Source organism: Gymnodraco acuticeps, unplaced genomic scaffold (genome assembly GCF_902827175.1).
Source record: "Gymnodraco acuticeps unplaced genomic scaffold, fGymAcu1.1, whole genome shotgun sequence".
NCBI classification, from domain to species: domain Eukaryota; kingdom Metazoa; phylum Chordata; class Actinopteri; order Perciformes; family Bathydraconidae; genus Gymnodraco; species Gymnodraco acuticeps.
Window position 1 is genome coordinate 433 of NW_022991244.1, and position 72,089 is coordinate 72,521.

Here is a 72,089-nt window from a genome sequence, read left to right on the forward strand (position 1 = left end):
CACAGCTCCCCGCCGCGGCTTCGGCAATAGAGGCTTTGAACACCGACCACTCTGGTTCAATGTCCCCAACCTCCACAGGAATGCCCGAAAAGCTCAGCCGGAGGTGTGAGTTGAAGGCCTCCTGAACTTGGGCCTCCTCCAGACGTTCCCAGTTCACCTGAACTACACGTTTGGGCTTACCAGGTCTATCCAGAGGCTTCCCCCGCCACTCGACTCGACTCACCACCAGATGGTGATCAGTTGACAACTATCCGCCCCTCTCTTTACCTGAGTGTCCAAAACATAACGGCCTCAGGTCCGATGATACGATAACGAAATCGATCATGGACCTTCTGCCTAGGGTGCTCTGGTACCACGTACACTTATGAGCATCCTTATGTTCGAACATGGTGTTTGTTATGGCCAATCCATGACTAGCACAGAAGTCCAGTAACAAACCACCACTCCGGTTCAGATCAGGGGGGGCCGTTCCTCCCAATCACGCCCCTCCAAGTGTCTCCATCATTGCCCACATGTGCGTTGAAGTTTCCAGCAAGATTAAAGAGTCCCCTTCAGGAGCTCCATACAGAACTCTTTCCAGAGTCTCCAAGAAGGCCGTATACTCTGAACTGCTGTTGGGTTCATAAGCACACACAACAGTCAGAGTTTTCTCCCCCATAACCCGCAGGCGTAGGGAGGCGACCCTCTCGTCCACTGGGGTAAACTCCAACAACGAAGCACCCAACGGGGACTTGTGAGTATCCCCACACCCGCCCGGCGCCTCACACCTTGAGCAACTCCGGAGAAGAATAGAGTCCAACCCCTATCCAGAAGTAAGGTTCCAGGGCCGACGCTGTGCATAGAGGTGAGCCCAACCAGATCCAACTGGTAACGCTCCACCTCCCGCACAAGCTCCGGCTCCTTCCCCCCACGGAGAGGTGACGTTCCACGTCCCCAAAGCCAGCTTCTGTCGCCCGGGTCTGGTCCGTCGAGACCCTCCGCTTTCACTGCCACCCTTCTGGCAGCGCACCCGACCCCATCGCTGTTTCCCGTAGGTGGTGGGCCCGCGGGACGGAGAAGCGGAGGTGTTGCCCACGTTGCCTTTTCGGGCTGGGCCCGGCCGGGCTCCGTGGCAAGCCCGGCCACCAGACGCTCGCCGACGAGTCCTCCTTCTGGGCCTGGCTCCAGAAGGGTTACCCCCGGGCTTCCTCCGGGCCGGTTATCCTCACTTCTTGTTTTTTTCTTTCATGAGGTCTTTTGAACCAATCTTAGTCTGGCCCCTTGCCTGAGACCAATTTGCCATGGGAGACCCTACCAGGAACACAAGGTTTCCAGACAACACAGCCCCCAGATTCATCAGGGCACACAATAGCAAATTGTTTATTTGCAGGGGAACTTAATGATACTAATAATATACAAGTTATACCAGCTGAAAGGGAGAAAGCGTGGAGTTGAATCTAAACCTTCAAATCTTGAGGTCACTTTTATTCAAAGAGTTCCTTTTGACAAGATTTCAATTATTAAAGATCCAACTATTTATTTGAAAGGATTTCTGCTGTGGGCTACTTTTAGCATTTTCCAGAGAACTCCTGGATTTAACTGTTGTTCCCTGTCTCTGTATTCCCTTTCCGTTAATTCAGGCCATTGTGACAAGATGTCCTCTCGAACTGAAGATGAAGAGAACGAAAAGAAGGAGAGGGGTGGTACCGGGAAGATAAGCTACCAGGACTTTGAGGAAGAGCTAAAAGACCTTGCAGGTTTGGAGAAGAAGATTAGAGAAGGTACAGTATACACTGTTTTACTATCAATGTCACTATCCAAGCCAAGTATTGATGAAGATAGGCAGTTTTATTTTCAGTAATAATCACATTCATCCCTAGAAAACCCTGTCTCCTAAATATTACGTTCCCACAGAACTAAACTGGATTCTCAATTACGTTTAGCTAGAAACGTATTTTCTCCCACGTTACGTTTGTTATGAACATATCTCAAATACGTTTATTTTCTACATATCTTCTAGAAACATATTTTCTCCCACGTTACGTTTGTTATGAACGTATCTTAAATACGTTTATTTTCTACATATCTTTGCCATTTATTGTCTTGCTTATAATAATGAGAATAATCATTTATACATATCATTTTAGAGCACACATTTGAAATCGAGAATCGGGCTCGATATATGGTTAAATTAAAATCAGTAGGCGAGGCTGTAATTTCGCCAGCTGTTACTCTCATGAGCGAGGCAGAAATAATAGTTTTAACATGCCAAAAGCTGCTGTGTCGTTTATTGCACCTCAGAGGTTACGTGTTTCTGTACTTCCTCTAAGAAGAAAAGGGACAGTATGGCCCAATCCCAAACCACTCCCTCGACCCTACCCCCTCCGTGACGGAGTGAACTCCGTCGTTCACTCGCAGCTCAACGAGACTCCCTCCTGTCAGCATGGAGGGAGTAAATTTACAGCAACAAGCTTTGGGACGGCCTCCCCCTCCTCCGGCAGGAAGAACAGGAAATGCCGTAACTGTATGTAACAACAGCTTTCAAATCAGCATCTCTTAGACAAAACAATATAAATTATAACTCAAATAAAACTCCATCATCTTTCATTGTGTTACTTTTTTGTAAAGGCTCTTTTAGTTTTTAAACCTGATGTTTATAAGCTTCTTAGTTTTTGCAACAGTCTATAAATATACACAACTTTATAATAAAATACACACATTTACCTTTTTCTATACTAAACACAGGTATGATCCTAAGTTAAACATATGAGGCTATCATGAGGTTGTTAACATCGCAGTTTATCAGTGGATGTTTTGCTGGAACTGTTTGTTAACAGCTTGTTTCCTGACGGGGACACACAGCGATGACTCCGGTCAGGTAGAGACCGGTCTCAAGTCAGCACCGCTGCAGACTCGCTGTTTGAGGGCTTGATAGCCCACTCCCCCTCCACACCGCTCCACACTCGTTGTGTTTGGAACAGCCCTCTGTACCTCATTCACAACAATGGTGTTTCAGGGGCTGGTGGCTGGACTGGGTCCTCTTCTGGATCATCTATGCTCTCTAGCAAACTTCAGACGGGCCTGGACATGTACTGGCTTAAGCAGGGGGGACACGTCTGGCACTGCAGGATTTGATTCCCTGGCGGCGTAGTGTGTTACTGATGGTAGCCTTTGTTACTTTGGTCCCAGCTCTCTGCAGGTCATTGACTAGGTCCCCCCGTGTGGTTCTGGGATTTTTGCTCACCGTTCTTGTGATCATTTTTGACCCCACGGGGTTGAGATCTTGCGTGGAGCCCCAGATCGAGGGAGATAATCAGTGGTCTTGTATGTCTTCCATTTTCTAATAATTGCTCCCACAGTTGATTTCTTCACACCAAGCTGCTTACCTATTGCAGATTCAGTCTTCACAGCCTGGTGCAGGTCTACAATTGTTTTTCTGGTGTCCCTTTGACAGCTCTTTGGTCTTGGCCATAGTGGAGTTTGGAGTGTGACTGTTTCAGGTTGTGGACTTTATAGTGATAACGAGTTCAAACAAGTGCCATTAATACAGTTAACGAGTGGAGGACAGAGGAGGCTCTTAAAGAAGAAGTTACAGGTCTGTGAGAGCCAGAAATCTTGTTTTGTTGTAGGTGACCAAATACTTATTTTACCGAGGAATTTACCAATTAATTCTTTAAAAATCCTACAATGTGATTTCCTCGATTCTTTCCCCCCCATTCTGTCTCTCATAGTTGAAGTGTACCTAGGATGAAAAATTACAGGCCTCTCTCATCTTTTTAAGTGGGAGAAACTTGCATAATTGGTGGCTGACTAAATACTTTTTTGCCCCACTGTATGTCTTCAACTGTATCCTTACATTTTACATTCACTCAGTTATAATATGGTAGTTATACGTAGTTTGTTTTAAATTATTATTGATCACATTATATTAGTACATATTTCTTAATTTAAGCTCCAGTATATGAATATGTTTGGTGTGTTTTTTAGGTATATTTTCCTTTTGACAGAGTAAACGCTTTTATTTTGAAAGGCAGTTTTTTACAGGCCTCTAATGCATAGGATATTCGCGCACCGCAATCAGACCGCAATACAACGTGCGGGCTGGCTTGACTGTGTTTTCCGAAGTGGGGCTGGCTTGACCACAGTCGTAGCGTTTACCCAGTGTTTCCTGACATGAAACGTTTTATTTCACGTTGCTATGTGGTTTTTAAAGCATATTAAAAAACGGGGACATTTCCGGGGACAGTTTCAACCGGGGACAGGGCAATACAAACGGGGACAGCTGAGCTGCTGCGGGAGGCAAACTAGCGCCTGTGTACTATGTACTGTGTACTATGGGAGTACTATGGGAGGGCAGAGGGGCTCACGGCAGCACCCGCGGCTCTTTAACTGCAGAACAATACGTGAGTCTCCAAACACCAGAAAAGTCCCTAATAACAGCATTACAAGTCGTTAGATCAGTCGTTAGTCGCTTTTGACAAAAATAAGTAGCCGGAGGGTTTGGAAAGCCGCCGAATTTAACGACAAAGTTGCCAAGTTGGCAACACTGTTCCTTCGCGCGGTTGGCTTTATGAAGCAGGCACGCAAATGGTTACGTCATGACGCAAACGATGATGCAGCACCAGATGGACTGTGTGAAAAGAGCCGGAGCTAAACCGAAGAACCGGTTCTGAACCTGAAAAGCTCTAGCATGGAGCTTGAACCGGAGTTGCGTTGGTATGAATGAGGTAAATATGGCGGACCCTCCGTGTGAACGCGCAAACGGAGGGGTAGGGTGTAGGAGGCGGTTTGGGAATGGGCCTAAAAGAAGAGCTCTGTGGCTTCAGGCTTGATCGCCGTTCAAATGACAGCGTTGGTTTCCCCCAAAAGTGGGCGGGGCTGTAAAGTGACGTAGATTTTACTCTCATCTATTATTCAAAACCATTCTATTTATTCTAACGTAAATTACATGCCAGTCGTTTTATCTTTTTATTTTAGCGATTTGCTTTTGCATGTTTAACTGAGAATGTTTTCATGTTCGCTGATTGGATGTTTTAGCCGCAATGCACGTTGTGTTTATGCGATGTGAAATCCGAAAACATTTCAAAAGAAAAAAAAAAAATAATTTATTCCGAGTTTTCTTGCTTTTCTCTTTGGATGTCATCACATAACGGCATTGTAATACACGGTTCGGCTGCATTAAATATACACATCTGCCGTAGTTCTTTATTTATAGAGCCCTGATGAGAAGACTTCTGGACAAACTTGAAGAAACTGCCGCAAAACTGAATACGTGACGTGTATCACAAAATATATCAACAATTAAACAACATCTTCAATTTCTCTTCACCACAATACGTCTCCTTGCAGTATCAGCATTAATTCGGCTGACTTTTATATTTGATCCAATAGTAGATAGGTTATATTTACACCCATAACGGGCACAGCTGATAGAAAAGGATTTGTAGTTTTTAAGATATTACTGATTTTTCTTTGAATATAAGAATGTAAATACTGAGTTGAGAGAATAGTCAGGGGATTTGGGGTGATGGGAGACCACATCTATGGAATCGCAATTTCAATAGCTTACCATTAAATGACGGATATGCCTTCTGTCTGTGATGTTTTACAAATAAGATATTAATGTGTAGAAGTAAAACATGAGAAATAGTATAGCAATATCCTGTAAAATTATGTGTAAAAAACATGACTAAAAACTACACATCTTCAGATGTTATACATACATAAGTGTCCTACACTAATAATACAAAGTTATTATTAGTATGCTGTGTGTACCTTGTGTGCACCGCCTAGTGGTTAAAGCACGTTATTGAATTATTTTTGTTGAATAATGTTATGTGATGAAAAAAATTTTAAGAGTACATACTTGGGAAAGTAGAAGAGTCAATGATAGAAAATAGAACATACAAAATCAAGAAGATACTGTAAGTGATCTTTACAATAAAACAGTTTAGTGCCGGATGTGCAAAGATATAATAGTGAGGATGTGCAAAAAAGTCAAACTAATTAACCTTATTAACACATTAAATAATACTTGGTTAAGGTCTTCTTTCAAATAAGAAAAAAGCTTTGGGGGTATCTATCTACAGATAAATATTAAGCCTGACAGAAGTACTTAACGTCTAATATATTGCTTTCTGCAAATGTTAACGTATGTTGAAGCACTTATTTTACTGATATTATACCCATTAATTATACTCTTATGTATGTAGATAGTATAAGAAATGTGCAGAATATGACAGTTTAATGTGGAGGTACACACATATTGATAGATGTCTTGTAATGCACTGTTGAGGAACCTGTGTCCAAGTTTTCATTCATTGAATAACTACACCGTAGTTGTGTATATAATATGTCACTAAACCTTTGAAAATCTTGAAATCTTGAAAGGGATGTGCCAAAATAGCAATTAGTTTTTAATTAACTATTTGTAGAGAATAACGAGTAATTAATATACTTTATAGAGATCTGCAGATAAATGTTTAGTTTCTCGAGCACCAACTATCAAAATCTCTCCTGATTGTTTAGCACTTGACAATCACCTTCCCTGAATTTTACTCAGGTGTAACTAAAGTCTGCTTTAGGGTTGTTTATATTTCACATTATTAATCAGAATCTGCAAAGTAACTAAAATAAATGTAGTGGAGTAAAAAATTACCAGGTTAACCTCTGAATTGTATAGAGTAGAATTACAAAGTAACAATGAGCTGTCATGGTGGGTATATATTAATGCTGCCCATTATGGATACAAGCGATTTTCACCCATTTAGTTAATTACATGTTTTACATTTGTACACACCAATTTGTTCCTATCGCCTAAAACCTCCAGGGCTGTACACAGTTTAATTACTGTCAAACTTCTAATTTTGGGGAAACGTCTTTTAAAACTACAATTCACCAGTAGGGACGTACCATAGAGAACATGTTGCGAAACACAATAGCCAGCATGTGTAGTTCTGAGGGGGGGGGCGTTTGAGTCCAGTTTTGAATAGTCTGCAGTGGTTTCGTTCCATTTCAAAGAGCTTGACGCTCGGCGTAACCTTGGCGCACTGCCACTCCAACATCCAATCCCAGAGTTTGAAGATTAATCACGGGGTTTGTCAACGGGACTGTAGTCCCAAACGATAGCTGGGGATTATGGTATATGTGTAGTGTCTTCGGCACTTGTGTGTGGGGGGGGGGGGGGCGCAACTTCCAACAGGAGTTAATTGGGGGGGGGGCTTGGGAAAAAGGTTGGGAACCCCTGATCTAGAGCAGTGGTTCTCAAATGGGGGTACGCGGACCCCTAGGGGTACGTTGGAGTACTGTAGGGGGTACGTGAGATTTATTTTATGTTAATGAAAAAAACAACATAAGTAATGCATTTAAACAAACTACTAATAGTAGATTAACTACTTTGTTCAAAGGTTTACAGTAATTCTGGATAATAAAATGGGAAAAATAAACGGGGTGCTCTCTCTCCCCCTCTCTCTCCTCCTGACAGTCCGTCAGGCTCGTGCAGCTAGCTGAAACTGCAATAAGTGACCCGACAGTAAAGAATAAATATATGTATAACTAGTTTAGCTTGTTCCAGAGTAGATAAACTAGCTAAGTGTGTTAGGTCTAACTCTTAGTGTATTTTTGCTCCGCTCAACGATCCGTCACAGCGGCGGAGCTGTGATCATGCAGAGCTGCGTGTTCTCCGTCAGCAGCAGCTGATCTGATCTCTGATCTCTCTCTCGCGTCCGGTTAGATTTCACTCGCGTTTATGTCCAAATCTATCAGATCTAGCTAGTTCTAGTTAATAATATGACTGCCTGCTTATCAAAGGACCTAAACAATAAGCGTTGCTTGGCAACGTCGTGTGGCCGCAAAGTATAGCGCAGCATTATGCATATGTTTATATGAGGGGTCAAAATCCCATGCTCATAAAATGCTCATATATTTTTTTCTCTTCATTCCCCACGTCCCAAAATAAATAAATATACAAATATACCAATTTTAGGAAAAGTAACGAAGTTGGAGCAGTGTGGGTTTTATATGAACAGAGTTACACATATTTCAAAAACGTGAAGTGTAATAACTGCAGTTTGCCTCCCTGTCAAAATGACAAAGGTCCTCAGTGAAGCACAAGCTCATGTTTCTCACTACATTGTAAGTACAACTTATTAAAAAGATCAGTTCAATGCAACTAATGTCGTCTTATGGCACATTTCCACTGCAGCGGGGTAGCCCCGTTTAAGCGTCCCTAAGCGTCCTCGCTCAGGCCTCGGGCTGCCTCGCTGGCCGTCCGAGGCCGTGGCACATTTTCATTACAGTTTAGGACATGGGGTAGCAACGCAGTGTAGGCGGGGCAATCGGCCTTTTTTTTCCCTTCACATTTCGAGTTGTTCCGTCGAGCTCCCGCTGGATTTTATCATCCCCAATGAGATGTAGGAACGTCGTCACCTCCTCGGTCGACCACGGTGTGCTTTTCTCTGACGTTGCCATTTTTGTAGCTCCTCCGTTTACAAAAATGCTGTGTATAAAAATGCTGCAAGCTTGCTTCTAGATATATGCGACGCAAGGGAAGATCTCGTGCGCGATCTTGTGACGATTATCTCTGACCAATCAGCAGTCGAGAGTGTTGACGTCACTAGTTCAGCCCTGGCCCTGGCCTGATAGAACCACGATTTTATGGGGCCGGAAAAAAGAGAGAAAAAGTACCCGCTAGCCGGTGCTATGCTATATGGAAAGGCCACCAAAAACTGGCCTGGCCGCTTGAGGACGATTTAAGGACGCTTAAACGGGGCTACCCGCTGCAGTGGAAATGCGCCATTAGTGTTATTGGCATGATGTTAAAATGGATTTCCATGAATTTAGTGATGGATTGTAAACATTTGAAATGTAGCATTTAAGTGTTTCTCAGTTACAATGTTGTGTTTTAATAAATCAGACACTGATGGTGCAGCACTGTACCTCTTTATAAAGGCATTTCCCCCCCTAACAAATAGTTTTTGCGCTGATCAGGGGGTAGCCTACTTGGCTGAATCTTTTTTTTCAAAGGGGGTACATTATTGAAAAAAGTTTGAGAACCACTGATCTAGAGAATTCGAATGGCACTTATCATTGCTGCCACTGAGGGACTTCCGGGTCATTTCACTCCGTTAGGAAAGTTCCTAAGCTAAATGGACTATTCGACTTCAGCCTCTGATTTTTTTTTTCGGATATCTTATCGCATTAACACCTTATCCCAACGTGCATTGCGGCTAAAACATCCAATCAGCGAACATGAAAACATTCCCAGTTAAACATGCACAAACAAATCGCTAAATAAAAAGATAAAACACTGGCATGTAATTTACGTTAGAATAAATAGAATGGTTTTGAATAATAGATGAGAGTAAAATCTACGTCACTTTACAGCCCCGCCCCACTTTTGGGGAAACCAATGCTGTCATTTGAACGGCGATCAAGCCTGAAGCCACAGAGCTATTCTTTTACTGTCCTATCTTCTACAGAAACACGTAACTCTGGATTTGTTTTAATGTTTGAGGTGCAATAAACGACACAGCAGCTTTTTGGCATGTTAAAACTATTATTTTCTGCCTCGCTCATGAGAGTAACAGCTGGCAAAATTACAGCCTCGCCTAATGATTTTAATTTAACCATAACTCGAGCCCGATTCTCGATTTCAAATGTGTGCTAAAATGATATTTATAAATGACTATTCTCATTATTATAAGCAAGACAATAAATGGCAAAGATATGTAGAAAATAAATGTATTTAAGATACGTTCATAAGAAACGTAACGTGGGAGAAAATTGTTTCTAGAAGATATGTAGAAAAATAAAGGTATTTGAGATACGTTCATAACAAACGTAACGTGGGAGAAAAAATACATTTCTAGCTAAACGTAATTGAGAATGCAGTTTAGTTCTGTGGTAACGTCATTTTTAGGAGACAGGGTTGCCCTTGATATGATTATAACATCGTGTCTTCTCTCCTCCAGCTCAGAATAAAATAGCCGGGGCCCGGGTCTGATATCAGTCATGAACTCATCAGTCTGGAGATCGCTTCTCCTGATGTTCCCGACCTGACGCTCATTGACCTGCCTGGCATCACCAGGTTGGCGGTGAAACGGACAAAAAGAAACATTGAAAATCAGGTATGCTAGAGTCCATACTTTGGTCCAGAGAAAACTATGGTCCATTAAATGAAAATGGTACTGCTTCCTCACAATGAGATAATACTACAGTGGTTGGCAAGTTTTTGGTCATTTTAACCTGTAGCCATACGAAGTTGGCCGAAGAAGTAATGCTGGGTGGGGAGTGGAACATTACTGTAGGTAATAAGATATTTATCTGGATCAGTTGAATCAAAGGATTCAAAGGCTACAGCATAGTTTTTGACAATAAAAATGGGCTTTCCCCCTTCATCACCGTAGTAGGGTATAGAGGTCCTCCACGAATGGCAGCTCCTTCCTGGTTATGTACTGTGCACTTTTCACCTGTAAGTCTTACAATTAAAGGGGTGCAACTGCCATACCAGGATGTGATGGCAGCTGGCCGGATACTCTTGAATGCCTGTAGAAGTTGCAGGGTATCCTGCAGTCCATGTTTAACCTCCACAACATTTGGAAGAAGAAGAGCCGCTCTTGAGCTGTCTTTGGGATGGTCTTCACCGATTTAAACGATTATACTTCATATGATATGACTTCATACTTTCAGATAAAGAGCCTGATCCAGAAGTTCATCACAAAACAAGAAACCATCAGCTTGGTGGTTGTCCCCTGCAATGTGGACATCGCAACCACAGAAGCTTTAAGGATGGCCCAGGAGGTGGATCCTGAAGGAGAGAGGGACTCTGGGTAATAAATAGCTTGGATTATTGAGAATGATTTGGATTCTTTTGTACGAATGTGTAGGTTATTGTAGGTTAAAATATATATATATAGACTGTATGTATAATGGAGCTGTGTTAGTGGTCTTATATTCAGAGTAAACAGATTAAAGTTGTACATTTGAGGAGAAAAAATCAGATTGCAACGTATCATTGGATCAGCTAATACTGTACATCGCAGACATACATTCCACAGTTTGTCGAGTAATGAGTTTTGAACCAACCTTGATCGACCAATGAGGATGAGGTTTATTGACTAAACCGAGTTGTACTCTTTTTCACTCAAAACTTTTGTGTACTTTTGTAGGTCTAAGTGGACTCTCCCTCTCTTTCTCTTTTAGGGATCATGACCAAGCCTGACCTGGTGGACAAAGGCACAGAGGATTCAGTAGTTCAAATTGTCCATAATGAGGTTTTCCCCCTGAAGAAAGGCTACATGATTGTCAAGTGCCGGGGTCAGAAGGAGATCAAAGACAAAGTGTCTCTTACTGAAGCGCTAGAAAGAGAGGAAGCCTTCTTCAGCGAACATGCCTATTTCAAGTAAGCTAATTCTTTTTTAGGTAGTAATAACAATGATTCACAGTTTAACTGGTTGTCTAATAAGAAGGGTTTAACTTTTGCTGTAGGACTCTCTACGATGAAGGCCATGCCACTGTTCCTAAACTGGCGGAGAAACTCACTCTTGAGCTGGTGCATCATATCAAGGTAACTACTTTTTTGTGCCTCACCTTTATGGTTAGCTACAGATTGCTTAGCCCTTTTCAGATGTCACTGGTCTTAACCATGTGTGATTTGTAGAGATCTCTGCCTCGACTGGAAGAACAGATAGAGAAGAAAACTAAAGACTACTCAGGCAAATCTGGACAAATGTGGCCATGGACCCCCACCAGACGCAACGGAGAGAATTGGTGTATCTCATTGATGTGAGTTTACCAAGCTGACAGTTTTCACACTCACATTCTAGATATAGTTAATAAAGCTTAATAACTAGCCTTATTTTATATCTAAACTCGTCATATTTCAGAGAGTGACAGCATTTACACAGGATGCCATCAGTCTCACCACAGGGGAGGAACTCCAATTGGAGGGCAGGCCAAACATATTTCCATTCTCAGGAAAGAGTTTGCTGCATGGAAACGTTGTCATAGAGGGACTCTGGAGTAAACTGTAAGTGCCTTATCAAGTTGGTCAGTATTACACTTGTAATGTTCCCATACCTCCATATTGTAAACCTTTTTGATAATTTAAAGTTAAAGATTTATTTTTTACTTTTATAATATTTGAAAATAGCTTTAACAAAGTTATATATTTGCTCCTTTTTTACAACTTACTTCCTCTGACCCGTTTATATGTAGCATTATACCACCAAAGCAAATTCCTTGTGTAAACCTGCATGGCAATAAACCTGTTCCTGATTCAACAAAGCTGTTAATTAATATATTTTAATTAAATCATTAAGCAAGATAATAAAACAATGCCCATCTCCTTCTCACTTTATGAAGAGACTTATGAAGTCTAATTATGTCTACATTTTCTTTCACATATTCATCTGTATTGCAGTCCACAGGAACATTGAGAAGGAGGTGAATCAGGTTTGAACGAAAGTACCGTGGAAGAGAGTTACCGGGCTTCATCAGCTACAAGATGTTTGAGGGCATGGTCAAAGAGCAGATCAAACAGCTGGAAGGGCCCTGCTGTACTGAAACTCAAGGGAGTAACAGCATGTCTTATCTTGATCCTACAATTATTGCAGACCATCTGAAAATGTGAGACCTTTGAGTTATTTAGTTGGAATGCTGTTAACAGCATTCCAACTATCTGTTCTTCTCCGGACGAAAAGTTTATTATAATTATTCCGCCGGTATTTTGGCCCTCTTCTTCTCCCGCATTGAACATCGCAGAAACTCCGTTCAAACATCAAAACGTTCAGCTCAGTCGGGAATCGCAGGCTATTACTTTTCTCATTCATAACTTTCATAATTCCAGAGATACTTCCCATAATTCATCACATTTTTAACCATTGAAGTCAATGGAGAAAATCTTCAGACTTCAACAAATCTTCATGCGATTCAACTGCTAACTGTTCATTCATACTTTCACTCAGAAACCTCATTCCAACTTTAAAATGTTACACATCTTTCTGACATTATTCGTGTAAAACAACTTTTAAATCTGATTCTTACTTTTAGAGATATTAAACATTGTTCAGACCTTGTTAAAGAGGTTTTCTTCACATTTTAACATTAACTAGAGTGTGTGATGTCACATTGGAGGAAATCTTGAAATGTGCCTTCATATTTGTCTTTAAAACTGCTATAATTCCCAAACCCTACATTCCTGAGACATAATTTATCATGACAAATGTAGGAAAACATCTCGTAGCTTGAAAAATGACAAATAATTAAGCAAAAAATAATTAAACAAAATGCCTCTTGAGGGCATGAAGTGACAAAAACGTTCAACATTCCTCCATTAAAGCCCATTGTAATTTCAGGCAGATATTTCCTCACGGTAGCAGCCGCACACCTTTAGTTAAACTGCCAAAAAGGCCACATTATTAACCCGAAAGTACACAAAAATTACCCTTCAGATACTCAACTTCCTTGACATGCTTCACGTTTTGAAATTTCACAGATATCTGTTACGGTTCTTCCACAAAACGTTCACATGTAAGAGGTTTATCTCTCATTCAGAACAATGGAAACCTTTGATCTCTGGACACCTCGTTAGCTCAAATATAAACACCTGTGTCATGGAACACGATGATGTGATCGCTCCAACTGACATGCTCAGAGCAGCAGACTTCAGATAAAGGTTAAAGGTCCTGCCCTCAACAGCTCTACGTCAATTATGGGGTGTCATCATCATATGCCGAAGATCAAGATAATCATAACTTCAGTGAAAATACTTCAAACAGCCCAAAACTTCACAGGTTTGGTAACGATGCAGCCATCAACGCATCTAAGCGTATTATGGGGTGTCATCAAATGCCGTTGCCATGGCGACAGACAACTCGCCATGAAACATGCTGTCGCTGTAAGTCCAATGGACACGGTCCAATCGTCCCCCAATCTTCACTTGTATATCACCGGTCCATGCCTCAACAGCTCTACGCCAAATCTGAGATCTCACCATATAAGACGATGTCGCTATAACTCCTATGAAAATTGTCAAAAAGTGCTAAAACTTCACTTGTGTGCCAACAGTCCAGCCGTGAAGACATCTACGGGACAGTTTTGAGATTTCTTCAAATGTCGTTGCCATGGCAACACAATGCTCGCCATGAAACACAGTTTTCTCATAACTTCAGTGAAACTGCTCCAAACGCCCCAAAACTTCACAGGTTTGGTAACGATGCAGCCATCAACGCATCTAAGCATATTATGGGGTGTCATCAAATGCCGTTGCCATGGCGACAGATCATTCGCCGTCAACTTAGTTCAGAAGTTTGCGGTTCAAATATTCTGCTGCTATTCCAAGCCTTTTTACTTTATTTTCTTCTCTCATCACACATTCAAGTCCCCAGTGTTCATGTATCATTTCAATCTAAATGATTCACTTTCTTCTTACACATTACATTTCAGCATAGCAGTTTAGCGTCAGCTTTTCAGCATATAGCATTCCCACTAGCAATTTCTTCAGGAATTGCATTCTCTAGTTTTTAATTGATCTTGTATTTTCTGGATTTAAAAAAATCAGAAATTGTGAAGAAGGAGCTGTTAGAGTTGGCGCAGAGCAGCCTCGTTGGACTTCCCAACCTCATCAGAACAGCCCAGGTATCAAATGAATTGCAACATTTGCTACTGTACATTGTTGAATGTTTACTGACAAATATTTATGTCCTTCAGATGAAGATCGAAGCCATCACAAAGGAGAAGGAGGCTGCTGCAGAGTCCATGCTGAGGACTCAGTTTAAGATGGAGATGATTGTTTACACCCAGGACAGCACATACGGCAAGAAGTTAGGGAAGAGGAAGAGGGAAGAAGTACAGCCTGCTGTAGCATCCGTTGGTGCACCAACGAATACTCTTGTGCAGTCAATGTTTGCACCAATTATGAGCACCAGCAGTACTGTGAACAGCAGCAACAGTGGGGCCACCCTTAAAGAGATGCTCAAACACCTTAAATCCTATTACCAAGTAAGTGATATCCAGTGTTGAGAAGTACTCAGATCCTTTACTTAAGTAAAAGTACAAAAGTATTAGCATCAACATATACTTCAAGTGCAAAAAGTAAAAGTACTCATACTGCACAATGTCCCATTTCAGAGTAATATAAAGAAGTTTTATCAGCTAAGTACTTCAAGTATCAAAATTAAAAGTTCTTGTTGCAGGTCCCTTTCGACATTATTATATTATTTTGTTTACTATATTATCCTGTTTTTATACATGTGAGAGCAATATATATTGTAGTTGATCAATGTGGAGTCATTCAGATATGTGTAATACTGTGTAGATTAGTAGTACAGTACTGCATTTTACCATATCAGCATATTATGTGTTTTAATATACGTACAAGTCTACGAGTGTTAAAATACATGTATTGGAGTAAAAAGCTCAATATTTGCCTCTGAAATGTAGCAGCGTAGAAGAATAAAGTAGCATTAAGTAGAGTACAAATACAGTCTAAATCTAAATGTACTAGTTACTTTTCAGCACTGGTGTTATCTACATGCAGTACTTGTTATTGTTCTGCCTCGCAAATGTAATACGTCAAATATTGCACCTATAACGATGGAAAGGAAAACAGCATGCATTTGAATCTATACCCCACAATTAAATGCACACTTATTTGTTAATTGTTTTGAAGATGGCTTTTAAACATTGTGTTATATCTACTTGTTTCTTCTCCAAACTAAAGATTGCTGGCCAGCGTTTGGCTGACCAGATCCCGCTGGTGATCCTCTACCATGTGATGCAGGAGTCTGCCCTCCAGCTGCGCAGGGAGATGGCGCAGATGCTTCAGGACAAGGAGAAAACTGAGTGCTTGCTTCAAGAGGACTTTTCAATGGAAACAAAGAGAAGACAACTTCAGAAAAGCCTCAAGCGCATGTCAGGGGCCCGTGTTCTGTTGAATGACTTCAGCATGAACATATACAACTTCAACACAGCCCAAGTAAAGCGCAAACCTTAAAATCAGATTCCTGACAAAAGGAGTAGGTTGGGTTTTCACATTCATCACATTGGTTTGCAGATTTGTGATATTATTAGTCACTTAAGCTAGAAAAGTCAGTAAAATAAAGAGTGGCTATTGATAAGTGATCCAATGTTATATTCTTATTAATTATTTGCCTTTTAATACATTTTGTTCATAAATATTGGGACTTGTTATTCTTATTCATATTATATATCACACATGTTTACTCTTATGTTCTTATTGAACTTGTGTGAACTCTTATCTACTGTCCTTTATTTCTCTCTTAATCTATGGCAGCTGTAACACCTGAATTTCCCTACGGGCACCAATAAAGGTCTATTTTATCTTGTCTTATTTTCATTCAACTTTCTTATTGCCTGAATGTCATGCCACAGATAACATAAGGTCTAAAAATATGAAAAATAACTGCCATGTTTCTTATAGTGATCTTTTTCTTTTGTAGTACAACTGCATGAAATCGCTTCACTGACATTGCTGTATGTCATGGCTATTCAATTACACATTCAGTTGGGCCAGATTTTATAACTACAAAATTCAGCTGGGCCAGACATTCAGCGGCCTGTAAAAAGCGGGTAATGACACATTTTAAACCAACACATATTACTGCGATGAAAAACATGCAATTTTTATTCATTGTTCATCTAACAAAGGTACGTCAAAAAGTGCATAAAAACACAACAAATTCAGGCTTCCGGTCCGACACAGAGATGGAAGCATAGAGCAACACGCTCCCGACCCAAAATATCTAAAAACACTGTCCGAACAACGCAATCCAACTCTCTGAGAGCTTTTAAATCAACGGGGAAATATCGGACTAACGAAAAATGTCCAGAAAGGGAAAGAAAATCAATACCCAAAGTAAAAAGCACGACGAGGAAGAAATCGATCAGCTGTCTCAAGCAAGCAACAGCATGGATGATGACAAGCAGCCAGATGACGCAGATCACAGCGGGGAGGCTAATATGAGTTTAATTCTAAAAGAGCTGCGAGACTTTAGAAAAGACTCCTGCCAACAACTCAATGGAATAAAGGAAGACATCAATAAATTAACAAAAGAATGGAGGAAGCAGAGGAACGAATTGACGCAGCGGAGACCAGGATCCAGTCATGGAAGAGGTGGTGACAGGCCTAGTGAAGCTACAGGTACAGACCGAGGCTAAACTGACGGACCTGGAGGGACGAACACGGCGCGAGAACATAAGGATCTACGGAGTAGAGGAAGGTGCAGAAGCCATGTCGACATCTGTGATCGCTTTTGTGGAAGAGCTACTAGTTAAAGGCCTGGAACTGACCCCCTCTACGCTACAGATCGAGAGGGCGCACCGTGCGCTCGGCCCCAAACCTCCGGCAGAGGCCTCACCGAGATCACTGGTGGTGAAATTCTCAAATTTTAAAATGAAAGAAGACGTAATCAAAAAAGCCTGGCAGAAAAAGGGTTTTTATTTCAAAGAAAAAAAGGTCAACGTGGACCACGATTACGCACCTGAATTGCAGAGAAGGAGAAGGCAGTATGCGGAAGCCAAATCGGCACTTAAGGAAAGAAACATAAGATTCCAGAGCCCATTCCCGGCCAGATTAAAAGTGTTCTATGAGGACAATCCAGTGGTCTACAACTCGGCTGAGGAGGCAACAGCAGACATGGTGAAGAGAGGGATACCAGTGACTGTCCTGCAGAACCCAAGCTCGTTAATGGACCAGATTAACCGGCTGACCTGGGAACCCAGCAGAAAGCGAGGAGATCAACTCCACCCGAGCTCCAAGTTACACTTCAAGGAACGGCTTCGAAGCTTTCGACATCGGGATACCTGATAAGTAGCACTGAGACTATTTTCTTTTTTCTTCCTTCCTCCTTGCCTTTACTATTATTATTTTCCTCTCTACCCAAAGGTTGAGATCAAACTGAATACCACGGGCACATGTGGGCACATTTTGGGTCGGTTTGCTACCCTCTGTATTTTATGGACCTATGTATCAGCTTAAGGGCTGAAGAGGGCCCCCTTCCATCACTAAGAGGAAGAGACTTTCCCTCCACATTCCAACACTCCAAGGCACAATATGTGGCCTTAAATCTGGAAGTCAATGTCATTTATGTTTGTGGATATTATTCTGTTACATTTTTTTTGGTTATAGTTTTGTATTTTATTAATGTTATATATACAACAGGGGATGTTGGAAATGATTTAAATGTAGGAACTCATGGATTTAAAATAAAGGCAAATAATCAGCATGCAGAGTAAAGGGTCAATTAAAGTAATTACATACAATGTGAACGGTCTGGGAAACCCAATTAAAAGGAATAAAGTCATGTCAAAATTAAAAAGAGATGGAGTTGAAATAGCCCTCCTTCAGGAGACTCATCTAACAGAACAGGAACACCAAAAACTTAAAAAGTGGAACTTCAGTTCATATTCATCCTCATACAGAAAGGGATCCAGGAGGGGCGTAACAATCTTAATCTCCAGTAAATTAAACTTTGAATGCACATGTGAAAAAAAGGACAAAGATGGGAGATATGTACTGATTCGGGGAAATTTGGAGGGTACTTTAGTTACCCTCCTGAATGTATATGCCCCCCCGGGATCTGAATGGTCATTTTACAAACACATTTTTGAAATAATAACATTGGAGGCCCAAGGAATTCTAATTTGTGGGGGAGATTTCAATGTTAGACTTAACCCAACTTTAGATACATCAAAACCCCTTCCCTCAGGAGGGAAAAAAAATCACCAAGAACATTACATTGATCTTGGGAGACCTAGGGCTCTCAGATATATGGCGAGACCTAAATCCGTCTACGAAAGATTTTACCTTTTACTCACACCCACACTCAGTATATTCAAGGCTCGATTATCTGTTTATGTATCAGAAAGATTTTTACAGGGTCCAAAATTGCAGTATAGGGACCATGGACTTATCAGACCATGCCCCGGTCTCCATGGCACTAAATCTAGGACTAGAAAGGAAAAGCACAATCTGGAGATTGAACACAGGAATTCTTAACCAAATTAGGCCTCAAATCAGGACCGATATAAAAGATTATCTGAACGACAATGACAATGGAGAAGTGTCCCCAATAATCTTGTGGGATGCATGTAAAGCTGTCCTAAGAGGAAAAATAATTGGCTATTCCTCAAACATAAATAAGCAAAGAAAAGAGAAAACAAATCAGCTTCAAACAGAACTAAAACATCTAGAAAATATACATAAGAAAACCCTAAATACAAAAACTAAAATGGAAATAGATAAAAAAAAGAACGAACTCCATGAAATCCTCTCTAACGACATTAAAAATAAAATGATCTTTCTAAAACAAAGTTACTATGAGGTAGGAGGTAAATCAGCAAAACTATTGGCTTACAAACTAAAAAAACAACAGGTAGAAAACACAATTTACAAAATAAAAGACCCTGAAACAAGTATTATACATAGTAATCTAAAAGACATACAACAAACGTTTGTCTGTTTCTATAAAAACCTATACACACAGCCTAAAATAGATAAAACCAACATCAGGAGTTTCCTTGACTTGATCACTTTTCCTAAAGTGAGGGATGAGCAAAATCACAATTTAATTAGAGAAATTACGGGAAAAGAAATCGAAAAGGCAATCGCTGATTTAAAACCCAATAAAGCCCCAGGCCCAGATGGTTTCCCTTCTGAATGGTACAGGGAAATGATGGATCTACTGATCCCAACAATGAGGGATGCTTTTAACCACGTGCTTCAGACAGGTATAGCTCCCCCCTCATGGGGCGAAGCAGTAATCTCCCTGATACCAAAGGAAGGGAAAGACAAATGTGACTGTGGAAGTTATCGTCCAATAAGTGTGCTAAATCAAGACTATAAGATCTTTACCCACATTTTGGCAAAAAGACTCGAAGAAATCCTCCCTCGGATAATAAATCTAGATCAGACAGGATTTATCAAACAACGGCAAACTCAAGATAATATCCGCAGAACTCTACATATAGTTGAACATATATCCAAAAACAACTCCAGGCAGTACTTTTGAGCCTTGATGCAGAAAAAGCCTTCGATCGAGTTAATTGGAAATTCCTATACCAAGTTCTTGAAAAGTTTGGCTTTCACAAGACATTTATTAATACTGTTCAAGCATTGTACGACAACCCTTATGCAAGAATAAAAATAATGGAGCCATATCAAATTCTTTCAAACCTTGAGAGAGGGACACGACAGGGATGTCCAATTAGCCCTCTGTTATTCGCAATTTATATCGAAGCTCTGAGTTTGGGGTTACTCAAAATAACAATATTACCGGCATAAAAAGTATATGGCCAGGAACATAAATTATCATTATTTGCTGATGATATATTAATATACCTGTCAAACCCAGATGAATCATTCTTGAGTTTACTGACCTTTTTGGATACTTATAGTTCTGTCTCAGGGTACAAACTCAATATAACAAAAACCCAAATACTGAGCTTTAATTACAAGCCAAGCCAACATATAAACTCGACCATTGTTCTTAATTGGGAACTGGACCACTTAAAATATCTGGGAGTAAACATCTCTAAAGATTCAGAGGACTTGTATACACTAAATTTCAACCCTCTAAATCAGAAAATAAAAGAAGACATAAATAGATGGAACTTGATCCCAGTGCTTGAGCTTTGAATCTCGAATAGAATCAGTGAAAATGAACATCCTACCTAGACTTTTATACCTTTTCCAGAATCTACCAATTGAAATCACAGACAAGCAGTTTAACGAATGGGATAAAACCATATCAAGGTACATTTGGCAAGGGAAGAAACCAAGGATTAGATTCTGTACTCTTCAACTAGCAAAAAACAAGGGAGGAGTAGCACTCCCCTGCTTGAAGGACTACTATATATCAGCCCAATTAAGAAGCTTGTTCTGCTGGTGCAAGCCAGACTACAGAGCTAGATGGAAAGAAATTGAGAATAATGTATCAGGAGAAGTACCAATCGAGGCAAGGTTAGGGGATAAAAAACATATTAAAAACTTACTGGAAAAAGATAACCGCTGGATCAACCTCTCTTTAAAACTATGGCTGAGGGCCATCACCAGGAGTGACTTGCTGGAGGAAATGAAGATATTAAGATGGTGCTCACATGATCTTGATTTCACCCCAAGCAAGCTAGATACAACATTTAAAGGCTGGGCCAAACATGGCCTTACTTCATATTGCACATTTTTCAGCAAAGGAACTATGTTTTATTTTCAAACATTAAAAAAACGATATGGGTTGAATAACGGTGATTTTTTTTTAGATTTCTACAGGTACGCCATTACTTAAATAGTTCCCTGTCAGACAGCCAGAAGGCCCTTGAAAACCCTTTATTAATAGTTTTCACCAGTGCATACACATCAGACACAGGGATGAAAGTAATCTCCAAACTTTACCAAGCTCTTCAAGATATTAAAAAGGAAAATACTTTCTATATAAAACACAAATGGGAAAACGAAACAAAAAAAACCATCCCTGACGAAGTTTGGACAAGCTACTGTACTTTTCAATGGAAGATCTCTAGCTCAGGCACCTACAGAATGTTTAGTTGGAAGATGCTGAGCAGGTATTTTTTCAGCCCTGCCCAGTCATCACATCAGCTAGGGCCCCCCAGATGCTGGAGGAAATGTGGTTCTCAGTTAGCACATCACTACCATTTGTTTTGGACTTGCCCTTTAATAGTAACTTTTTGGCAAAAGATCCATGTAGAAATTGAAATAATACTACAGGAAAAAATCCCATTAAACTGGGATGAATTTCTATTTGGGCTCGTACATTCAATCCCCTCAAACTTAAAAACAAAACAATTATTTGGAATTCTTACTGTTGCAGCAAAAAAAGCAATAACTAGAAAATGGCTCAAAGCAGACATCCCCTCTCTTGACAACTGGTATGACAAAATCCATGAAATCTATATCATGGAAAGAATCACATTCTCAATGAGGCTACAGGAAAACACATTTGAGGAAATATGGAAAAAGTGGAGAATTTACATATCCCAAAGACGACCATCCCTTGTTTGACTGTTCCTATACACCGATTGAATGTATATAGATGTGTATGTATGGCCACATGTATGTGTGTGTGTATTGTATGCATATATGCATGTTGATATGAATGCATATGTACATGTGTAGACATTTGCTATTTCAAACAACCCCTGTGTACTTTTTCGTTTTTATTTTATTTTGACTAATTTTGTTTGCTATTTCATTTGTCACTTTTGGGTCTCTAAAAACATATGATTTGAAAAACTGTACTTGTATTATAAAATAATGTGACCCCAAATAAATAAAGAATTAAAAAAAAAAAAACACAACAAATTAGCATTCATTTAACAGAATCTGAAAAAAATGCACAGTTGTAGCATTACATTTGTTTGCTTTAGAAGTCAAATATTCAGGTTTTTTTTTTTTAACCAGGTACATCACAAAGTGCATTTAACTGAATACAATAATAGCAGTCTTAATAAATGTCCTCACATACAAAATAAAATTGGATACATAATGACACATGCACATCAAAAAGTGCATTAACAAACAGTTAAAGAGCTCCAATGTAACACAAATAGGTAGTAGCCTACTATAGCAATACTATTTTTTCACTTTTCAAGTAATAACAAAAAAATCATACGTTTTGGTCACATTTGACCCATACACATTACAAAGTTCATTTAAATGAATACAAAAATAACTGTCAAACCCTCCTAGTGGAGGTATCGAGTCCCCACAGGGTATACAAACCCATAACAAGGGATAAGGGTAACTATGAATGAATACTACACTACACGTCTACTATAGTAAACTAGGTGCTTACTATCACCTCATTTGTGATTTGTCATCGCTGACTTTCTCAATGGGAGAAGTGACATTTTTAGTTTTGAACAAGAGCAGTGATTTTTGGCTCATAGGATGTCAATGCAATCCTAAAACATTGGTGAAGACTGCTGGCAGTCAGGGAGCAGCGAGTGCTACTTTTCTTTTAGTTCATGTGTGAAAAGCTTGATTCACATTTGTATGTTGATCCAAACATACTGAGCACACAGATCGCTACTTTCTGAACGTTAGGGAACTGCTGTTTTTTTACATCACTCCAAAACTTCGCTGGCCCGTTAGTGCGCTGCTCTTGTGCCATGGTTACGGATGACTGCATGTCAATACATTCCAGTGTACATTTCCCCTCGTCGATGCAGGGGACCACTTCTTTGGCTCTGGTTGATACGTCCCCCTCTATTGCAACAGTGAAGGGGTCTCTGGCAAAGCCCATCACCTCTGTGGGCAGAGCAAGTCCATCCAATCGACCGGCAAAGTTCTCTTTCAACCTCGCAATGAAATATGTCATCACATCCGTGATTTGTGCCGGGGATGTGATGTGTTTGGGGAGCGTCGGAAAATGCAGCATCCGACCCGTACTCAAGTCGGTCGCGAAAAGGTCCAGCTTGACTTGGAATACGCGCATCTGCTCCACAAGATCAATGACCGTTTTGTCTCTGTTTACGCTTCAGAGTTGAGAGAGACATGTTTTAGAGTTGCCATCATCACCGTTACTAGCAGCACCACTAGATGCACTTTCAAAAAACGTGCTGCGTTGTGGTTTAGTGGTTTCTATGCAACGCGGAGTGTTGCGTTCACGGTCTGTACTAGTGTAGGAATTTGGCTACGGGAGGCTGGGCCACTCGGGAGTTGGTTCTGGGCCGCATCTGGCCCGCGGGCCGCCATTTGAATAGGCCTGACGTAGGCCTACTTCTTTCTCTCTGGTTGAGTCTGCGATTAGATGCTTGCATCCACAAGTCAACAGCTGGTTTTGGGTCGAAAGTCTCTGTTGTGATCATCTTGGACAAGTGGATGTAATCAAATAAGTATGTGAACATAACCAATAACCTACCATAGCCAATAACAAATTAATGTAACTTATTTTATTTGTGTTGTTCATTCATATCTTATTTTATCTTAATATTTATTTATTTATGCATTTTTTTTTTATCTCTCCAGTTTTAAAGGATATTTTTGGTTACTGTCCATAGTATGCATTGGAATGATTTAAAACCTGTTTATCCCAATAATTATAAAGGAGTGCCTTGGAAATGTGTGTTTACATAAATTGTGACCAAACCGTTTGAACTTAGACTAAAGTGAACTATCTAAACACTCAGAGTCCTTACCTCACTGAGCTGAAGTTATCAGCCTCTCAGTCTGACTGGAGAGGACTCTCCCTCCACATTATTGTAGACACATCTTCTTCTTATATCCGTTAGAGCAGCTAGCACCAGATTCTAATAACAACAGCGCCGGTACTGGGCGGTGCACCCTTCTCTCTCTCCCTCACTCGCATTTTGGCTGTGAGCTGCGGGCGCCAGATAAGCCAACATCCCCCATTTTCATCACTTACAGCGCCCATCGTACAGGGCAAATGAAACGTGTAACCGGGGTGAAAATGGTGTTACATTTACTTAATTATGAATATTGTTACATCAAGGCCGAAAATTAGGATGAGCGCCAACGGTCAAAAATGATTTTTTTTTCCCTCCCAGAACAGCCAGCGCAGCGCCTCCTCAGATATGGAGCCCTAGGCGAACATCTAGCCAGTGCTACGGGCCGGCCCTGCGTTCATATCATATTCATGCGCACCAGTTATGTGCAGCCCTGTGTGTGTCGTTTTAACTGACACTAATTTAAAAGGATACATACTGCTGTCATATCCGCCTGCAGTCATATCTAGCACCTGATATGAACTCAGGACCGTGTGCAGCCTACTGTGTGACCAGCAGGGGGCGACAACACTCATTTAGAAACTGAACCATTCACAACAGGAAGTCCTCAGAATCAGCTTTAGACTTTAGAGCAGATATCAGTCTCATGCAAAAAGCCAGCTCCCATACTGCTCTGGTCATCTTGTACCTCTCACTTTATTGCCAGTAGACAATGTTGAACATTTCCAATATTTTAGTTGTTTTTTTAGTGGCGCGCATATCAAACGCATGATATGCTAATATGGTATAAGTACTGTACTTCTAATCTACAAAGTATTTAAACTATCCAAATGTGGTCCATATTGACCAACTACAATCCTTAAATGCTCTTACATGTATAACAACAGGATGATAATAATACAAACCATAATAATAAAATAGGTGAAAAGATCCAATGTGCATAATGAGTAGCCTACTTTCCCTTTTGATACTTGAAGTACATTTAGATGATAATACTTCTGTACTATATTATTCTGTAATGGGACATTGTGCAGAATGAGCACTTTTTATACTTTAAGTAGCCTACATTCTGATGCTAATCCTTTTGTACTTTTACATAAGCAGAATGAAAAGAAGAATCACGACTTTTACTTGTAGTGGATTATTTTAAGACCATAGTATTTGTACTTTTTTTTAAGTAAAGGATCTCGATCTTCTTTCAACACTGCAAAGGACCCCTTATGTGTTTAATGTGTGTGAAGCTGACCGTGGAGCGACCCGACCAAGCAAGGAGGCAGAGGCAGAACGTCCCAAATAGAACCCGGTGTGGGCATTTATTAAAGCATGAACACAATGACACACAGCTTCAATCCTGCTGCTGTTTCCTTGAGCACAGCCTGCAGCCACCAGGATCTCACACACACTACCTCCCTAACAAGAAAACAGCACATAAATACACACACAGACTAACAAGACACAGGTGTGGGGGGGAGGAGACAACACAGGGCACCAGGTGCACACAATCAGCAACAGACATGGGGAAAGGGAACACTTTTCAAAAATAAAACACATGTGTAATATACAAAGCCCGAAGCCGTTAGTCCACAGTGACGAAGCCATCTTCGTCACAATGTGCATGTCCCACTGAAATAACCTGACCTTGACTCTACTCTTTTACAATACATTTGCACGTTCTGTGTTTCTCAATTGTTTTGGCAGCGAAACGTCAGGAAATCATCTCAAAATGCTGTTTTGTTTTCTTAACATTCTAGCCCATTTTACTCTACTTGCTGTGAAATGGAAACTGTCAACATTGTATATCTACTACTATTTTATGAACTCTTATGTTTGTGACTGGGAGACAAACAGCACATCCTGAAAACAATAAAACAAAAAACAGCTAAACTAAATATTCTCTTACATTTCCCACCTCCTTATTGTTACCCCACATTGTGATTTATACACGTCAGACACAATTGAGCTAGTGTTGAACATTGGACAATACCAGCCCAGTAGGTACAAGTTTGTTTGTAGCCTTTTTAACCAGGTAAAATCCCATTGAGATCAAACGATCTCTTTTTCAAGGGAGACCTGCAGCAAGCACACATGAAAACATAAACACAACAGAAAACAAAAAGGACATCATACAACATAATTACAGGGGTACAATTTACAAACCTATCGACATTGACAGGGACCAATATTATTAAATTGCATTGCATCTAGCCGTGCTTTAAAATGTTGCAGGGGAACCAAGATGCTCAGTCTCAGTTCTTTTTGCAGAGTGTTCCAAGAGGAGCTTGCATAAAAGTGAAATGAATATAATTGTTTCTAGTAGTCACCTTTTTAACATGGAAGTTGTAATGGGCTTACTTGAGAGTATTGAACAACAAAACAATATATTTAAAAAAAATGTTTTTAAATGTGGTTATTTTTTTAATAAAAACACATTTGTAAATGTAATTTAACACAAAAGTAGTGACCCTGGGCGTAGGCTTAGCATCATAATCAAAGCATATCACATGAAGAACCGGTTTGTCATTGAAGTTACAAGCAAACATTGCAAGGAAAGGGGCAGACAGGAAAATGAAACCTAAGTGTAGTTTTGATTTCCCATAAGCCCAACTTGATTTTCTGGTTGCACCTGCAGTGTTAGTTGAGTACCGCACACCAAGCTCGTAGAAACAGCCTGTGCACTTTGTACTACATTTATCTGCGACAGACGCAGGAATTGTCATTCAGTTTCCTGTTTTCTATTACCTTAGGCTACAAGAAGTCATCATTATGAACTCTCTAAACCAGTGGTTCCCAAACTTTTTCTGTCAGGCCCCCCCTTTGGAGAAAAAAAAAAGTCGGGCCCCCCCAACACAAGTCAGGCTCAGTGGCAAGGCAAGGCAAGGCAAGGCAAGTTTATTTATATAGCACTTTTCTGTACGCGACAATTCAAAGTGCTTTACAAAACAAATTAAAATACTTTTTAGGAATAAATACATTAAAAACACATTATACAATTTTACAACAGACAAAGCAAAGATAATAAAATAATAAAAATAAACACCACAGGTAAACAATACATGTTTAAAAGGCATACTGTAGTTCAAATATGAGCATCTCAATTAAAAGCAGCGGCAAAGAGAAAGAGACATTTTTTAGTCTCGATTTAAAAATAGTAAGCGTTTCTGCGGACGTGCATGATTTGGGTAATTTATTCCAGAGTGTCGGAGCATAATAGCTAAATGCTGCCTCTCCATGTTTTGTTTTTACTCTCGGAGCCGATAGCAGACCCGAGAAGACCTGAGGCACCTTGATGGCTCGTAATTATGCAGGAGTTCAACAATATACTTTGGTCCTAAACCATGTAATGATTTAAAAACAAGCCTAGTACTTTAAAATCAATTATTTGGCCGACTGGAAGCCAATGTAGAGATTTCGGAACCGGACTGATGTGATCCACTCTTTTAGTGTTAGTGAGGACACGTGCAGCAGCGTTCTGGATCAGCTGCAGGTTTCTGATGGATTTTTTTGTCAGCCCTGTGAATACACCAGGGCCGTATTCACCATATACATTGGGGGGGACACATCCCCCCCAATATTCAGATACACTCAAAATGTCCCCCCCCCCCCAATAAATAGCACAAAAAAAAGTTTTGATTTTTAAATTTTTTGATTTTTTAATTAAAATAAAATTGCTATTCTATGACTTCTTTATTTTGGTTATTTGTATACTTGAAAATCTATATTTTCTGTTATTGTGAACTTCACCAAAATGATATTTCTTTTCATATGTAAATTGGTTCCTTATTTTGTACCCGGGGATGTATTTCGCTGTTGCACGTCTGAGTCCACCTTCAGTTAGCTTGATGCTCCAAGCAGGTCAGTCATGTTTTAATTTGCCCTCCATCAGTTCTGGTATCTTTTCTAGTTAGCCCTAAAGTAATCTATATTATTTTATTTCGTAATGGTAATGTTAATGAACCCTCCGGTTTAGCTTCTTTGTGTAAGTAACTTGTAGTTCTGGGTTGCGTTCCGATTATCCAAAAATCAGCTCCTAAGTTCTAACCCTATCTCCTATTCCTTGACCTCTGAGTGAAACGTCACGGGGTTAAGGGATAGTGGATAGGAGAATTCAAAAGGACTTAGGAGAAGAGACTGCGGTACTTTAGAGAATCCGAATGCACTTTCACTATCCGACGTGTTTATGATGCGCCAGCGGACGTCATGAATGTGCGTCTGCTGCTGTGGGGAAACTATGGAAACTACAGTTTTCTATACAGCGGACTACAACATGGATGTATAATAAGAACGACGGACTCATCTAGAGACTGCACCGTGCTCTGACGCTGTTGCTTTATGCTTTATGAACAACAGAGAAACATATTCTTCATGACCAAAGTTGGAATTTAAATAAAAAAGTGAAACTTATGCTCATCACCCTCTCCCTCCGGTCCACATTAATACAAATGATCCCAATACGTATGATTGTATGAACTATGAAAATATCTTAAAATCAATACAAATGTATTTATTATAAACGTTAGTCCTTAACATCTATCACTGTGTATATCACCATTCAAACATCTTTTAAAAGTTGAACAGACCCCACACAGCTCAGTGAAATGTTGACTTTATTTGATCATTTCAGTAAAAACTAACGTTCATATTTCTCTTTTTGATTATAATACTGATGAACGTTCAAAACAAAGCACTTTGGCAACTTACCACATACGTTTTAAAATGCTTAATAAGCACTGTAACTTTCATGATATAATTTCTCCGTCATAATCGGTTGTTTTCCTGAACGGCCGACTGTTGAGTGACGGCAAATGCTGCGGCTGCAAGGCATTGTGGGGCAGCATTTTCTCCTCTCCTTTCGGTTAGGGAGGTCCAGTGGTTCCTAAGCTAAAGGAGGTTATAATGGAAGTTTGAAACCTCCTTTCCTTTCATTTAGAGAATTGGAACGGCACTTATCATGGCTGCCAGTGAGGGACTTCCGGGTCATTTCACTCGGTTAGGAAGGTTCCTAAGCTAAATGGACTATTGGAACGCAACCCTGATGTTAAAACCGAACTTTTCAGGAATAGTAGCTAACTAACTGTGGGCTCGCTGGTTTCAGTTGTTAGCCAGGGTTTGGCGGGCTAGTGTCAGCTATGTGGAAAATGACGGTGTTGTTTTGGATGTAATCCAATAGATATTTATTCATGTGGATTATTTCTATTTTATTTTGTAATTTGTAGGGTGTGGAAAGATTTAAAACTGTGATGTGTGACACCTATGGAATACCAAAGGTGCCAGAATTAATTAAATAATAAATACTCTACAATTATTATGAAATAGTATTTCATAATCGTCAGAAGCATTTAAAAGATACTCACACGCAGGAGGTTTGCAGTGTGCATCATAGCTTGTGCTGGGTTTAGAACGCTCAGAATTGCTAATAAACATGTTTAATTATCTTATATCCAGCGCTGCTGACCCGTATTCATCACATCAGCAACTGCAGATCGCCGAGGTCAAGCTGTAAGCATGAGCAAGAGGAAGGGTGGCAGTGACATTAGACAGTTTTTTGGGCAGCCTCAGAAAAGAAAAAAAGTAAGTTAAGAGCAGTGAGAAAGTGAGTATTGTTACCAGTCAGATAGCTTGTTTACTGATTTTTTACTGATGTTTTAGGACGCGTCACTGCACCACTTGCATAGGCTGCTTCTCAGGTCGACTATTTTCATTTCCTCGCTCCTCGCTCCTCGGTCTCACCGGAAGTTGATTTGCCTGCGCCATCTTGAGTACCGTCCCATGGCTCTTATTTCTGCCGGAGGACCGAGGATCGAGGAGCGAGGAGCGATAATGGAGGAGCGATAATCGAGGAACCACCAGACCATCCTCCGATGAAATCCTCAGATACTCGCCCCGCCCCCTTACTGTGTATCGCTCACTGATTGGACGATGCAGTGCATGCACTGATCTCATGCTTCTTGACATGAGAACCGTTTCCCAGCGGAGTGAAGAAAATACATGAACCTCACGGGAGTCACTCCTCAGTTTATACCGTGTTTTGTTTCAATTCCTGTTTCATTTAGTTACACATATGTGATATATCTGAACAACAAAGTGGTCAAAAATCATTTTATTCATTTGTTGGAAACATTTTCATGATCGCTTTTTTCGTTTTACATTTTCATTTATTGTCATTTCCATTCAGTCAGTCATTAAGTGCTATTAAAATGTTAATGTGCTACATATCCAAACAAACAAACAAACAAACAAAGTGTGCAATCCAATGAATGTTAATCTAACTGGGTTTTGATAGATAACATATCTCTTTTTCTTCTCTCAATTATTTGTATTTCTTTTGTGCACTCTAATCAATATTAATCAAACTATTGTTCGTTTATACATTTTAAGAATGGCGTTTATCTTTTTTGAGAATGAGTTCTTATTTTATTTTATTTATTGGGTCTACAACAGATGATACAAATGTTTGTGTCAGTAAATGTGTACTAACATGGTACTAACAGAGGCGGGGGTGTGTGTGGAAATAACGGGGACAGAGCTGCTGTCAGACGATCAGCTGTGCAGCGTCATCACAAACGGACGTCGCTTCACGTGACGCTCCGGAGGAAAGGACGTCCCATTGCTCTTAAAACTCATTTCCCTGCTTCTCGTGTTTTCCTTGCGTCCCTCCATGCTTCCCTGGTGGGAGGGACTAAAGGCAGGGAAACGACGCAAGTGAGGGAAGCAAGGATTTCATTTAATCGACATGAGAAGCAGCCATAGACCTCACAGCGGGCGGAACTTGTCATAAAGTCCGCGAAAATAAAGCCCGCCCATTTAGAGGGAAGATATGATTGGTCAATTGTACTGTCATTTGACATTACTCTCTCATGGAGGCCCATTCCCAAACCGCCCCCTACACCCTACCCCTACACCCTACCCCTCCGTTTGCGCGTTCACGCGGAGGGTCCGCCATATTGAGGGCTGTTCCAAAGCAACGAGTGTGGAGGGGGAGTGGGCTATCAAGCCCTCAAACAGCGAGTCTGCAGCGGTGCTGACTTGAGACCGGTCTCTACCTGACCGGAGTCCCGCTGTGTGTGTCCGTCAGGAAACACGCTGTTTACAAGTAGCCTAGTTCCAGCAAACATCCACTGATAAACTGCGGTGTTAACAACCTCATGATGACCTCATATGTTTCTAATTTAGGATCATACCTGTGTTTAGTCTAGAAAAAGGTAAATGTGTGCATTTTATTATAAAGTTGTGTATATTTACAGACCGTTGCAAAAACTAAGAAGCTTATAAACATCAGGTTTAAAATTAAAAAAGCTTTGAAACACAATGAAAGATGTTTGGAGTTTTATTTGAGTTATTCATTTAAACTTTTTGTAGAGATGCTGATTTGAAACCGTTGTTACATACAGTTACAGCATTTCCTGTTTCTGCCGGAGAGAGGGGAGGCCGTCCCAAAGCTTGCTGCTGTATTTACTCCCTCCATCTGACAGGAGGGAGCCTCGTTGAGCTGCGAGTGTGGCTACAGACGGAGTTCACTCCGTCACGGAGGGGTAGGGTCGAGGGAGTGGTTTGGGATTGGGCCTGAGTTACTATAGCTGGCCCTCTGTGAATGTAGAGAGGGACCAACAAGCTCTCCCGTCTTCACAGTAACTCGCAGAGACGGCATTTAACCCTTCACATTCCAACATAAACTGAACAGGCAGATTCGAAGGATTTATTTCTTTGGAAATATTATTTTAAATACAATTAAATCAAGTTATCTTAGTAAAACTAATGAAAAATGTAACAACAAAAAAATATAAAAAATAATATTTATTTTATGTTTTCAAATATTATTTTTTAGAATATCTTAGCTAGGCCCTCACAGAGGGCCTAGAGGGCCCTGACGGCTCGCCACTGACACAACGTAGCGCAACTGTTACAATGAAGGCTCGATCATCAGCTCACAGCATATATAGGTGTAAGTAGGGGTAAAGTGCTATTTTTATATGTGGTGTGTACATAGGGAGGTCCGGGAGCATGCTACCCCGGGAAGATTTATTTTTAAATATTGAAGTTAAATGCATCAATCTGGTGCACTTTGAGAGCAAAATGAACAGATCTATGGATACCTCTCTCAACACCCATATGAAACAGAACTGTAAACAGATTTACTTTTTCTTTATGGATATTTTACAAATCACCCTTTTAAACTTTATTCTTTTTTTACTGTCATATAGTATTTCATACCTGTTTTTCATTTATTCTCTTGTTTTTTTATAACTATAATGATCATATAAACGTGTGCCTCGGAAATAATTGTTTCCATTAATGGTGACCAAAACGTTTGAGACCCACTGAGATAACACTGAGAGAGTCCTTTAGCTCACTGAGTCTCTCAGTCTGACAGGAGAGGACTCTCCTCCACTTTGTTGTTGAAAAAACTCCTTATATCCGTTAGCGTAGCTCGCTAGCACCAGAAGCTAACAACTACGATCTCCGGTACCGGTGCGCTCTCTCTCTCACAAAATGGCTCGTTTCACACACACACATACATACACACACACACACACACACACACACACACACACACACACACACACACACACACACACACAGAGCCGAGCTTTAATGAAACACAGAGACCCAGACGTAATAGTACCATACTGTATCATATTATTTTTGAATCAATACATTTTCAAATTATGATTATTTATTTTTTTAATAACCATTTTTCCTCCTGGTCTCTCGCGCCCCCCTTGTCATGCCTCTGCGCGCCCCCCACTTTGGGAACCACTGCTCTAAACCAATAGTATGAGGAGAAGGTGCGTCCCTGCATCGACCTCATCGACTCTCTTCGCTCTCTGTGTGTAGAGGAGGACTTGGCTCTGCCTACTATCGCCGTCATTGGAGACCAAAGCTCGGGGAAGAGCTCCGTGCTGGAGTCGCTGTCCAGGGTGGCTCTGTCAAGAGGAAGTGGTAAGTTAAATAAATAAAAAACACTTTGCTTCTGACTTAATAGCTAGAAATAACTCATCCCACAACATTAACATTAGCGGTGGGTCAATTAAATGATTAATTGAAAACAAAAGCATTGTGATAACAATTATTAGACATTAAAGGTCACCTATTTTACTGTTTTTCATCAATAGGTCTCAGATACATACAAAACATGTCTCTGAAGTGTTTGGCTCGAAATACCAAACAGATAATGCATTGTAGCATCCCATAAACCCCTCTGTTTCAGCCCTCTTTCAAAAGTGTTGATTCTCATCTTTTACTTTAGATGAAAATAAGGAGCCACTCCCCACGCCCCTCTGAGGGATATTTGGTTAAAAATAACACAATGGTGCTCTAGGAGGAGATTCAGGTGATAAGGTGGGTGGGTGTTACCTTGGTTGGTTATTGGCTAATGGTTACACAAGCCAAAAAGTCGTTATGACATCATAAATTGGCCAACATTTTCAGACAGGTTTTGATATTACATTACATTAAATGGATCAGGACAAAAAGTGTGTGAATCTTTTTTCCTGAAACTTTCAGAATCTCTTTACACAGAGGAGACACATGTTTATGCATACAAGACATGAAAAAGTGGAATTTGCATAATAGGTGACCTTTAACTATTTACCCAGCGATGAGGCCTAACTATCCACCAAATAAAAAATGACACAATTAAATAAACAAAGAGTCTAACAAATAACCAACTACCATCCTCACACAACCTCTAAAATCATCCTCTCTCACTATTACTACATTATATCTCAATAGCAAATTGTTATTTGCAGGGAACTTAATGATACTAATAATATACAAGTTATACCAGCTGAAAGGGAGAAAGCGTGGAGTTGAATCTAAACCTTTGAATCTTGAGGTCACTTTTATTCAAAGAGTTCCTTTTGACATGATTCAATTATTAGAGATCCAACTATATTATTATTCATTTTCCCGAAAACTCCTGGATTTAACTTGTTCTTCCCTGTCTCTGTATTCACTTTATGTTAATTCAGGCATTGTGACAAGATGTCCACTCGAACTGAAGATGAAGAGAACGAAAGAAGGAGAGGGGTGGTACGGGAAGATAAGCTACCAGGACTTTGAGGAAGAGCTAAAAGACCTTGCAGGTGTGGAGAAGAAGATTAGAGAAGGTACAGTATACACTGTTTTACTATCAATGTCACTATCCAAGCCAAGTATTGATGAAGATTGAAGGCAGTTTTATTTTCTGTAATAATCACATCCATATTATACATCGTGTCTTCTCTCTCCAGCTCAGAATAAAATAGCCGGATCAGTCATGAACTCATCAGTCTGGAGATCGCCTCTCCTGATGTTCCCGACCTGACGCTCATTGACCTGCCCGGCATCACCAGGGTGGCTGTGAACGGACAAAAAGGAAACATTGAAAATCAGGTATGCTAGACCATACTTTGGTCCAGAGACAACTATGGTCCTCAAAGATTAATCCTCAAATGACTTTAGTGTTCCAAGAGTGCTCTGGTGCCAAAAACACTGAACAGGTTACATGTCCAATTTCCAAACACATTAGTTCATGGCAAAAGACCCCAGAAGTGGACGCATTTTCTCCCATGTTATTTGTTGTGGACAACTCAAATATCTGGGCAAATTGGCTTCATTAGAATTATGTTCTATCGTAGAAAAACACGCAAATACAATTCATTTAACAAGTTGTAACCTAACTGTAACACATACATAGTGAATAACTATACTATTGGCTCATTAAATAAATAAATATTAGGATAAGCTTTTTCTGTTAAGGTAGAAACATGTATACAGTCCATTTAAATGAAAATGGTACTGCTTCCTCACAATGAGATAATACTACAGTGGTTGGCAGGTTTTTTTCATATGTAACCTGTAGCCATACAAGTTGGCCGAAGAAGTAATGCTGGGTGGGGAGTGGGACATTACTGTTGGTAATAAGATATTTATCTGGATCAGTTGAATCAAAGGTTTCAAAGGCTGCAGCATCGTTTTTGACAATAAAAATGTGCTTTCCCCCTTCACGACTGGGTATAAAGGTCCTCCACGAATGGCGGCGCCTTCCTGGTTATGTACTGTGCACCATTCACCTGTAAAGTCTTACAATTAAAGGGGTGCAACTTCCATACCAGGATGTGATGCAGCTGGTCAGGATACTCTTGATGGCCTGTAGAAGTTGCAGGGTATCCTGCAGTCCAGGTTTAACCTCCACAACATTTGGCGCTCTTGAGCTGTCTTTGGGATGGTCCTCACCGATATAAACGATTATACTTCATATGATATGAATTCATACTTTCAGATAAAGAGCCTGATCCAGAATTTCATCAAAAGACAAGAAACCATCATCTTGGTGGTTGTCCCCTGCAATGTGGACATCGCAACCACAGAAGCTTTAAGTAAGCCCCAAGCCTGTTTTCCAGGTCTCAGGCTCGAAAATGACATTCCCAGAACAAATGACCATAACTACACTTCTAAAAGGGGAAAATTAATAATCTTTTTTCTCAAAGCAATGATAAACCTGTGAGTTGGATGTAGACAAGTCAGAATCAATATACATGTATTTTATTTTAAAGTAAATTCAGATTGAAAATAGTAAAAAAAATCATTGTGTCCGTCCAAAAAAAACACATTACTTATAGTGAAAACCACCCTTGAATGATGGGTTACTAGACTAAAAGCTTTAGGAATCCAAACTATAACATATAATAAGTACCCTGTATCAAGATTGATGCAAAACAAGTTAAATTTGACCTTTTTAGAGAGATTTAGCACACAAAAAACACTTCTGGGGTCATTTGGGTGGATTTGACCTGGCCCCCCTTGGTCGATTTTGATGATGATTGACATCTCTTTTTAACCGCTAGAGCCAATGGAATCGAGGGAAAGTTCCACACACACACACACACACACACACCACACACACACACACACACACACACACACACACACACACACACACACACACACACACACACACACACACACACACACACGCACACACACACACACGTTACCAAATAAAGAGTGAGAGTGACGCGTAGCAAAAACCGGAAGCTGCGCTAACCTCTGGTGGCTACCATTAGCAGCTAATATGTATTCTCCGATTTTTGCATAAAAATGGAATTATAGATTATCAATAATTTGTTCAAAGTGACAGACACATTGGATTAACCTATGGATTAACCTTCAACCGCGTTTTTTCTCGTTTTGAATGCCTTTGAACTCACTTTTGATCAGAATAACAGCTAAAGGTGAGCATATCTCCGTGTTTTGCTACCTAAAGCTACGTCGTGTGTTGTCTGTATTTGCTTCCCCTGTCGCGAGTTCGAATCGCTCAGTGAGTGATGATACTTTCTATAATCTGTGGAATCTCAGGATGTAGCTAAATGATAGCTATACTTGTTTGTGCAGATCCAATAAGTATATTGATCGGTATAGCTAGAGTTCTGTGCTAAGTGCGTTAGCATGTTTTCGCTCAGGGCTCCTTTAGACCCTTCTTTTGTGACTTGTGTTTTGTTTCGGTAAAAATTGTTCATATCATCAGTTAGCTGAGTTTCCTCCCGTTAGGAGGGTACTGTAAGACACATTCATAGTTTTTTTTAATAGTAAGCAGCCCTGAGACACAGTGTCGTGAAGGGGTCTTTGGGGCTTAACAGGTTGGCCCAGGAGGTGGATTCTGAAGGAGAGAGGACTCTGGGTAATAAATAGCTTGGATTATTAAGAATGATTTGGATTATTTTGTACGAATGTGTAGGTTATTGTAGGTTAAAGTATATATACTGGAGTTGTGTTAGTGGTCTTATATTCAGAGTAAACAGATTAAAGTTGTACATTTGAGGAGAAACAATCTGATTGCAAAGTATCATTGGATCAGGTAATACTGTACATTGCAGACATACATTCCACAGTTTGTAAAGTAATGAGTTTGAACCAGTTTGAACCAACCTTAATTGACCAATGAGGATTAGGTTTATTGACTAAACCGAGTTGTACTCTTTTTTACTCAAAACTTTGTTGTACTTTTGTAGGTCTAAGTGGACTCTCCCTCTCTTTCTCTTTTAGGGATCATGACCAAGGTGGACCTGGTGGACAAAGGCACAGAGGATTCAGTAGTTCAAATTGTCCACAATGAGATTTTCCCCCTGAAGAAAGGCAACATGATCGTCAAGTGCCGGGGTCAGAAGGAGATCAAAGACAAAGTGTCTCTTACTGAAGCGCTAGAAAGAGAGGAAGCCTTCTTCAGCGAACATGCCTATTTCAAGTAAGCTAATTCTTTTTTAGGTAGTAATAACAATGATTCACAGTTTAACTGGTTGTCTAATAAGAAGGGTTTAACTTTTGCTGTAGGACTCTCTACGATGAAGGCCATGCCACTGTTCCTAAACTGGCGGAGAAACTCACTCTTGAGCTGGTGCATCATATCAAGGTAACTACTTTTTTGTGCCTCACCTTTATGGTTAGCTACAGATTGCTTAGCCCTTTTCAGATGTTACTGATCTTAACCATGTGTGATTTGTAGAGATCTCTGCCTCGACTGGAAGAACAGATAGAGAAGAAACTAAAGACTACTCAGGCAAATCTGGCCATGGACCCCCACCAGACGCAATGGAGAGAATTGGTTATCTCATTGATGTGAGTTTACCAGCTGACAGTTCTAAACTCGTCATATTTCAGAGTGACAGCATTTACACAGGATGCCATCAGTCTCGCCACAGGGATGGAACTCAAATTTGGAGGCAGGCCAAACATCTTTTCCATTCTCAGGAAAGAGTTTGCTGCATGGAAAGTTGTCATAGAGGACTCTGGAGTAAACTGTGTAATGGCAAACTTTGTATATATGTAGTTTAAGGTTTCTTATAGTGCAGACTTTCCCTAAGACCATACATGGACACATCCACTGCAGTTCCTAGGATGATGTGTTCTGCTTGTAACCTTTACTAGCACTTTCAGCAATTTCTATAATAATATATTTCTGCTTAGGACCTCTGTCAGCATTTTGCAAGTGTGTGTCTGTAATGATGTATTGACACTCATGACCTTTAAAAATGTCGAAGTAAGGTCTGGGTGATGTGTTTTAGTTCATGTCCTTTGCCTCCCTGGAAAGTGACATTTAAGGTCGCCTGAGGTCTGAACTTGATGAGGGGGCTGGGTACCAAGCGCAGGGCAATGGGCAAGTTCCTGTTTAGTTTCCCTGTCTTATAATCAAGTTCCCCATTTCTTAGCCCTCCATCTGTTGCTGACAAGTTTCCTCACTTCCCTCTTGCTGAACGGGCCCCTGGTTCAATCTATTAGTGATTGACAGTTTCAGTTCCTTTGGAAAGCTTATCTCTCCTGCCAGGGCCCCTCCTAATGAGTGACGGGATGTTGTTGAACTGACCAAAATCCTATATAACCTGTATGCATTTTCTACTCTGCGCGCACTCTCTAAGGATACTCTGTGTTCTGTGAGACCTGTGTCTTTGAGGCCTCAAATAAATAACCCGAAAGACAACTCTGTCTGTTTCACCATTTATTGTTTGATATTTCTGACTTGTGTATCTCCACAGTATTGACTAGGTCTAAAGATTTCCATAACAATTGGCGTCACGAACAGGATTTCTGATTTGTCGATTGGGGACACCTGCGGTCGCTGGTGGTCGCACCGGGATCCTCGGATTCTCCTCTACCTCGACAGAAAACGTACGGGACGAGAGGACCAGCGCCGGGGTGAAACCGATTGACTTCACGAAATCCAAACGAACTCAGACGGCCTTTCAAATACTCGGTGAGATGTACAGTGTCTAAATTGTTTAAAGTTAAAACGTAAATTAAAAACCCCATGACATTTATAAGAAGGATTGCTCAAAGTAAGGATATCAGGGATTATCCGTCGTAGCCTGGGTTTACGATCAGTTTTTGTGATTCACTGAAGAAGAAAATCACAATCACCGACGGGTGAAAAAGTAGTGTTTTTATAACACGGGGTGTTTAGAGTAAACACTTAAGTAGCTTTGCCATGGGATCAAAGCAGAGTGGGGGGCTGGTACACCCTCCCGAGGGTCCGATTATAGATGTCATGCGGGCAAAACATGGTGAAACAGTCTGTCTAAATTAAATATCTGGACGGAAATGTTCGGATTTCCAAAGGGAGGTTTTTTTGTTGAGTAAATTAAAAATCAAGAACCTAAAGAATAAATTACAAGAACATGAAGATGGAATGAAGGATAAAAATAAAGTTAAAGTAAAAGACTTATAGGAAGCTGGACACTCACAGAAAGTGTTTATAATACTGGGAGGATGAAGCAGAATGCCGTAAAAGAAGGCAGTTGGCCTTGGGCATTAAAGAAATATTAAGGTTGAAGATGAATGTGAAGAAAAGAAGGAAAATAAATTATTTCCAAAACCATGTAAACCCCAGACATCTCTGTGTCCTTCCATTGCAGGTCTGAATGACCTCTCCTCGACTGGGTATCCTTTCCCTCCCCCGGGGTACAACCCTGGCATTCCGGCTGGCCCACCTCAACCACCTCCACCGCCACTACAAGCCCCAGCCATGCAGTCCGTCAACTCCAAGCTCGCCACCCCCATCAGCCCCAAGTAGAGGGGGACAACAGCGGGATAAACAAACCCGATGCCCAAGCAGGTGTTTGGGAGACACACCTCAGATAATGCCTTTCTCAACGGACTCACAGACACAGCGCAAGCTACGCAGAATGCTGGCCGCTCACAATACCGAGGGAGAGGCAGAAGAGGTTTTCCGAGGCAGAAGACGAGAAGCAAGACCTTCATTTGACGAAAGATGTTTCAAGTGTGGCAGTGTTGAACATTGGATTATGGGACTGCTCACAGAACACTGGCGGTGGAGGTAGAGGGGGACAGCAAGGACGGGGCCACCATTCACAAAGACTGACCTACACCAGATGGGGAGGAGGGGGGCCCGATTGAGCGAGACGGAAATTCAGCCAGCAGCACCAGGGAAGTGACACACACACAAACACATCATGCTATTGAGTAATTGGAAAATGTAGAAGATATGTCTGTGGTTAAAGAGGGTATATATATTTGAAATATGACAGTGAAACAGCATTTGAGAAATGTCCCACACTGACTTTGGCTGTCATGGGTGTTGATGTTAAAATTGTTTGGTTGATTCTGGGGCTACACATTCTGTGGTAAAAAGGGCAGATTTGCCTGATTGCAAATTTAGTGGTAGATTTATTCACTCAATAGGAGCGGCTGGGGTAACTGTAAAGGAGAAGTTTTTGTATCACTTCAGGGTAAAAATAACGGTGATGATAGTCATCCATTTGCCACATCAGTCAAAAACAGTTTCCTTTTATCATCTGTCTGCCCAATAAATTTACTGGGCAGAGATCTGATTCTCCAGTTCGGCTTAGACCTCATTGTTCCACAAATGAGGGTTTTAAAAGTCCAGCAGCCATCTCCTACGATGGTTAAAAAACTGGCATTTGATGATAAAGAACTGGTGAATGTGTATCAAATGGCTGCTGACATGTCCTGATTCTCAGGAATTGTTGCGTTTGACTGATCGACGTGTTTTTCCACCTGCTGTGTTATCAAAATTAAAAGTTATTGGTGCAGATTCTTTTCGACATTATTATATTATCTTGTTTACTATTATCCTGTTTTTATACATGTGAGAGCAATATAGTATTTTAGTTGGTCAATGTGGAGCAATTCAGATATGTGTAATACTGTGTAGATTAGTAGTACAGTACTGCATTATACCATATCAGCATATTATGTGTTTTGATATATGGACAAATGTACGAGTGTTAAAATACATGTATTGGAGTAAAAAGCTCAATATTTGCCTCTGAAATGTAGCAGAATATAAGATAGCATTAAGTAGAGTACAAATATGTCTAAAAGTACTTAGTTACTTTTCACCACTGGTCGTATACATGCAGTACTTTTTATTGTTCTGCCTCGCAAATGTAATACATCAAATATTGCACCTAATATATAAAGATGGAAAATAAAAACAGCATGCATTTGAATCTATACCCCCCAATTAAATGCACACGTATTGTTAATTGTTTTGAGGATGGCTTTTAAACATTGTGTTATATCTACTTGTTTCTTCTCCAAACTAAAGATTGCTGGCCAGCGTTTGGCTGACCAGATCCCGCTGGTGATCCGCTACCATGTGATGCAGGAGTCTGCCCTCCAGCTGTGCAGGGAGATGGCGCAGATGCTTCAGGACAAGGAGAAAACTGAGTGCTTGCTTCAAGAGGACTTTTCAATAGAAACAAAGAGAAGACAACTTCAGAATAGCCTCAAGCGCATGTCAGGAGCCCGTGTTCTGTTGAATGACTTCAGCATGAACATATACAACTTCAACACAGCCCAAGTAAAGCGCAAACCTTAAAATCAGATTCCTGATGGAAGAAGTTGGTTGGGTTTTCACATTCATCACATTTATTTTCTTTTGCAGATTTGTGATATTATTAGCAAATAAAATAAAGAGTGGCTATTGATAAGTGATCCAATGTAATATTCTTATTCATTATTTGCCTTTTAATTAATTGTCTTCATAAATATGACTTGTTATTCTTATTCATATTATATATCACTTACATGTTTACTCTTATGTTCTTATTGAACTTGTGTGAACTCTTATCTACTGTCCTTTGTTTCTCTCTTAATCTGTGGCAGCTTTAACACCTGAATTTCCCTACGGGCACCAATAAGGGTCTATTTGATCTTGTCTTATTTTCATTCAACTTTCTTATTGCCTGAATGTCATGCCACAGATACAGTAGTCTGCATAAGGTCCAAAAATATATTAAAAAACTGGCATGTTAGTTCGTTTAAACAAGGTGCCTTTTTTTCAAAAAATAAATGTTGGCTTAATCAAGTTACTGAGAATTGTATTTAGGTTCTTCCGGTCACTTGGTTGAACAAAATAATAGACTTCAGGAAACTGAATGGCAATAACAGTTGGTTATAAGTACGAAATTCTACCAATAAACAACAATTTAAACAACAATTTGGGGATTTACAGGAGGGCGGGGGGAGCCTGGCTGCGGGGGAACTGTGGACCTCAGTCGCCTATCAGCAGTAAATGATGCCGTTTAAAACGTTAAAAAATAAAGGGCGGTGCCGTCAGCGAACCGAGCCGATCCGCCCCTGCTGCTGGTACAAGATTTGGAAAAGACTTTGCGAAGAAATGAAACTCGGGTAAAGAAACGAAACCTATCCTTTAATTGCACAGGCTACTGGCAGCTCGCATCCGACACACTCAAATCTCAGCATCCGACCTGCTGCTACTGCAGATTCAACCAAGAACTTTATTGACAGGATAGAAGAAGTCATCATTATGAACACCCTGAACCAACAGTATGAGGAGAAGGTGCGTCCCTGCATCGACCTCATCGACTCTCTTCGCTCTCTGGGTGTAGAGAAGGACTTGGCTCTGCCTGCTATCGCCGTCATTGGAGACCAAAGCTCGGGGAAGAGCTCCGTGCTGGAGGCGCTGTCAGGGGTGGCTCTACCAAGAGGAAGTGGTAGGTTAAATAAACTAAAATAAAACATTGATTTTCTTTCTTTCTCTCTTTGAAATTATGGATGCTTAGAAGTTATGGCTTGCCTAACGTCGCACAAGTTATTGGACAAATAAAGTGCATAAGTGTCATTGGGGAAATTAAGAAAAATAAAATAGTAAACAGTACACAACCATCAGTATCAGTCAAAAACTAAAGCTGCAGTGATTGGTGTTTGTCGATGGAGTACATGAAACATAAAACTGGAAAGACACATTTCTGTTTTAATATTTTGTTCAATAGCCTACAGTTGGCATGTCTTAATTCTCAACACGGAAATGGAGATTACAAAACCTGTAGCCTATGGCTGGTTAATCAAACCATGTAGATGAGAGCCCAAAGCCTAATTGTAGGCTACAAAAAGATAGAGCTTTACAAAATATAATATAGCTATAATACATTGCACTAGGTCACCTTACATCACACAATATCTGTGTTATTGTTGGAAATCAGCAGAGCAGGACACATCATTCTTTTTAGTTAGACTTCTCTAGCATATGTATTATGCACAGAAGATATTTTGGAGATGTAATATAAATACCACTTTTATAAAGATGATATCAGTAGTGTTGTCTAATATAACCTAATGCTTTTCTCCTAATTTCAACAATCACACTGGATTTCCATTTTCTCTCTCATTATCATCCTTCTATCTTCATAAACTCAGGCATTGTGACAAGATGTCCTCTCGAACTGAAGATGAAGAGAAAGAAAGAAGGAGAGGAGTGGTACGGGAAGATAAGCTACCAGGACTTTGAGGAAGAGATAGACGACCCCGTAGATGTGGAGAAAAAGATCAGACAAGGTACGGTATACAGAACTCTTAAATGTCACTACCAAAAACAGAGTATTGATGGAGCTGCTCCTTGTGCTTTCAGTGTTCAGCACCTCCATCCTGTAATCATTCAACATGCTTCCTCTCTCTCCAGCTCAGGATGAAATAGCTGGACTAGGGGTGGGGATCAGTGATGAACTCATCAGTCTGGAGATCGCCTCTCCTGATGTTCCCGACCTGACGCTCATTGACCTGCCCGGCATCACCAGGGTGGCTGTAAAGGGACAGGATGCAAACATTGGAGACAGGGTATGATACTTTAGTGTCAATCAATCGATCAACATTTATTTTTATAGGCCGAGCCGCTCCCATCACTCCAGCAGTCGGCGCTCTAACCACACCCCGCTGACACAGTGCCTAATAAATTACAGATAAAAGAATATGAGCTCCACGTTTAACAAAATAACTTAAAGTATAATCTGAATTTTTACTTTCAGATAAAGAGCATGATACAGAAGTTCATCAGAAGACAAGAAACCATCAGCTTGGTGGTTGTCCCCTGCAATGTGGACATAGCAACCACAGAAGCTTTGAAGATGGCCCAGGAAGTGGATCCTGAAGGAGAGAGGACTCTGGGTAAAGAGAACTGATTTTAGAAAATCAACTCCTTTGACAAGTTACTTTACTTTTAGATCACTGTCTATTTGTCTCTATGTTTCTCAGGTATCTTGACCAAGCCTGACCTGGTGGACAGAGGCACAGAAGAGAGCGTTGTGGAAATTGTCAATAATGAAGTCATCCACCTGAAGAAAGGCTACATGATCGTCAAGTGCCGGGGTCAGAAGGAGATCACAGAGAAAGTGTCTCTTACTGAAGCGATAGAAAGAGAGAAAACCTTCTTCAGTGATCATGCATTTTTCCAGTAAGTTCATACTTTTTGGGTAATTTTGACAAATATCTTCATGGTTCAATTTTCATACTGTGATTTGTAATATGACATGTACTCAGTCGTCTTTTATTCTTGTTGTAGCTCTCTCTATAATGATGGCCATGCTACTATTCCCAAACTGGCTGAGAAACTCACACTGGAGCTTGTGCATCACATTGAGGTAACTTCTTACTCCAAAATAACTTACGGTATTTTTGCTTATTTTATATGTTAAAGTTTATTATGTGTGATGTGTAGAAATCTCTGCCTCGACTGGAAGAGCAAATAGAGGAGAAACTAGCAGAGACTCAGGCACAGCTAGAGAGATATGGCAACGGCCCCCCGTCAGACACAGCCGAAAGAATCTACTACCTCCTTGATGTGAGCTCCCAAACTCTGCATAACATCCACTTGGCTACACAAGACATATACTCACCATCATGTATGCATTTCAAATAAACACAAATCCCCTGTAAACTGTTTCTGTTGTCATGTGTGTGCTGCAGAAAGTGACTGCATTCACTCACGATGCCATCAACCTGACTACAGGAGAGGAACTCAAGTGTGGAGACAGGTTCAATGTCTTCTGCATGCTCAGAAATGAGTTTGGGAAGTGGAACAACCACCTGCTCCACTCAGGAGAAAAGTGTGAGTGTGTCATTTAGATCTGGTCTACAGTTGAGCAACATCAGGAGTCTGAAATGTCCGTTTGTGTTTTCCAGTTAACAAAAAGATTGAGAAAGAGGTGGAGGAATACGAAGCGACGTATCGTGGAAGAGAACTGCCGGGCTTCATCAACTACAAGACCTTTGAGACCATGGTCAAGGACCAGATCAAACAGCTGGAGGAGCCCGCTGTGAAAAAACTCAAGGATGTTGGAGGTAAATGGTTGCATGAATTCCAGGAACAGCTTTCACCATTTCCAACAAGTTTCCATTCTTCAGAGCTGCTGTGTCTTCTTGTTTTTTCCTCCAGATGCTGTCAGGAAGGTGTTCATACAGCTTGCCCAGAGCAGCTTCATTGGATATCCGAACCTGGTCAAAATAGCCAAGGTAGCCATCTTCTATGAATCTCTTAAAACTTGATATGCATCATTATTTTACTTGCAGACTGACTGGGATCTTATTTTTTCAGGCAAAGATCGAAGCCATCAAGCAAGAAAAAGAGTCCGCTGCTGAATCCATGCTGAGAACTCAGTTCAAGATGGAGCTGATTGTTTACTCTCAGGACAGGACCTACAGCAGCAGTTTGAGTGAGTGCAAGAGAGAGGAAGAGGAGGAGGAAGCTGCAACTTCTATCCAAAAACATAAAGAAAGGAGTTTGGTGTACAGCAAAGATAATCATGCTACACTTCAGGAGCTGATGACGCACCTTAAATCTTATTACAAAGTAAGTTTTAATATAGAGATGATTCATGAACAAAAGCACACATACAGCAGGGATTAGATCCTTTCTTTTTCCTTCTTCAGATTGCCAGCCAGCGTCTGGCTGACCAGATCCCACTGGTGATCCGCTACCAGATGTTGCAGGAGTCTGCCGTTGCCCTGGAGAGGGAGATGCTGATGATGATCCAAGATAAGGAGAATTTGGAGCTATACCTGAAGGAGGATTGCGACATTGGCACGCAGAGGGCTGGTTTGCAGAGTCGCCTTAAACGCCTCATGAAGGCTCGCACATATTTGGTGGAGTTCTAGAGGGGGTCAAGCTCTCAACTATCGGTACGAGTCTACTGAACCTCTTTTCAATATAAAATACACTTCCCTTGTTGTTATAGGATTGATGTTCGATCTTTTTTTTGTTACCCTGCATGTCCAATGAAGAATGAATTTGCTTTAAATGTAAAGTCAGAGCAGGTCGATGTCCTACTTCGGTAGGGAGTCTCTTTAGATGTAGTGTAATATGTACTCCTATTGCCATTTTTTTCTCGATTGCTAACACAGTAAAATTATACATAAAGCACAATTATTTTAACTGACACTCCAAGAGCAAAACATCGGCTCAAATCTCCAAAACTCTAAACACGTTTTCAGCTTTTCACACAATTTGCAAATCAACATGGCACTTTTTGCAAACCACTGCACACGTTTCTCCACGTAAGACACAGGAGTCTGACATAAAGTCACGTGTGAGCAGGTTTAAAACACTGATATTCAAAATGCCTCACACATGGACCAATGATCAAGAAACACATTCCACCTCACTAAACAACTGATAGCATAATTGTTGGCTCATCAATCAGGATGTTAGCACTATAAAAAGACCACAGATGAGTACTTTCTTACAGCAACAATGGAAGCCAACATGGAAGCATGAGCAAGAGGAAGAGGAAGAGCTGGGCTGAGAGTGAGAGGAAGAGGTGGGGTGAGAGTGAGAGGAAGAGGTGGGGTGAGAGTGAGAGGAGGAAGAATGAGAGGTAGAGGTAGAGGTGGAGAGAGAGGACGTGGACAAAGAAGAATACTCTCTATTACTGTAAATGAAATGTTATCAACCATGGTGTGTCGATGAGAGAGGCTGGACGGAGGTTCAGCCTAATCTAAGCCGATGTACTGTCGCCTCTGTAATCCAGACACTTAGACTTGATAACAGGTTAGTTCGTTTTAGCTCTGCATAATTCATGATATATCAGAGCTTATATCTGTTGTGTGAAACGTATTTGCTTCATTACTGTAATTGAATTGTTGGCATGTTGCATACTATAACCGTACAAACATCCTGCCCAATGTACTGTGGTAAACTCACTTTTATGCAACACAGACGCTGACCGACCACTACAGTATATCTGTGTTGTTTATCTGAAGGACTGAGAAACAAAGAGGTGGAAGGCTAAGGGTTTCCAATGAGGCACAGGAAGCAGCAGTTACAAACTGAGTGTTGGCAAACAATGCATCACACTTAGAGAGATCCGAAGCAGAGTAGCTGTGTGCTGAGATGCATGCTGCACAGTGTTATATTTTCAACAACTCATTTGTATTCTTCATTTACTGTATTTCTGTAAACTCAAGCAATCTTTCTCTCGCTTTAGATGATGCTCAGCAGTGTGCAGTTGGGTGGTCAAACGATCTAGTGTTATGAATGAAGTGTGTTATATTTGGTGCTAAAGTTTGCATTTAAGTGTTTATGTAGTTTTGAGGGCAGTTCTTCATTGAGCAGGAGAAATGAGGTGTTTTGCACTTTGGGGGGGGGGGGGGGGGGGGGTTTGTGAATTGTGTTTAGTGTTCTGAGAAACTGAGCAATTAAAAAAAAGAAAGTGTGTTAGCAATCGAGAGAAACTGTAATGAGTATCCAGATTAAACTGTCCTTTAGCTCCCCCTTGTGGTTTTAGATGAAATGGTGATTGCAATTCCAGTTTAACAAAGAAAAAAAAAGTTCTTCCATACTCTTTACAGGTGTGCTGTGCATCAGTGATTTAAATACAAAGCTGAGTCAGTCCTGATATAGATTTGTTGTTCTTCTGATAAACATTAATTTAGGTTTTTCCTCTTCATCAATAACTTATAATCGTGTGCATTTCCATACGTATGCAAATACAAAATGTTGGTCAAATGCCTGAACATAAGCTTTATTCAAAAATACATACAAAAAAGTATTCCAAGACAAATAATTAAAAAATCATTTATAAGCGGTTCACTTCAATTATTTCTGCCAGGATCGTCACAGGCTCATTCTCCAGTTTGAGCAGGGCTCTCCTGGTTGTTGTCGTCATTGTCTGATTTCTCGTCATCTAAAAAGATTAAAGTTATTAGAGAGGCAAAGTTTTTCCCTAAACTCTACAGATGAGATTGATCAACAGCTATTAAGGAAACAAGGCACAAACATGCCAAGTTCTGCATCTCCAATGTCCTTGTGTACTCACTCTCCAGTGTCTGCTGTAGTTCCTGTATGGTGCTGAGCAGCACATGGAACTGCTTCTTCCTTAACTCCAACTGTATGTGACAAAGCGAGAGCCAATAATAACATTACTCATGGTCGAAGACATTGGATGTGGGAATACAAGGTGATAAATGTATTTAGCTTTACCTTAGCATCTACGTTCTCCTTGATTTGAGAAAGCTGCTGGAGTTCTTTGTCAAGCGCTTCCAACTGCCTGTGATCAAACCAACAATAATATGATTATCATGAAACGTCTTCGACTCAATATCTGGATGAAACAATGACTCACTTAAGTGTTTCATGTCGGTCTGGATGTTGCTGGATAACCTTAGCCAAAGCATCGTACTCTGGGAGAAATGAAGTGAAAATGTGAGACAAGCGGCTACAAAAACCTAGCTCAACCAAACAGAAATATATTGATGTTATTTGAAAAACCTATATCGCCACCAATTATTTTAAAATCAGTGAGAGATTACTTTTTATAAAAGCCTGTGTCCATTTAAAAAATGCATTCTCTAGTATTCTAGTCAAATATTTTAACAGATCAAATTAAACAAACCATCCCTAGGATTATCTTTTTTGAAAACACTCCTTGAGCAACAGTTCATTGGATTATAATTGCAGTTGTATAATAAATCAAATGTAATAATCTGCGTGTAAGACAACTTTACTTTGCTTCTCAAGGAAATGCTCTTTTTCCTGTGAAAAAGCTCGGATGTTTTGATTAAACTGACAACATTTTAGTTAATAAGTGGGTTTTTGATAGCTTTTCTAGTTTGACTCACATTTTTGCAAACCCAAAGAACTTCAGTTTTGAATAATAAAGAAGAGAAAGTCATTAAATTGGTGAAGCTGGAAGCAGAAAATGTATATTTTCCTTAATACATGACTAATCTATTGGCAATAACTTCTTTGCCATTTTAAATAACTATTGTTCTGCAGCACTATGTCAAGCTGTTGGATGTACTTCAACATCGTGTGACACCTCAAATACTGCTTAGACTCTTCCTCAGTGTTTATAAATAACAAAAGCAGTACATTTATCATGTAAATAATTACCATCATTCCATCTGGATCACTGAAATGCTCTTACCTTGGCGATTTTTCCGTACCCTCTTTGCTCTCTGTATTTCCTTTTTGCATTCTGCTATCTTCTCGTGTGCAGAGGTGATGTTTTGTTCTGCAAAGACAACAAGGTGGTGAGAGATAAGGTTATTGTGTAAACACTTCAAAAACTACCTTGTTTTGTGGTGACCTAGATCTGCTAGTTACCACATTGTATGTTTGAAATGCAGGAACATGAGTAGTTCTGGTATAAAAAAGACAAAAAACACACAAAATCACAATTTCTTACCTATGTTAGTGTAGATTTTCTCATAATTCTCCATTTCTCGAAGATTCATGTCATAAACCATTAACGTCTTCCCCATGGAGAACTCACACTGGCCCAGGGTGGCCATCACCCTCTGATACTGCGTGAACCTGAACAGAACAGCATAACGGTTTAATACTCAAACAAGTTGTCCACCACACTTTTATAAAACAAATTGTTTTATGTGGAAGAAGAACTCGGATCTTGTACTTAAGTAAAAGTAGGACTACCACAGTGTAGAAATACTCTGTTACAAGTCCTGCATTCAAAATATTACCCAAATGTTTTGACATCAAAATATACTTAAAGTACAAAAAGTAAAACAACTCATTTAGCAAATTGTAAATAAGAACATTACGAGAGTAAATGTTTACATGACACCACCGGTTATTGTATATCTCCAAGTAGAGCTCACTCACCCTTCCTCCGGGGTCCCAGGCGAGTTGCACCATTTAGTGAAGCTCTTTAGCAGCACGTTGATTCGGCGGTCATCTCCAGCCCCGTCTCCGTCAATAAGAAGACGTTTCCGAATAACTTCATCTAAATAAGGGGAAAAACAGGATTCAAACAACATTCCAGATACAGCAGGCACTTTTAAAAGCACCTAAGCTAACTGTTAACTAGCTAGCATGCCTTCTGTGTATTAGCTGTGTCGAGAGCAAGCCTCTATCTTTTGTAACATTGGACCGTTTTTGTAATTTGGCTGAATATATGTCGACACTATAAGAGCTTCGGTACACATTTCTACTCGTGTTTTTTTCCAGAGAGCTGAAATTAGTTAATTAAACCATTACTTACCGTCCGTTACAGCTCCCATGTCTGTATGTAGCTAAATCAACTTTATTGAATAGCCGGAAGTGAACAAAGCAGCTCGACCCGCCTCCGATTAAATGGTCGGCAGTGATTGGCCACAGAACAACGATTTGATTTAGAACAAGGGTTTTATTACTACGTAACATAATTAAATGAGCTTAATACTATAATGTATGCTCATTAAAAACAGGGATATAGTCTAAATAGAGCTGAATGAAAGGCCATGAGTTTAATACAATTGTCATCTCCAGTGACACAACATGTAGGAGAGTGGAGAGTCAAATGGAAACCTTTTGTCAAAAAACAAACAAAAAGATTGTTAGATTGTCACAAATACAGACTTTAGGAAGAACACAAATTGAATATGTATAAAGTGAAAGCTTGAAGCAATGCTATACTTCACCCAGTTTTATAATAAGCATTTAACTTAAAATGTGAATTAATCTAAGACTGATGACTATGGAGGACGGAACATGACATACATATAAATAAATAAATGTATTAATAAAACATGAATAAATAAATACGGAAATAAATAAATATACGAATAAATAAACGTAGAAATAAATAAATGTTGAAATAAATACCGGAATAAAATAATAAGTAAATAAATGCATAAATAAATATGGAAACAAATAATGAATGTATAAATAAATACATACAAGTTGAGAATAAAACAGAACACACATTATTATAAATCTTTAATATATTTCTACATTTACGTTAATTTACATTTATTTATGTATTTCTGTGTCCGTATGATAATGAGGCGTTCCTAACCTCAGTCTGAAGCATGGTCCAAGAAAGAATAATCACTTCACACATCTCCTAACACTTCCCCTGGTGGTTTTACTACCCTATAACATATGTTTAAGGCAGTGGTTCCCAAACTTTTTCAGTCGGCCCCCCTTGGGTAATTGGAAATATTTTTGGGCCCCCCCAACCCGGTTCCCATCTATATTGGGATTGATTATTGTTGTAAAAACATTACATTTTTTTCTGCTAATAATAAGAAGATACAAAGATCCAACTATAATTTTATATTTGATTATGGATTACACATGAACAAAAGTGCTTGTAAGATACTGTGAATTAATTTGGCCTAATTAAAACTATCCTTCTTCCCTGAGTAGTAGATTTGTTTTTTATTCAAATGTCTTTTGTTTTGAGACTGCCACTCTCGGTTCATTCTCAATGTTCAGCTTTGATCTGTGTTTCGTTTTGATGGCAGCAACAGCAGAAAAGCCTGTCTCACACAAGTCGGATGTTGCAAAAGGCAGCAGTATGCCCACAGCTCTCTGACCAATGAGATATTTTCCAGCAGTGTTTGTTTACAATTTCTTCCCGCGCCCCCCCCCCCCCCCCCCCCTGCAGTACCTCCGCGACACACCACAGTTTGAAAACCACTGGTTTAAGGTATAAAGGCTTTTGCATAAGGATTTTGATTTTATTTTATTTTCATTACTTTATTTTTGTAGTTTTGGTAAAACATATTTTTCACATTAAATATCTATATATCATTTTTTTCAAGTTAGTGTTTATGATTGAATTATGTATTATTTTATTACTATTATTATTATTTTTTGATTATTATTATTTTGATTATTATTTACGGAAGAGGATTAGGGCCACATGATTTTTTTTTTGGGAGGATTTGAAAAAAGTTCTGTGAAAAAAGTCAGAATTCTGACTTTTTCCTCAGAACAAAAAAAACATAATTTTTTTTGGGAGAAAAAAAATCAGAATCCTGATTTTTTTCTCAGAATTCTGAGATTAAAGTCAGAATTTTTTTTTCAAATCCTCCCAAAAAAAATAGGTATATGGCCCTAATCCTCTTCCGTAATTATTGTATTATTATAATTGTATTTGTTTCACGTCCCCCGGAGGTGTTGGGGGCGTCTCCGGAAGGCGTTTTAATGTTTTTGTTTTTATTTTATTGTTATTATTAGTATTATAATTATTATGAATATATGTTTTAATTGTTTTCTTATTGATTTCAATTTATTTTATCTTTTTTTAATTATTATTTCCATTTAGTGGAAATGTACGTAACTTTTTTAATATTTATTGAAGACAGAAGAGTATGAGTTTCTCCTCGCACTGTGCACAACTTGACACAAAGTTCCCAAATAAAAGGGGGACTGGTCCGAAAAGTACACTTGTTATAAATGTTGTCGTATCCACAGAAAGCTACCAAGCAGAACAACATTGTGTGAAACACGCACAGAAATTAATACATATATTAATGTCAGTAACAATACATTAAAGATATGTGTTCTGTTTTATTCTCAACTTGTATTTTTTTTTAAATTGATTTAGTGTTTATTTATTCCTGTATTTATTTCCACATTTATTTATGTATTCCTGTATTCATTTATTTTTTCTTGTGTTTATTTATTGCTGTATTTTTTACTACATGTATTTATTTATTTCATTTTTTTTCTCACATTTATTTCTTCTTGTATTTTGTTATTCGTGCATTTATTCCCGTTTTTATTCCTGTATTTATTCCTGTATTTATTCTGTATGTATGCATTTATTTATTTGTTACTCCTGTCATGTTCTGTCCTCAATACCTGGCAAAATCACATCACAACAACACCTTTAGTTGGGCATTCAATTTTTTCTAAAACACATTGGTGGTCCAGAGGTTTATGCATTGTTTTTTCATGCAGGTGCTCGACGTTCAACACCCAGGGGAGGGACATCTGTTGTCTTCTGCTATGCTAATATTACATCTGGAGAAATACAAAAATAAAATAAAACACTTTTTCTAACAAAGTGACGCCCATGGTTATAGCTAAAGTGGCATAGCAGAAAAAACATGCATGCAATAACAGAATTATGATTAAAGCATCAATAATTATAATCAAATATATGTATGAAATGGGCCAATCTGCATAATGACTATACTTTTACTTTCTTAAGCATATTTTGATGCCAATACGTTTTACTTTGACTTGAGTACGTTTTGATTGCGGGACATTGATTAGAGTGTTCCTACACACTGGTACTTCTACTTTTACTTAAGTACACGATCTGAGTACTTTCCCCACCTCTGCCTAGTCGTATGCCATAGTTTTTCCATGAAGATAGCAGACCAAAAATACTTTATGATGATGGGGAAGCTGCTTTAAGTCACCAGCGTGCGAACGTACGTGCGGGCGCAGTGACGTCCGTGTCCCAGAATGCAGTCTGGTAAACAGACATGGAAGCACCAGGTGAAGACCTCCACAGAGGCTGAGCTCTGCACTCGCTCTTTCCTACCGTCTTCTATCTCCTTCGCCCAGTGCATCCAGTTGATATACACCTGCCTGGTGTCCCGTTTACGCCTACATCACCCACAGCCTTGGTAAGAGTGAAGTTGTTCTCGATCCGTGACGACTGCTAATGACTTCTGCTGTGCTGTCAGCCTCCTCGCTAGCGCTAGTCACGGCTAGCTACAAGCTTCAGCTAGCATGCTAATGTAGCCACAGTGCTCTGTAGTAGCGTTAGTACCAGTCACAGCCCCACACTGCATGGAGCCTGTTTTCATGACATAACTACTGGTAGACTTTGTGTCTCTTTTGATATGCTGTACTTATAATTATCGTTTACTCTGCCGATTATATTGTTTGAAACAATGTTAATGTGGTTAGTGTGTATAGTAGTGGTGGGTGCTTGCTTTCTTGGTCTCTGCTAGCAAATGTCAGCTAGCTAACAACTTATCAAGTTGTGCACCTAACCTACTTGTCAATGTCAAGTAGTAAGCATTCTAAATTACATAATCTAATTGGCCAAACATAGCCTTTGACATACTGTCTTTGTACAACCCAACCCACGATTTGTTTACTTTGCAATATAGCAGGTTATTTGGAAGGACAATGTTACAGTGTTTATATTACATTCATGCAATCTTACTAGTAGTAATAGACAGTGTATTTAGAAATATGTTGAGGCTGGGTGACAATTCAATATGATGTAAACTTGCCTCTAAGTGTAATCATATTTTGATAATATTATGTTATGGTTATACACAATCCTGTTGTCAAAATGACATGTTTTCAAAGTTTATTTTATTTAATGTGAGCAACAAACATCTGAACAGACTTATTGCTTTGAATGTCAGTTGATTATTTTATGTTATTTTGCATAAGCTTGCCATGTGATGATGTACACCCCTTATGGACAGAATACGCAGGGTACAACCTGCTACATCTGTACAGACAGAACAGCCACCATTTAACAACCACTCTGAAGCACACTGTCTGTATTTCTCATTTAGGCTTCTGGCTGCAAATGTGTCAAGTCCCAATGTTCATTACTTAACTCTCATACAAGCAGTTCAGTCTGTATTTGGCAGTTGACATATTTGCGTCAGCTAAAACAAAATAACGGCTATAAGATTACACTTGACATTTTATTCCAAGGCTTCATTGCCGTGGTTCTTATTACACTTATGTGAAAGGTTAATGGACTGGATAATTTTTTTTTAAATGCTGTACAGGAAATATTACGCCTTTTTTATTCCAAAAATTCCAATCAAAGAAAAATGCTGAGAGCTCCAGTTTATGTTTAAGCACAGATTTATATCCACATTACCCGCACTTCTTGAAGCACCAGTCCAATGGCTGAAGCAAGAGTTCATTACACTGCAGTTCCTCTCATATTCTGTCTATGTTCTTAGAAAGAAAGGAACGAGTACTGGTAGCTCTATCATACAAATGAGTTCCAACTCCCTGTAGCATATTATCAAACGATCATTTGTATGTTTCCAAGTCAAACATACATCCTTACTTAAACGTCAAGATATTTGGCTGAGTTTGAAGTTTCTGGGCTTTAACATGCTACAGCAAAATATTTAGCTGCAACGCATGTGACGAACCACCTTTTTGAAGTATGATGCACATTTAATCAAATTGAAGTCCAAGTAAGAGATCGTAATGCATACCCAGCACTTAGATTGGATGTCTTAAAGCGGCTTTTGCTTAAGGAAGTTACATTTATGAATATATTACAATATGTCTTGCATCAGTAAAGACAACAAAAACATGAAAATAGGGTACAATCTCTGTGTTTGAAGGGATTACAGCGGGGCTGAGGAGGGCGGTTAGAGATGTTGCTCAATGGGTTGGATTACTGCAAAGTGGTGAAGAATTCAACAACAAGGCCCTGGGAGGAAAGTCAGAATCAGAATACCTTTATTAGTCCCACAGAGGGAAAATGTACGTTGTTCGAGCAGGCAAAGAGCCACAGACAGCTTAATGTTACATATGTTACGTATGTTACATGCATGAATAAGTATTAAAGTGTTCCCTTCCTTATGATTCCATATTCACATGAACTCTATCCAGAAACAACAAAACAAAGTCCCTGATAACTGACTCATCTACTTTCAATGGTTGCGTGTGTGTGTGTGTGTGTGTGTGTGTGTGTGTGTGTGTGTGTGTGTGTGTGTGTGTGTGTGTGTGTGTGTGTGTGTGTGTGTGTGTGTGAGACTGTCCATAGACGTCCTCTCCAGTGTTGTGTGGCTGCCAGCAATCACCAAAACTGATGAGGATCGGCTGATAAAATAAAAAATAAGTTTTTTTTTTTTCTTATTTTGCCAAGGTAAGATCCCACAACATACGAACGTTACTATATTTTATAGCTGTGCAATAATCACAAGTCGTTGTATAGTGCTTACAGATGTTTGTAGTTGTTGCTTACTTAACGACATATTGGAGTTCAGTATAGAACATTTAAATGTTTTTCAGAACACCAACGTTCAGGTTGATTCAAAGCCGATAGAACCAAAAATATTCTTGCCTGGCTTTGAATATCATGGAGGGTTTTAAAAACAACTATACATGGAGTAATGATACAATTAGTGTATTAAAGTATAGTTAGGTAGTATCTAGCTAACAGGAAAATAACAACTAAGTACAACAGCTCTGAAATGAGTAACATTTATTTGCTTAGTGAAATACTTTGTTCACTTTTTGATAAGACTACAGCAAGAGTGTGTTGCCTATTGAGGCTATAGGTTGCACCAGTGTTTCCCCTAGGTTTACTGCTTTGGGAGGGGGCTGCCTGAGCGGGGGGGGGGGGGGGGGGGGGGGGGTGCATTGGGATATATATTTTTTAAATCCTCTGGAGCAGAGAGAAGCTGTGGATTATTGTTATTGATTAATGCATCAGTGTTTCTTAGGGTCAAAAACACTGAACTCACAACTTAAAATGAAAGCGTTTATTTAATAAACGAGCACATGTTCAATGTGAAAAGTGACAGTAGATATAGATTAGGTGCAATTTGGTGCTATATACATATATTTAAAAAAAAATATTTGTGTTTTTTTTTTAAAAAACACCTTCAATTTCAGGGGGGGCGCGGGGCTCCGTTGGCGGGGAGCAGCGCCCCCCCAAAACAATGGTAGGGGAAACACTGAGTTGCACTGTTGATGTATATGGTTGCATGCATATTGCAGAAGAAGGATTTGTTTGATTGGAAGTGTTTATTTGACTATGTAATGTATAACAACTACAGATACCTTCTTCAAATGATAGGGAATCCAATTCAACAATACCATCTCTGCAAACATCAAGCGCTACACAATGGCACGATGTAAGGCTTTTGTATTGAACTGCTTTATATTGTTCAGGGATTTTTCATTTAGTCGTTAATTGCATATTAACAGAAAACCTCACAAAGATGCCTTTGATGAGCGCATTACTAGAAAGAGGCTGTTGAATAAAACCGTTAGTTCCATTCATGAAGACGGTCAAATAATAACTAGGTCATAACCCTACATGGTTTGCTAGTCTATGCTACTAATGTACACGCTATGCAAGATAACGGAACAGTTAGCCTTTTGTGGCACTGGATAAACGGGTAAGTTACACATTGAAGCAGAACATATTGGTTTGATATTCCTCTTGACAAATGCTTTTAAAGTGTTGTCTCATTGTAACAAATCCACTGGTGCCAGGCCAGTTTGTCAAATGATTGAAATGCTTCAGAGCTTTGTATACCACAGATTTGTCTATATATTGCATTAAATTAAGGGGTGAAGGAATTTTTTTGACACTGGCAAATGACAAGCTTCTTAATTTGTATTTCTATATTAAGTATTGGACCAAAGCCAAGTTTCTGAATTGTGCACTTGAAATTAGCAACAAAGGGGCAAGTTCATTTTGCTCAAGGCTCTTCAGGCTACGTGCCAATTTATTCATTTAACCTTTCTTCCATTTTTTTTTTTTAGCAAGTTTTTTTTCTTTCATATAACCTTTTGATATCAGAAAAAACTGGGAGGCTTTTTAACTGGGCCTTGTTTTATGTTGGACTGACAGATGTCTGATCTCCTGATGATTTACGATTGTAAAAGAAAGTGATAATAAGTTAGGGATAGTATTATTTCATCATAGCTCTCATGCAAACATATTATCGATGTCAAGACAAGATACAAAGCCTACATTTCCCATTGCCTTGCATTTAAGTTTTTTGATATTTTGCTCCTATGTGTTCTTATTCACATTTGTCCACCAGTCTGTAAGATAATGTCTCCAAACATGTGACGTTTGAGTTTTGGTCATGCATTGTCATGGCTAATATATTTTATATTTCAAATGCTTACTTTTTTCTTTAAAAAAAATATGATTCAGAATTTGCACAAGCATGGGGCAGACTGTAAATCTAGTAGTGTCAAACCATCACATATATATATTGAGGGAAATCAAGTCCTTATTTTTTGACCAACAACACACATTATTTATTATTTTATTTATTTAGGAAGTATATAGGCAGTTACTGATAAGATGTCCAAACTGAGACGCTATATTTTTGCACCTCTGTTGTAAATATTCCAAAAAATATAAGCATCTATGATGCAACAAAAGATGACATACAGTAACACACTGTTCTATTCAAGTTGTAATGGTACAGCGGCTATTTAGGGCACACCTTAAAAACCTAAATGTAATATCGTCTTTTATATCTGTGTAGCTAGGATTAATGTATATTTAATGTTTATCTGTGTAATTAGGATTAATGTATATGTAATGTTTATCTGTGTAATTAGGATTAATGTATATTTAATTAGCAAGATTAACCACGAGGCAATTTGCATGTACATTAAATTATGCCAAACTAGCCAGGAAACCCTACAACCCTCAGTAAACTGCCAGCATATGTCATGTGTTGTATGAGAGCTCTGTAGCCTGTTAAATGATCAACAGAGCTTTTGTGTTTTCTGAGGGGCGGGGACATACAAAACACGCTGTTTTTGCCCGTGTCAATCAGTGAAAAAGTCCTCCTATCCCGATCGCGACCATCGCTGACTCTCGTGTTGTTACATTGTAGAGGAAAGAATGTCGGAAAGGGCCGAGGATGACGTCAGGGGGGAGCAGCGCCGAGCGGCCAGGCAGCAGCTGAAGCAGCAGCAGATCCAGCGGGGAGAAGGCTCCACAGCAATGGCGACTGTTGCGGAGCGGAGATCCTTGCCTAGTCCAGAAATAATGCTGGGACAGCCTTGGAGCAACTGGGTCGACGCCGTCAAACTCCACGGCTACGACGGTGAGTTTCCTAGCGGCCCCGAATGTGTGCGAGGAAGCGAGGTGGCGCGCAGACAGTTGCCAGTCCTGTCCCTTTTTTGGCCGAGTGCATGCAGTTTTTGGTGGAATATGAAGAAACGCTACTGGTAGCAACAGCACGAGCAGGCAAGCAAGTGCAACTATTTATTTGTCTGTGTGTCGGATCGCCTCGTTTTTTCAGGTGCTGAATCGGAGGAAAGTTTCAAAGACTTCGGGAAAAATCGAGAAGCCATGCGTTTGTGCAGAGAAGGTGAGTGTTTTTCTCTCTCTAGGGCCAAAGGTGTATTTTGGTTCAGGAGGTTTACACACATGGATTCAAGCACTTTACACGCGTCGCTAAGCCAACATGTGAACACATTGTAAATGACGATCTTTCTGCACAGCCGGATACAAAGGGGGAAACATGTATCTTATTCGTGTGACAGTTGACATGTCCATACATTAACTTAACGGTTAACAACTTAAACTCACTGTTAATGGTTCGAGGCCAAAACATTTAATAACAATGTCATATTCTGTTGGAGAATGCATTGAATGAACTTTATTGTTTATCTCCCACATGTCTGCCTTTTTTAAACATGAAAACATCCACCATAACTCTTTGCTGCCATACAAATATTTAGGTTGTAAATTATTAAAAAGTATAGTATATTTCTAAAGTTCCTTGGATTTTTTTATTTCAAATCAAAATCCCAAAATGTAACTGTTAAAACAGCGATTGTTTATTTTTACTCCTGTTCAGAGCTCTATTTAAATTGTATAAATGTGCTTTATGGCTTGCTTCTATTTGACACCCAAATATGACCAAACGTACATTTTTAACACATACTTACATAAATAGTGTAGTGAAAAAGTACCACGTGCCAAATTTAAGATAACTTCTAAAATGTTTACTATGCACGGTCTCCCAAACCAGCATGTTGTGTGAATGTATGAATTATTCAGGGTTGATATATGAACAAGTACATTATCACAATGAATTAAACAAGTATATCAGACAAAAAAGTCATTGGATAATTGTAAACTAGTAAGCTATTAAAGTAAGCTCACGTTATCTTAGGATTCAAACTATTTTAGATTTCTGTCGTATGGTTTGTTTTATTGATAACAGGAAACGTTCAGACATGGCAGAATAAAGAGAAATCATTTGACATAGGTGATGAAACACACATTGTCAGATACACTAATCTGGATCCTGAGCCACGGTGATGTTTCAGTTAGAACTGCAGTTTTATTTTTGGAAACGCCTTGTTTAATGTTAGCAGATCTGTCATGTGGCCTGGGTTTAGAATGAACATCACTACAAAGGTACATTGTTCTAACGAGAAACTGGCATCTTGTTTAATTATATATCAGTGTTCATGCACAACGTTACAGCCTCAGCAAGCTTTTAAGATTGACATCAGAATGAGCAAGTTGAAAAAACCTGTTCCTCCAACTTAGAATTTAATAAATGAATGAAAAACAGCGTAACAGCAGCGTTTGTGTTTTGAAACATAGCTTTTTAATGACTTGCACTGTCCTCTTGTGTTCAGAGCTACTTTTAATCACATTTTCAGAAAAACCTATTGTCTCAAGGACACATGAGCAGGACGCATCAAGTGTGACTTTGCTTTTATGGGGCAGTCATTGCAGCTACTAGAAGCTCAAGAATAACATGGCACTTTTCAAAAAGCTGTATTTCCGAACTAAACGCACAGTAAATATTCATCTGTTTTGTGTATAATAATAATAATAATAATAATTTAGCAAAACCATGAGTATCATCTTCAGACGCTTCAACACCGTCATTCATTCGACAGCCAACAATAAACCGATCATTTAGGTTTGAATAATTGACAACATTTGTCAGCTTTTGGACACAGATTAGTCCAGCATTGTGGAAGCTTTCTTGTTTCTTTTTCATGCCTTTCTTTGAAGGCATTTGCACAAACAGGATCTCTGTCTGACGTTAAATCTCAATGAGTATTGACCATCACGAAAAATGACACATTTCCCTTTGATCAGAGGAACACTTACCCATCATCAGTGTGTCCAGATCTTTTTCCACACGGTGCTCTAAAGGAAAGGGTTAATTGCAGGATTCTTCATTTATCTAATGTTGCATTTGCACGAGTCAACAATGCGGTCTATGTGCATACACTAAGTAAGACCATTGCGCAGTGTCAATAACTTGTCCTAAAGGTTCCTAATGGCAAGAGAATACATCTTTAATATTTAACACAACATTTAAAAAAATAGGGTGAGATACAAGGCACTGCATGAGAAGAAGTGGTGAGTCATCTAAAGAAAGCTGTCTGCTTTGTTCAAAATAAACGCTGTCAAGAATTGAATCGGATAAGATCAACAATTAGTTAACTAATCGATGGCTTGAAAAATGTATAACCAACTCCTTTTGATAAATAATCGCTGAAAAGACATGTGTTCAATTCCAACATGGTGCTCCTTCCTGTTGTTTTCAGTTTAATTTTAAACTGATTATCTTACGGCTTTAGACCTAACGGGACATTTAAAACGATTGTCTGATATCACTGTTATGTTGAAGCGTCTGTTATTAGTGTCATGGGGCTGGTCAACACATCTTGCGGCTGAAATGTGTGTTGATAGAATTATTCTGTGAGTCTGTGTGTGTGCTTGGTAGCGGTATTACAAGTGGATGGTTACACCTCCTGCCATGACTCACCACCAGATTCCTCCTGTGGTGTGACCACCATCCTAGCACACACAGATGATTAACACATTTAAAAAAAAAAAAATGCCTGGCAAATAATGACGGATGCATTCACTGAGAGTGGTGCCGTCACAGTGAGGGGAGCTGGGAAATGTAGTGCCAGTGTCAGCTACAGGTCAGATTCAGCCAGCGTGTGTGCTGCTCAGAAGCAGCTAGAGCTGATACTGTTCCACCTAGATCATTCATCACTGCCATGGATGAGGATGCTGAGATTAACTGGAGGCTCACTCTCTTCCTCTGTCTCGTGCTCACAGGCTCTCTTTCTCCTCCTAGAGTGCAGGTCCTCTGCTCACTCTCTTTGTCTCGCTGACGCCTCGGCCTGCTTCTCTGCTCTCTTTCTCTACTGTGCTCTTTCTCTACTGTGCTCTTTCTCTACTGTGCTCTTTCTCTACTGTGCTCTTTCTCTACTGTGCTCTTTCTCTACTGTGCTCTTTCTCTACTGTGCTTTTTCTCTACTGTGCTCTTTCTCTACTGTGCTTTTTCTCTACTGTGCTTTTTCTCGGCTGCATTTGGTTGTTCTGTCTCTTCTTTCTCTTTCCACGGTGACTTTCTTTCTCTCTCTCTCCTTTTCATCCTCTCCTCGCACAAGAAGAGAAAATGGAGATTGATAATGGGGCAGACACAGTGGCGTAGTTGGACCACTTTTCAAGTCAGGCCATTTCAGCGGTACAGTTCAGCCTGTGCCAGTGCGTTGAATGCAGAGTGGAGAGGCGATCTACAGTAGGCGGGCCGCTTTTTTTTATAGTCGAGCAGCCCGTTTTGGAGAACTCTCCAACACCAGCAGCAGTTTGGGAATGAGTTTCGTTTGACCTTGCTATTGATCCTGCAAGAGAATGTGGTCGGCCTGTTGGACCCTGCCGTTCTTGGCCTGTTTCAATAAACATTTTGAGAGAAGGTGAAAGTTTATATGGAGAATACATGGGAAGTTATTGATTTTATATGTGTAATATCTCTTTATAACTTAAATTAGCGAGGGGTGCAGCAGAATGGCTCGCAGAGAGATTGATGGAAACAGTCTTATAAGAAAAGATGTCCAATCACTGCCATCAAATGACTGAACTTCTTCTCTTTGTATGGTTGTTAGAACCTTGTTTATGCCCATCAGTAGCATGCTTCCCTACTCAAGTTCCATATAATTGACACGCCTTTGTCTATTAAGTGAAGACGTTTGCCTTTTCTTCTTGGCAGACCCCAGCCGCTGTGAAAATGAGTCTTTTCGCTCCACTGCTGTTGAAGGAGACACTTAGCAGAGTGGCTTTAGACAATTGACATGCTTTAAAGAGCGTCAGGCTTGTCAATTCATCCACACAAGACTGCCACTGACCTCCCTGAGAGGGAAACTCCTCCAGGTAGGCCCTGTTTAATGGCCTTTGCCTAATGGCCCTCATCCCTTACGGTCTTGTGGTCTTGGAGAACCCTTGACGGCTTTGCAGAGTACATATTGAAGAGGGACTCCACTCCTCTCCTCTTGTATCCCGTCTTCTGCGCATCTCATCATAACGCTCCAGGCAATCTCTTAATTAGACTCCTTAATTAGGTGGTTTCTGGTACTCTGCGCCAGGGTACATTTTGATCACATTCTGGTGAGGAGCGGCCCTTCCCTCTGATTTGCCTTTAGAGTGGCTCGTGAAGAGTGTGGGTTTTCTCTCATTCAGTTGGGTGGCTGGAGATGGAGACATGCCATTCGTTTCCTATGGAACTTTCTTTATGATTGTGTGCCTGAAAGTTGCACGTTCTCACCGGCCCTATGGGAGATATACATTCATTACACCCTCCCTATAATCAGGCATTTCTTCCGGTTTGGCTTTATTTTTTTTTGAATCTCGACATGACTGTTGGTATCTGCATTTAGATTTCTACTCCATAAGGTCTTCTTGTGTTAATCATAAGTTGGTTTAAGGGGAGGACTCTTTATATGAGTCATGAAAACATAACCTTATTACTGGATTGCTGGATGCAATTTTTACAAGTTGACAGACTTCAAAGAAAACCATTATCTCCCTGTTTTAATTGCAAGTCTGCACCAAATTATTATTTTCATTATCAATGATCTGTTCTCTTAATTATTGTTTGCTTTTTTGTATGTTTGTTGGTCTATAAAGTAAGATTTGTCTATAACAACTTCCTACAGCCCAAAGTGAAATAAAACGACACTATTTCAACAATTTAGCTATTATCAACATTTCAGATTTGTAACTAATTTGCCAAATGTACAAAGTGTTGCCGCTCATTTTTGTGAGGTTTTATTTTATAATAATACAGTATTCGTTTAAATGCTGCTAAGACATACACGTTGTTAAATGTGAATCTTAAATACGACAACAATAGTGTATTACTACATATATTATTATTTATTCTTCATAGTTGTAATATGCTGGATTCTTTTTAAATGACATTGGGAAGATGAAAGGAAAGGAAGAAGTTACCCAGTAGAAGAACAATACAAGAAACATTCAAAACAAATCCTAAATCCAAGTCATCCACTCTATGCCTCACACAGTACATCCTGGATGTGCTGTGTTTGTTTACATCTTGGAGGGACGTTAGTTATTTGACAGTGAGTAACCTTGGGATTGCTCGCTCAGCCCGTTTCCAGCTCCTGATCATCAGGACTCTCTCTATGATGAATGGGGACTCACACTTGGGAGCGATCTGAATTAGCATGTGCTGACTTTGCCTTACCACGAGTGAGCTGCTCTTTAATTTGTAATGTTCCTAATATGGTTACGTGTTTCCATGTGTGTGTTTTGCAACATAATGATGTAACCAATTTTCATTCTCGATGTTTAGCAACCAATATACCATCAAACTCCACTCCCCTTATCTTTAGCTATTAAAGTGTTATGACAACATATCATGGATGTTTGAATGTTGAGTCAGTCTGCTGCCAACTGGAGCACCAGGTGAATGTCTATTTTATTTTCCTCTCCTTGACTTGTGCCCTGTCTGGTTGATTCTCTCCCCGTTTGTACAGACATGCACATATTTGGCCAGTGTCCCGCACAGGACGACTTCTACCTGGTGATGTGCAGCCACTGCAGCCAGGTAGTGAAGCCCCAAGCCTTCCAAGCACACTACGGTAAGTTTTAATGCACACACACATTCATGAATACAATGTTTTTTTTCTGGCTCAAAAATAGGCAAAAGTGTTGCATCATGTGTACAACTGTGCATAGACCGTGTATTTTAAATGTGGCCTATTTGTTTCAAGGCTTAGTCAGTGATAGTGTCTATTATGAACCCCTGGATTTGTAATGTTCATCTGCAATGCTATGTTGTTGTCCAAGTAATATGTGGTCCTTTGTACAGTAGCACATGACATGGTCAGCTATGTTGAGACTGAGAATATGACCCCAATAATGTCTTGCAAAACAATTAATTTCTACTGGCAAAATAATAATTACAAAAAGGTTAATCTCCTGTATTAGAAGCATTTAGAAACAAACTTAAGCACTAAAGGTATTTTAATAATGAACAACTTGAATGACTTAGTAATCACAATACAACACAGCTGCAGATATAAAACTTTATTAAAACATCAAACGAAATGTTCCATGTGATTGATCGCGGAAAGTATGGTTATTTTTAAAGATGTTATTGCAAACACTGATAATGATATTTTATCAGTTAGTGACGTTTTCTATTAAGATTTTAGTCCAGAGTTTGAGCGAGACTACATTTGACGTCTACCTTGTAATTCTCTATGCTAGAAAACCCCTCAAAAATGATACGTCATCTTTCATGTGAACGCCATGCAGAGTGAGCTTTTAAGAGTTTCTGATCTAAATAGATTATAGAACCCATACATGAAGGGCGAGTGAACATGAACGTAGGGGCGAGATCAGTGAAGAAGGAAGTAACAAAGTAATCTTCACTTGTAGGGCCAGTGTACCACTTCAAGGCTGGTGGTGATATTTCACACATTGACACGCTCTGTGGTATCACCTCTCCCTCTGCCTTTGTATTCCCCCTCCACCATTCCTTCTCCACACAGTAACCCAAGATGGGAGGCCACAGACTTTGATTTACTTATTTATTTAACTCACTGTCTCACTTGTATGTGTTTACAATTCCGCTGTTAATATTTGATGTGGCTCTCTCTCGGTCTTCGCTGTATGTACTTTTTTCTTCACACGCACAGCTCATATCAGATTTCTGGTGCTGTTACTGCTTTATAGACGTGTGTTTGTGCATTTCAGTGTGAAGATTTCCACTGCTTAAAAGTGAAGCTGTATTTTTGACCAAAGTGGTAAAGTAAATGGATGAATTATAGATCTGTGAATAGAGTACCTGCATCACTCTAGATGTCTTTAAACTTTACAGCTTTCACAGCAATTTTACAATTGTCATTCAGGAAATAATCTCCCAAGCATTTTCTTAAATAGGTAAGGAAGGCTGCATGCTTTCAAAATAAATACCGTAAAAAATACCGGATCGATGAGCAGTATCAGAAAGAGTAGTACTACCATTACATTTTTATAAACCCGTCCCTATGCCACCTAGAGCCACCTACCATGTCCTGTGTCACTGTTGTTTAAAATGTCAATTAGCCTTTGCAATCACGTCAATTTAGTAGTGGTGCACGATAATTATCGGCCCGATAATTATCGGTCCGATATTAGGAATTATGACGTCATCCCGATAAACCCGATACCAGTATTAATAGCCCCGATAATATACAATATATTTTTTGGGTAAAAAAAAGAAATAAATACTGCGGTGTGGGTGGATTGGGATGAGGGGCGCTTGTTTTTCACTCGGCTCCTCCCGTTTTGCCAGTACTGTGGTATTAGTGGTTTAGGAAGAGGGGAGTTTTTCACAAATCCAGCGCTCCCTAACTCATGCCTGGCTGTGACGTAAATGGTGTGCGGCCGTGAAGCCAGGACAGTAAACAAACATGTCGCCGGTAGTATGGGACTATTTCAAAGTTAGATAGTTCGCTTGCTATTTGTATTAACAAATGCAATGCAGAAGTTCCACGAGGAGGGAAAAAGGCAACGAGCTATAATACTTCCAACCTGATTAGTCAATGAAACATCGCCATCGCTACGATGGTGTGTTAAAAGCGTAGGAAGACGCCTGCGCTGCTAAACTAGCGGCGAATCCAAAGCCAGCTGCAAAGGCACCGGGGCTTTTACCTATCGACGAGGCTTTTGAAAAAGGCAAGAAGTTTGCCAGAGACGACCCCAGGGTTTGTTTTGTTCATAGTAGTAATGCTCATGTCATTTGCTCACTACTAGTCTTTTTTTTACCACCAGGTGTGCAAAAACTACAGGTACATTTAATATATATATATATTATATTATTATCGGGTATCGGTCTTGAGAAGCAGGAAGGTATCGGTATAGGTTTCAAAAAACCAATATCGTGCATCCCTACAATTTAGTAAGTAAAAAATGTTCATGTGAGAGATCTGATGGCTTCAGCGCTTATTATCGCTTTATTTTTGCCCGTCACTGCCCACACACCCAGCATCTGACCACACATAGCAACATTTATTTTTATAACGTAGCTCTTTTTTCCCTGATTTATTGTTCCTGTCAGTTGTGTGCGTTCTCCATGAAGTGTGACAGTAATTACAGGGATCAAGGTCAGCCACAAGAGGGAGGTATAACGACACATGGCGCCCAGAGGGACTGTCCTTGCTACTGGGTCAACAATATTCAAAGAGAGGGCTCCTCCTACTCTGCTAACCAACACTACAATGCTACTACTCATGATTACTAAAGTTGAGTTACCATACCTGCATGGGGAACGAGGAGTAGACACACATTAGAGTCCATAACATGACATCTGAAATGGATTGATGCATCTTCAATTGTTAGTCGCCCTTATGCTACTATATTATTGTGTCAATTAAATCATACAAATTGCTACATGCATTCTTTTATCTTCAAGCTGTGAGACACCTCAACCCACTCTTCAAACCTTTACTGTAAAATCTGTTTTTTGGTTTTCCTTAATGTTGCATAAAGGGACTTTTCCATGGTAGGCAACGAATGGTGTCACCTTTGATTTTCATTAGTATTTGTTGTAAGCAGTGGAAATAATACATAAAAATAACTTTTTCAATGAGTTAAAGAAATAGTTAAAATGCTGATATCCTAGAGACTAATATGAGGTTTGTAGATGTCTTGTTTGTCTGACCAACAAGTCCGGCTTTCAGGTTTCTTTTATTTACAGCATAACAAATTCTCCCAACCTCTTCATTTTGTGGAGTTGCTACTGTTTAAGTTTGACTGAAACGATTAATAGATTATTTAAGTAGTTAATTACTTATTTTCTATCGATTGACTAATCATTTTACTTCACACAGAGGCAGGCTTAATCCAAGTAAAATACTGTGCTGCTTTTTATACAGAGGAGTGCTCTCGCTGTGATTTTCCTCCCGTCTTCCTCCTCCTGATGTCATTATAGGAAGAACCCGTGTGGCGTTAACACGGAGCAAAGGCACTGATCTCAGCACCACTGAGATGGGTTTAATATGATTTCTGCATGCTTCTTTGAGCCCATCTGCCTCCCGTTAGGTGTTTGCGCCTCTCGACTGAGGCTGGTCCCAGCAGGGGACCGCCGAACGCGGAGCTGTGAGCCAGGCTGCCGTTTTATGCCTTCACTTATGAACCCTTCGAACAAAGACTTCTTGCTGCTCTGCTCACACACATTGCTTTGGCTGGGCAAACGCACACAAACAAACCTTTTACTTCGGTGGCAAGGAAAATGACCATAGTTTTATCAGTCTCTAAGAGAAGTGGGTATTATTGTTATACAAATATTTCAGGGTTCGTACGGTCATTGAAAACCTGGAAAAGTCATGGAAATTGAAAATGCAAATTCCAGGCCCTGGAAAAGTTATGGAAAACAATATTTTTCATAACGTTTTGGAAAAGTCATGGAAATGTAACTAAAGTTGCGTCAAATATAATTTACATTTAATCTAATCGCCGAAATAATCTGCGGTCTCGAGCTGTTATGTACCATCATGACGCGCATGGTGTTATTTTTTAATATATGAAGCGCAAGCTGTGTGCTCGAGTCTTCCTGCCGGTCGGCTGAACTCTGCTGCTCCGGGATGAGGGTCAGCTACATTATCTACGGTGCGTTCGTTAACTGTGCGGAGTCACTGTGGCACAGACTGAGCCGCTGGTGAACAGCTGTTAGAACGGGCCGTTCAGGTGTTCAGAGCAGAGCGGCAGAGCGTGATGTGAACTGAAACGTTTTTCTGTCGCAATATTATTTAAGGAATCGTTGAGCGAGCGAGCGAGCTAGCTAGCATACATCGTCACTATCTGCTAACGTTAGCTTTAGCCTTCGTTTTCTAATAGTTTTTTTCATAGGCTATAAACAGAGGTGGTATAAGTATAGATCTTGTACTTGAGTAAAAGTAGAAGTACTCAGATCTTATACTTTAGTAGAAGTAGGCTTCTCAGATCTTGTACTTAATAAAAGTAGAAGTACTCAGATCTTGTACTTGAGTAAAAGTAGAAGTACTCAGATCTTGTACTTGAGTAAAAGTAGAAGTACTCAGATCTTGTACTTGAGTAAAAGTAGAAGTACCAGAGTGGAGGAATACTCTGTTTCAGTAAAAGTCCTGCATTCAAAAATGTTCCTCAAGTAAAAGTAGAAAAGTATTCTCATCAAAATATAGTGAAAGTAGCGACAGTAAAAGTAGTCATTGTGCAGATTGGTCCATTTCAGAATAACATACACTGAACAAAAATATAAACGCAACACTTTTGTTTTTGCTCCCATTTTTCATGAGATGAACTCAAAGATCTAAAACATTTTCTATTTACACAAAATAACCATTTCTCTCAAATATTGTCACAAATCTGAAAAAATCTGTGATAGTGAGCACTTCTCCTTTGCCGAGATAATCCATCCCACCTCACAGGTGTGGCATATCAAGATGCTGATTAGACAGCATGATTATTGCACAGGTGTGCCTTAGGCTGGCCACAATAAAAGGCCACTCTGAAATGTTCAGTTTTATCACACAGCACAATGCCACAGATGTCGCAAGTTTTGAGGGAGCGTGCAATTGGCATGCTGACAGCAGGAATGTCCACCAGAGCTGTTGCCCGTGAATTGAATGTTCATTTCTCTACCATAAGCCGTCTCCAAAGGCGTTTCAGAGAATTTGGCAGTACATCCAACCGGCCTCACAACCGCAGACCACGTGTAACCACACCAGCCCAGGACCTCCACATCCAGCATGTTCACCTCCAAGATCGTCTGAGACCAGCCACTCGGACAGCTGCTGCAACAATCGGTTTGCATAACCAAAGAATTTGTGCACAAACTGTCAGAAACCGTCTCAGGGAAGCTCATCTGCATGCTCGTCGTCCTCATCGGGGTCTCGACCTGACTCCGGTTCGTCGTCGTAACCGACTTGAGTGGGCAAATGCTCACATTCGATGGCGTCTGGCACGTTGGAGAGGTGTTCTCTTCACGGATGAATCCCGGTTTTCACTGTTCAGGGCAGATGGCAGACAGCGTGTGTGGCGTCGTGTGGGTGAGCGGTTTTCTGATGTCAATGTTGTGAATCGAGTGGCCCATGGTGGTGGTGGGGTTATGGTATGGCCAGGCGTATGTTATGGACGACGAACACAGATGCATTTTATTGATGGCATTGTGAATGCACAGAGATACCGTGACGAGATCCTGAGGCCCATTGTTGTGCCATTCATCCACGACCATCACCTCATGTTGCAGCATGATAATGCACGGCCCCATGTTGCAAGGATCTGTACACAATTCCTTGAGGCTGAAAACATCCCAGTTCTTCCATGGCCAGCATACTCACCGGACATGTCACCCATTGAGCATGTTTGGGATGCTCTGGATCGGCGTATACGACAGCGTGTTCCAGTTCCTGCCAATATCCAGCAACTTGGCACAGCCATTGAAGAGGAGTGGACCAACATTCCACAGGCCACAATCAACAACCTGATCAACTCTATGCGAAGGACATGTGTTGCACTGCGTGAGGCAAATGGTGGTCACAACAGATACTGACTGGTTTTCGGACCCCCCCAATAAAGCAAAACTGCACGTTTCAGAGTGGCCTTTTATTGTGGCCAGCCTAAGGCACACCTGTGCAATAATCATGCTGTCTAATCAGCATCTTGATATGCCACACCTGTGAGGTGGGATGGATTATCTCGGCAAAGGAGAAGTGCTCACTATCACAGATTGTCAGATTTGTGAACAATATTTGAGAGAAATGGTTATTTTGTGTATATCGAAAATGTTTTAGATCTTTGAGTTCATCTCATGAAAAATGGGAGCAAAAATGAAAGTGTTGCACTTATATTTTTGTTCAGTGTATATTTAAGCAATAGCTCACGACAGGCCGTGGTATATGCTCATATATCACAGCTAAGGGGCGTGGTCGACAAACCCCTTAGCTGTGATATAATGAGCATATATCACGGCCTGAAGTGAGCTATTGCTTTTATAAAACGGTGTGGCAATATGAAAGAAAAATACACTCTAATTTAAATAGTTTTTATTAGTAAATAATGATGTTCAAAATAAAATAGTCCCTCCGTTGCCTTCTGCGAGGTGGTTGCTATGCAACAACACTAACAGCTAGCGAACATATTAGACAGAGAGCGTTGATCCATTATTTGGCTATTTATTTACATTCATTTGTATGTTGCCGTTTATTGTGCACCCACTGAAAACCTGTCCAGCATCAGTAGCATGGCTTACGTGGTTACTTATATAGGTTGAGGTTGTAGCCTACTAGGCTGTTGCTTGGCGTGGTCAGAATATTGCTCCACTTTCTCCGGTCCCCGAGATTTGGCTTCCAGTAGCTCTGGAGAGAGCTTTCGCACCTGTGGCCACTAACGGTCATAATTTCTCTGCTTTGTTTCAAGAGCCGCATCAGAAAGCTTTTGAATGGTGGTACTTCTCCAGTTGGTCTACCTGCTCTTCACGTAGCTCTGCATGTCATAGTTTAGGTGTTTCTGGAGATAGGCACTGCTCAATCCACTCCTCCATAGTAAACCCCCCCGGAGGTCGAAGTTAATCTTAAATGTTTCCATCTTATGCTTTGTAAGTTTGTTTCGTAACGGAAGAAATGTAAATATATTTATAAAACTGACAAGTCAAATCAAGCAATCTGATTGGTCGATAGTGTTTTTGCGGACCTCTTTGATTACAGATTTGAGAACATCGTTGCTTGCTTTAAAAGTAGCACAATTCATGATGTCAAACCTTGGAAAGTAGGCTATCTAGATATCCCTGCCATAATGCCAAAGGAACTGCACACTGAATATGTTTTGCCGTTTGATGTCTATGTCTGGACCGCTGCGTAAAAAGGAGGGTTTCTGCCCCGTTAC

The 72,089-nt window shown here is 39.9% G+C and overlaps 4 protein-coding genes and 1 pseudogene across 6 annotated transcripts in view; 4 read left to right on the top strand and 1 right to left on the bottom strand.

Moving 5' to 3' along the window:
• The first annotated feature begins 1,619 nt into the window (after positions 1 to 1,619).
• On the top strand, positions 1,620 to 16,326 carry LOC117561858 (annotated as a pseudogene).
• A 16,619-nt stretch (positions 16,327 to 32,945) lies between these two features.
• On the top strand, positions 32,946 to 41,649 carry LOC117561910 (interferon-induced GTP-binding protein Mx-like; the record flags this gene model as incomplete). Its single annotated transcript, XM_034239576.1, is given in 13 exon segments — positions 32,946 to 33,138; positions 34,170 to 34,307; positions 34,431 to 34,448; positions 34,451 to 34,572; positions 35,462 to 35,562; positions 36,819 to 36,859; positions 37,225 to 37,423; positions 37,510 to 37,588; positions 37,682 to 37,733; positions 37,736 to 37,798; positions 37,839 to 37,976; positions 39,585 to 39,738; positions 41,185 to 41,649. Coding segments are annotated over 13 exon segments (1,647 nt in total), but the record flags the coding sequence as incomplete, so codon positions are not given.
• A 719-nt stretch (positions 41,650 to 42,368) lies between these two features.
• Positions 42,369 to 46,181, top strand: LOC117561899 (interferon-induced GTP-binding protein Mx-like). The gene is made up of 12 exons (XM_034239552.1): positions 42,369 to 42,671; positions 43,375 to 43,512; positions 43,637 to 43,791; positions 43,980 to 44,118; positions 44,206 to 44,404; positions 44,513 to 44,591; positions 44,669 to 44,791; positions 44,917 to 45,058; positions 45,133 to 45,291; positions 45,386 to 45,462; positions 45,545 to 45,799; positions 45,880 to 46,181. Exons 1-12 carry the CDS (start codon positions 42,485 to 42,487, stop codon positions 46,102 to 46,104), a joined length of 1,878 nt encoding a protein of 625 aa, XP_034095443.1. The 5' UTR covers positions 42,369 to 42,484; the 3' UTR covers positions 46,105 to 46,181.
• A 1,761-nt stretch (positions 46,182 to 47,942) lies between these two features.
• On the bottom strand, positions 47,943 to 50,558 carry thoc7 (THO complex 7). The gene is made up of 8 exons (XM_034239553.1): positions 50,451 to 50,558; positions 50,072 to 50,192; positions 49,635 to 49,762; positions 49,374 to 49,460; positions 48,570 to 48,627; positions 48,428 to 48,494; positions 48,264 to 48,333; positions 47,943 to 48,131 (listed from the first exon to the last, which is right to left on the bottom strand). Exons 1-8 carry the CDS (start codon positions 50,467 to 50,469, stop codon positions 48,070 to 48,072), a joined length of 612 nt encoding a protein of 203 aa, XP_034095444.1. The 5' UTR covers positions 50,470 to 50,558; the 3' UTR covers positions 47,943 to 48,069.
• A 3,110-nt stretch (positions 50,559 to 53,668) lies between these two features.
• Positions 53,669 to 72,089, top strand: part of LOC117561908 (ataxin-7) — a 33,478-nt gene continuing 15,057 nt past the window's right edge. Inside the window, exons 1-5 of one of the 3 annotated variants that reach the window (XM_034239571.1) lie at positions 53,669 to 53,817; positions 55,953 to 56,054; positions 58,783 to 58,995; positions 59,194 to 59,262; positions 64,718 to 64,822. In XM_034239571.1, the coding sequence (XP_034095462.1) occupies positions 58,791 to 58,995; positions 59,194 to 59,262; positions 64,718 to 64,822 (379 nt within the window). In that variant the 5' untranslated portion in view covers positions 53,669 to 53,817; positions 55,953 to 56,054; positions 58,783 to 58,790. Of the gene's footprint in view, positions 53,818 to 55,952; positions 56,055 to 57,025; positions 57,049 to 58,782; positions 58,996 to 59,193; positions 59,263 to 64,717; positions 64,823 to 72,089 lie in introns of those variants that run through there. The other 2 variants (XM_034239573.1, XM_034239572.1) reach the window with 2 other exon arrangements.

What these genes read in the sequence shown, in the direction of transcription:
- LOC117561899 (XM_034239552.1), top strand. Translation starts at nt 42,485, where the DNA reads ATGAACACCCTGAACCAACAGTATGAGGAGAAGGTGCGTCCCTGCATC. An exon ending in GGCTCTACCAAGAGGAAGTG is followed by an intron (nt 42,672 to 43,374) that starts GTAGGTTAAATA and finishes TCATAAACTCAG; the next exon opens with GCATTGTGACAAGATGTCCT. An exon ending in ACCTGGTCAAAATAGCCAAG is followed by an intron (nt 45,463 to 45,544) that starts GTAGCCATCTTC and finishes TTATTTTTTCAG; the next exon opens with GCAAAGATCGAAGCCATCAA.
- thoc7 (XM_034239553.1), bottom strand. An exon ending in CCTGGGACCCCGGAGGAAGG is followed by an intron (nt 49,763 to 50,071) that starts GTGAGTGAGCTC and finishes TGTTCTGTTCAG; the next exon opens with GTTCACGCAGTATCAGAGGG. An exon ending in GGTACGGAAAAATCGCCAAG is followed by an intron (nt 48,628 to 49,373) that starts GTAAGAGCATTT and finishes CATTTCTCCCAG; the next exon opens with AGTACGATGCTTTGGCTAAG.